Source organism: Hyperoodon ampullatus (genome assembly GCF_949752795.1).
Source record: "Hyperoodon ampullatus genome assembly, chromosome: 2".
Taxonomy (NCBI): Eukaryota; Metazoa; Chordata; class Mammalia; order Artiodactyla; family Ziphiidae; genus Hyperoodon; species Hyperoodon ampullatus.
Window position 1 is genome coordinate 77,105,351 of NC_136915.1, and position 54,559 is coordinate 77,159,909.

Consider the following 54,559-nt stretch of genomic DNA (forward strand, 5'->3'; position numbering starts at 1 on the left):
TATACGCAAATCAATCAATGTGATAAACCATATTAACAAACTGAAGGAAAAAAGCCATATGATCATCTCAATAGATGCAGAAAAAGCTTTTGACAAAACTCAATACCATTTATGATAAAAACTCTCCAGAAAGTGGGCATAGAGGGAACCTACCCCAACATAATAAAGGCCATATACAACAAACCCACAGCCAACATCATTCTCAATGGTGAAAAACTGATAGCATTTCCTCTAAGATCAGGAAGAAGACAAGGTTGTCCAGTCTCACCACTATTATTCAACGTATTTTTGGAAGTTTTAGCCACAGCAATCAGAAAAGAAAAAGAAATAAAAGGAATCCAAATTGGAAAAGAAGAAGTATACCTGTCCCTGTTTGCAGATGACATGATACTATACATAGAGAGTCCTAAAGATGCTACCAGAAAACTACTAGAGCTAATCAATGAATTTGGTAAAGTAGCAGGATACAAAATTAATGCACAGAAATTTCTGCATTCCTATACACTAATGATGAAAAATCTGAAAGAGAAATCAATAAAACCCTCCCATTTACCACTGCAACAAAACTAATAAAATACCTAGGAATAAACCTACCTAAGGAGACAAAAGACCGGTATGCAGAAAACTATAAGACACTGATGAAAGAAATTAAAGATGATACAAACAGATGGAGAGCTATACCATGTTCTTGGATTGGAAGAATCAACATTGTGAAAATGACTATGCTACCCAAAGCAAGCTAGATTCAATGCAATCCCTATCAAACGACAATGGCATTTTTCACAGAACTAGAACAAAAAATTTCACCATTTGTATGGAAACACAAAAGACCCTGAATAGCCAAAGCAATCTTGAGAAAGAAAAACAGAGCTGAGGAATCAGGCTCCTGGACTTCAGACTATACTACAAAGCTACAGTAATCAAGACAGTATGGTACTGGCACAAAAACAGAAATATAGATCAGTGGAACAGGATAGAAAGCCCAGAGATAAACCCACGCACATATGGTCATCTTATTTTTGATAAAAGGAGGCAAGAATATACAATGTAAAAAAGACAGCTTCTTCAATAAGTGGTGTTGGGAAAACTGGACAGCTAAATGTAAAAGAATGAAATTAGAACACTCCCTAACACCATACACAAAAATAAACTCAAAATGTATTAAAGACCTAAATGTACAGCTAGACACTGTAAAATTCTTAGAAGAAAACATAGGCAGAACACTCTATGACATAAATCACAGCAAGATCCTTTTTGACCCACGTCCTAGAAAAATGGAAATAAAAACAAAAATAAACAAATGGGACCTAATGTAACTTAAAAGCTTTTGCACAGCAGAGGAAACCATAAAGATGACGAAAAGACAACCCTCTGAATGGGAGAAAATATTTGCAAACAAAGGATTAATCTCCAAATTCACAAGCAGCTCATGCAGCTCAATATCAAAAAAAACAAACAACCCAATCCAAAAATGGGCAGAAGACTAAATAGACATTTCTCCAAAGAAGATATACAGATTGCCAAGAAACACATGAAAGGATGCTCAACATCTCTAATCATTAGAGAAATGCAAATCAAAACTACAATGAGGTATCACCTCACACCAGTCAGAATGGCCATCATCAAAAAATCTACAAACAACAAATGCTGGAGAGGGTGTGGAGAGAAGGGAACCCTCTTGCACTGTTGGTGGGAATGTACATTGATACAGCCACTATGGACAACAGTATGGAGGTTCCTTAAAAAACTAAAAATAGAATTACCATATGACCCAGCAATCCCACTACTGGGCATATACCCAGAGAAAACCATAATTCAAAAAGAGACATGGGGGCTTTCCTGGTGGCACAGTGGTTGAGAATCTACCTGCCAATGCAGGGGACATGGGTTCAAGCCCTGGTCTGGGAAGATCCCACATGCCGTGGAGCAACTAGGCCTGTGAGCCACAACTACTGAGCCTGCGTGTCTGGAGCTTGTGCTCCGCAACAAGAGAAGCCGCGAAAGTGAGAGGCCCGTGCACCGTGATGAAGAGTGGCCCCCGCTTGCTGCAACTAGAGAAAGCCCTTGCACAGAAACGAAGACCCAACGCAACCAAAAATAAAAATAAATAAATAAATAACAAAAAAAACCAAAAAAAAAAACATGTACCACAATGTTCACTGCAGCACTAGTCACAATAGCCAGCACATGGAAGCAACCTAAGTGTCCACTGACAGATGAATGGATAAAGAAGATGTAGCACATATATACAATGGAATATTACTCAGCTTAGGAAGAAAACGAAACAAAATTGAGTTATTTGTAGTGAGGTGGTAGGACCTAGAGTCTGTCATACAGAGTGAAGTAAGTCAGAAAGAGAAAAACAAATACCATATGCTAACACATATATATGGAATCTAAAAACAAGGTTCTGAAGAACCTAGGGGCAGGACAGGAATAAAGATGCCGACATAGAGAATGGACTTGAGGACACGGGGAGGGGAAGGGTAAGCTGGGACGAAGCGAGAGAGTGGCACGGACATATATACACTACCAAACGTAAAACACATAGCTAGTGGGAAGGAGCCGCATAGCACAGGGAGATCCGCTCGGTGCTTTGTGTCCTCCTAGAAGGGTGGGATAGGGAGGGTGGGAGGGAGACGCAAGAGGGAGGAGATGTGGGGATGTATTTATATGTATAGCTGATTCACTTTGTTATACAGAAGAAACTAACACAGCACTGCAAGTCAATTATACTCCAATAAAGATGTTAAAAAAAAAAAAGTGTCCAAGCAGTTGCAGATGTCTAGGAGGGGGACTTGATCTTCCACAAGCCATGGAATCGACATAGATACAACCAATTACATATAGGTCTCTGAGGAGTAAGGGGACTCCAGCTGACAATAACTGAGAATTATATTGATAATAACAACTATAGCTACCATTTACAGAGCACTTATGGAGAAAGCATCAAGAACCATAGCCTTATGTTATAAACTTGGAGTATATTTTTATGTCATTTAACTACAGGTAACTACAGATCTCAGATTGTTTTCAGGTCATTGTTTCTCATTTTATCTCTTCTGTTGGCAGTTAGCATCATGCTCGTCACTTCTGGGCAACGAAGTATTCCTTAATTCCTCTCTTGATAAGCTTATAAGCTGAAGGGCTTTTATTTTACCTTCATAGCAAAAATATTCAATGGAGAGGGAAAAGGAGACTCCTAGAAAGCTGAAGGGAGGCTAAAAGAAGACAACTGAAATTGTTGTCTGGGCTCTGTCCATCTCACCTGCATTCAGCAATAACCCCCTTGCTGGCCGCTGCTTCCACCTTTGGCCTCCTCACAAAACATGTGAAAGTCAGATCACGTCACTCCTCCACATCCACCACTGATTTTCCCTTTCATGGGTAAACTCCAGTTTTCCCACGAGCTCTGGTTGACCAAATAGACTGCCAGGTATTTCTCCAAAAAAGATGGGTTGATTTGGGATCGGCAGAGAATTACAAGTTGGGATCTCCAACCACGGTGAGTCACGTGCAAGTCCCCCACAGTAAGGGAAGGAGAGACTTTGTAGAGAGGAAAGGGAAGTTGGGAAAGTTAGAGTAAACCCAGAATCCATGGCTGTTCATTGGCTGAGTCCTCATAAAAAGAAGAGCAGTCTTTCCTTTTCCTGTTGGGCTCAGCTGTCATCTCAGGACATGAGAGCTCCCCCTTCTGGTCTCCAAACTTTATTTAATTGAGGTTTCTGTTTCTTAAATTTTACAGTTGCAAAGCCTATGTGATCTGTGCTCTAGGCACAGCTCCCTCCAGTTCACAGCATCTCTCACTGCTCTCTCCTGTGTTCATTTCACTCCAAGCATCCTCCAGCCTCAGGGCCTTCCCACTTGCCCATCTGTCAGCCTGCACTACTTCTCTCTCAAGTGGTCGAATGGTTCCTTCCCTCACTCCTGACAATATTACCTGTGAGGCTTTGCCCAACTACCTGATAAAAAATAACAAACCTCTCTCATTGCCTCTTCCCCTTTAACGGATTTCTTATTCTTCATAACACTTTCACTAGATATCCCATTATATTTGTTTGTTGTCTCTCTCTCTCCTCTAGTGTAAACTCCCTGCAGACAGGGACTTGGTCCATTTCATTCATTTTACATCCAGCACTTAGAACAGTGCCTGACATCTAGTAGAAACACAGTTTATGTTTTCAACAGGCTTATTGAGATACATTTGATACAATCTTATTTTTGAGTGAATAAATGAATGAATGAATAAATGAGCAAGGGAAAAAAGAGAGAAATAAAAGTTAAGGAAGCAGTTCCTTGTTTAAATAAGGTACCTTCCTGGGAGTTACTGCTTGAGGCTAGGTATCTATCAGAGGTCATTAAAACAATCTTATAATGACTCACACAATGACCAAAAAGAAAACAGATTGAATTTGAGGCAAGGGCTTTAATAATAGAGAGATGATTATGGCTTTTGAGAATCTAAAACCCACTTATAGGTGTTGTTGTTTTTGTTTTTAACTCTGTACTTTGTAGTTGTTTCTTTCCAAAGAATAAACAATGGTGTCACCGTAAAATCCATAATTAATGCAATATTTTTTTTTCTTGAGTTCTGAAGAAAACACAGGCCTTTCCCATAAGAAAATTTAAAAATATATTTAAGGACTACATAGACTGCCTTTTTCTAGTGTGAAGGCTGTAATCATGAAGTAAATCCGTGGATATTCCCCCGGAGCTCTTGATATAAAAACTGCTCCAAGCGTGGCTCAAAGGCCAGCAGCCTCAGCATCACGTGGGAGCTTGATAAGAGTGCAGAATATGGGCCTTACCTTGACCTCTAGAGTCGGAATCTGTATTTGAACAGGTGATTCTTAGGGATATTTAAGTTTGAAAAGCACTATGCTAAGTAGTTTTTGCTGTCGTCTAGAAGGAGGTCCCTGCAGGCTAATTCTGTTTGCTGAGAGTTTTGTCTGGGAATTCAGAGCCCCATGTACCTACACCCCAAAAACAGAAGGGGGAGCCCTAATCCTCCCAATTGCCAGATCTAATTGGAGTTGCTTCCTGTTCTTTGCAGGGCTGGCGGGGTTAAATGGACTAGTAGAAGCGGCATAAGGAGAGAAGGAAAACCAAAAAACCTGCTGCCCCCTGTTTGTGGGAATGGAGGAAGCCAGGCAATCTGGCAGAGCCCTGGGCCTCAGAGAGGCACTGAGGACAGAACCAGAGCAGGAAGAAAACAGAAAGGGAAACAGAGTCAAGATTTTATACTTCTACTTCTGTTTCTTGTTTTCTGAGTCTCTCTGGCTATTTTCATCTCTTTACAACATTTCCCCATACATCTCTTTACAACATTTCCATTCATTTTGGCAAATTTTGGAGGTTTCTCTGGTGCACAAAGTCATCTTTGCTATTGCCACCATGAGGGTGGGGAGAAGGCTTATTAGCAAAATCCCGGAGGTGAAAGACTGCAGAGGGAGAATTCAAGAAACTAGAAACGAAGTGTAAGCGCTCAATGCTTTGGCATGGTGGTGACTCACCAAACACAAATGACTTCCCAGACCCTATCTGCACCATCCACTTCACTCCTTTGCCTTGAAAATGAGTATAACTATAAAGAAAATGGGATAAGGGAGGTATAAAATGTGCCATCTGGGTCCTTAGCAAGCTCTATATTTTATTCAAATTCTTAGCCTACAATTTTTTTTAACCTTCTATTTTGATTTATTTCATAAACATTGCAAAACGAAAGTGGCCCATCAGCTTTGCAGCCAAGCCACACACTGGATTATACTTTCCTCTTCTAAATGGGTTTGCTGATGTGTTGAAATAAAAGCATGAAAGAAAATAATCCAGAACTTTCTTGGACTCCTCAAGATGTCAAATCTCCTGATTCTCTGACACCAACTGCATGTTTAACTCACTTTGATTTTGGGTCTCTACCTACAGACTCCATGAAAAAAAAAAAAATAGAGAGGCCTTCTGGGTTCAGGTTGAACTGCAGATTCAGACAATGAACAAAGATGTGCTTTAGATTCTTCAGTTACTGAAATTGAATAACTCGTACTTTCTTGAAAGCAGATAAAAACAGACCAGATTCCTAGAATTTATATAATATTGAAATAAATGCTTGAACATTGTATTCCCATATTTCTTCACTTTACGTATGTTTCATTTTTCAGATATCATAAAATCTATAGGCAGAAGCAGTGAGTTTTTTTGAGCGAAAGGATAAGGTGGGTTTTTTGACAAAGTCTCACACTCTATCAGAAGTGGACACTCTGCTCAGGAATGCCTTTAAGTTATTTAGTTAAGTCAGTTTTCGCCAGCTTTTTATTTTTGTCTCCTGTAGGGTCAGCCTGATCGAAGAGAAGGCAGGAAGAAGAGATACTCAGCTAGCCTGACCCCAGGCCTGGTTACTGAGAGCAGAAAGGGTTCTCAGGGTAGGTCAGAACAGAAGTGGTAGGAAAGGGCTTTCAGGAGTGAATATGACTCCCAAGACATAGTGAAAAAATGGGTCAGTGACCGGGAATCTGTAAAGACAGGTGGAGTCCAGCCAAGTGGCCAGACCCAGGGATTAGGTTCCAGAACCAAGGAACCAAAAAGTAGATAGACAGGAATGGATGTCATGCCTGGACTCTCAGCCCAGGGTGAGCAAAGCCCGACTGTGCCTGTTCAGGTTTTAACCCAAGTGAAGTTGGACAAGATTGTTCATTTATGGCTGTTCTTTATAAAGCTGCATGCACTCTCTACCTCACATTCTAAGGGAGCCATTGTAACTGTTGACAAGAACAAGTAGAGAGAGAGCTGGATGTCAGTCCTCAGTGGCCCCCTCAGCCAGTTAACTTATATAAGTGTGCACGGTGGCAAGAAGAAACATCCCTGATTGTGGTGAAAAGCTACTCTCCTGGTGTGGCTTATGAGTTTAATTTTTTAGTATATTGCTTAGCTGATGAGAATGTTTTTCTTAAAAGCACAAGAGATTAGTGTAAGAAAATAAACTGCCAAGGAAAGCTGAAAATAAAGTTCATTGTTCTGTCCAATGAGTCACAGTTCCAGGCAAAGCCTTTGGAGTTGCCACGCCTTGGAGCTTCCACTCTGTAGACACAGCATGAACTAGGGGAAAAAACCCAGGGCTGGGAATAAGTTGACCTCTGAGCTGTAGCATGAGCAACTCTGGCAGTCACATGGTGACCAGCGATATTCTATTCTCCAACACCCCCAGGGGAACAACCAAAACCCAAGCAACTTCCTTCAAGAGCAGAAGAGATACCTTCTAGAACTGATACTTTCAAAGTTGGGGAGGTCATTTTCACCCTATAATCCAGGGCTTCTTCGTAATCTGCTTTAATTGACTTCTCTGATTCTGTTCATTCAATCATTCAACAAATATTTATTGAGTGTTTACTGATCTAGGTGCTGGGAGGGTAGTGATAAAAACAGACAGGGTCCTTCTCGCATAAGCCCTTCAGCGTGAAGGAGACAACCAATTACACAACATGAATGTGACATTGTAGGCATGATCATGCTTCAAAGGAGAGGTATCTGATGCACTGAAAGCATGAAAGAGGGGATTTGAACTAGGTAGGGAGCTCAGCTCAGGCTTCCAGGACAGAACAGGAATTTGAAGGAAAACAGGTTAGAAGCAGTGGGAGAAAAGGTTCCAAACAGAAGGAAAGTAAGAGGAAAATTCCCTTCAATATCCCTCAACATTTCAGCTCTTAACACTTCATTTCTAGTTTCTTGAGAACATGAGAGACATGATACATTGAAAAACAATGGAACTTGGAATCAGTTGGTTTCATTCTAGCCCTATGACAATACTCACACAGCCTTGAACAAGTTACTTAGATTTTCTGAGCCTTAGTTTTGTCACCCATAAGATAGGAAGGATAAAACCCAGCACACAATAAAAGTTAGCACCTTCCCCCACTGGCTAATTTTCATAATCTTTCTGAGACTCAGTGTCTTCATTGAAAAATAGAAATAAAAAAATTATACCTGTATCTGGGAACTGACATTTAGGTGGGTTCATTTGTAAGCTCTAAAGCATTATATAATTATTGGGTAATATTATTAATCACTCATAAAATATTTGTGAGGCCCACCATATTCCAGATCCTGTGATAGTTACTGCAGAAATGTAAGGTTTTTTTTTTTTTAATCTTTGGCCGCATTGGGTCTTCGTTGCTGCACACGGGCTTTCTCTAGTTGTGGCGAGCGGGGGCTACTCTTCTTTTCAGTGCACAGGCTTCTCACTGCAGTGGCTTCTCTTGTTGTGGAGCACGGACTCTAGGCACGCGGGCTTCAGTAGTTGTGGCTCATGGGCTCTGGAGTGCAGGCTCAGTAGTTGTGGCACATGGACTTAGCTGCTCCGCGGCATGTGGGTCTTCCCAGACCAGACACGTGTCCCTTGCACTGGCAGGCCCTGCACCACCAGGGAAGCCCGGAAGTGGAAGATTGATGGAGGCATAGCCTTGCTCTCAGGAGAGAGGTGCTGAAAGAGAAATTCATCCTTTTCCTTGATCAAGAGAGAAAAGGCAGCAAGGACAGAAGGAGAGGCTTCTGTGTCCTCTGCACAGGCATCCAAGTTCCTGGCGCTTGGCCCTCTCTGGGGGATATCTGATACCTTCCCACCACCAGCCATCAGCTGAGAGCTCTCCCAGACTACCTGATGCAAGGCCCCAGGGACAGGGCTGCAGGATGGATTTCCAAATCTTCAAAATAAGCAGACAAAGGAATCTTATATCAAACAAAAAATGAAGAGTGCAGTAGGGAAGGAATTCCTCTGAATGATGGAGGAGGTTGTCAAGGATTTCTAGATTTCTGTGCTTCTACTGCAAGTGGATGGAAAAAACCAGATTCTCTGATTTTCAGCCCAGCCAGCCAGGCTTCCCTCTTTTAAGCTCCTTTTGTCTTATTTCCATTTGAGAAGACATAAAATGAGTAAGGGGTGGAAGATTTCTTGCCAAACCATGATTCAGGAGGAAACTCAGCCACAGAACAGGCAAGTGTGGCATCGCCCAGAGAAAAAAGACTTGTAGGGACATGTCTCTGAAAGATCCACCCCAGATTTTGCCAAGAAGGCACCTCCTTCATCACAAGCTCTAAGCCCTTCCAAGTTCAGGAAGAAACTACCTGCTCCGCCATTGACAACTTGGCACAATGTGCCCAGCAGGACCAGTGTGAGTAAAGCAGACAGTTTTCTGCAACATGACCCACGGGGACAGTGCAGGTCCTGTTTGCAGCCTGAAGTTTGTGACTCTCCTGGTGGTCTTAGGTCCAGAACTCCTATTCCTGGGAGCTGGAGTGCAGCTTCACGAAAATGGGTATAATGGATTACTTGTTGCAATCAGTCCTCAGGTATCTGAGGATCAGAACCTCATCCCAAACATTAAGGTGAGTGGCAAGTTCCATGGAGTCAAAACCATTAGCCTATTCGAGCAGACCTGTAGCCTTCTTTAAGGAGTTGCCTGGTTTGTATTTGAGCAGTAAGGAAAACGATGTTTCTCAAAAATAGCAACAAAAATTATAATTAACAGCCAAGCCAGTTCGTTCACCTAATTCTGTGTAGTCTCAGCTCACAGACTGTTGATCTAGCCCTCTTTTATTTGTTGTTGTTGGTTACTACTAATTTTAGCTTTTGTGTTTAACTACATGGCTGTTTTTGTGGTAGCAACTTAAAAAATAATCCATTGTGGAAACAAAGACCAGATGTTTGACTGATGAATAAGCATGATTATGCCTATTAAAATTATGTTGTTGGATTCCATCCTGAGGATGGGAATTCTCAGACAGAAAGAGTGAGAGTTTGAATGGAGTGCCAAAGAGCAACATTCTTTCTTTTCACCTGAATGTTCTGTAAAGCAGTTGACTATTTTCACCTTGATATGGTAAGGCAGACCCATAGCTCCATTACTTGAGTCTCCCTTTGGTATTGCTTTAGTGAAATTAGCATTGTCGTAAGGTGTGGTCTTGGAAAGGCATGACGTGAAAAGGATTTGTTCGGTAAAAGCTTAAAAGTGTTTCACAAAATTTGGAAAATTATATAGGCAAACCCTGACACACAATTATTGTCCTAAAATCTCTTCCAGATAACCATTTGAAGTTTATTTATTTTGCTCCTAGGTTTTCCCAAAAATCTAATACTGTCTCTAAAAGAAGTGGGCTCCTTCAAAATACCTTCATTATTTTTATTACTGCTTATTCAAGTATAACCAGAAAACAAAAACATTAAGAATTTACAAGTGATAAAATAAGCTTTTCTTTTATTTGGTTACAGGAAATGATAACTGAAGCTTCTTATTACTTATTCAATGCTACCAAGAGAAGAGTGTTTTTCAGAAATATAAAGATTTTAATACCTGCCACATGGAAAGCTAATAATTACAGCAAAGTAAAACAAGAATCATATGAAAAGGTAATTCAAGATTTCATTAAATGTGCTTAACTCAAGAAAAAAATATAATGTGTTCAAACTTTAAAAGTGAGAACTTAGACAAAAACAAATTAATATTAATACTCAAACAATATTATTGAATAGAGTGTTTGCGCAAAATGTATGGAAATGTAATAAATGAGTGAAAATTATGGAGTAAAAATTAAGCAAAATGCCATTGCCCAAGCGGCCCCTCAGAAGATCTCTTTACTATGTAACTTACAGAGTCCTTTCTGAAATTTTTGGTTAAGGACCAAGAACTAGTTTTATTCTACTGAGTATGAGCTGTAAAGGGAATAATTTCAATTATGACTATCCTCATTTTCCACCCTGTCAGAGACAGTAAACATACATGTACAGACAGAAACCTAAGCCGCCCATGCATGTAAAAATATGACTTTCTTGTCCTGCAAGAGTGCAAATTAGCAGAATTTCACATTAGCCCAAGTCCAGGACACTGTTTTTGAGGAGTATGTTGATAAGAAGCAAGGCAGAAAGCAGGGAAGAGAGGCATGGCTACCTTTTTTTTTCCAACCAAAAAAAGAACCTTCAAAGGACTCTCATAAGCTGTAGATTATAATTAAGCATCCATGATAATGTCTGGCACATACTGGTATGCATGCTATAAATAAATGTTAAATAAATTTGGCAAATGACTGTTTGAAATTACTGTGAGCAAGTGTCCTAGCAGCTACCAGAAAGGGCAGGAGCAGAGGCATTGGGAATATAGCTCAGGGCTTCAGCAATGGAGAGGGTTCAAGATCTGTAATTACAGCTTGAATAGAAGGGCTGGGACTGCGGTAGTTTCCCCTTTTCCTTATTAGTGTCACTTGGTATGAATTTTCCTAAGATTGTTTTAATTCTTAGATCTCCTTTGAAGTTATTGAATGATATAGCAATCTCAAAGGCACCCCAGTGTCCTGAAGAAGTTAAAGGGGTCCTTAAAACTATCTGATTTATGACCAGGTGAAAGCATTTGATGCTTGGGCATGGAGATAGAGTGATAGACGAACTGGGATAAACTGGGAACAGAGCTATTGTTTATTAAACTTCAACTAAATGCTAGGCATTCTGCATATATTGCTTAATTCTCAGACACCTAAAATTAGTTGCTATTATCGCAAATTAGGAAACTGAGGCTCAAATATGGTAAGGATTTTATCCGAAGTCAAACAGCTGGTAAATTAAAGAGCAATTTGAATTTATGCCTGTTTGATTCCAAAACCTATGCTCTTTGCTCTAAGCTATACTGTCTCTAGCCACCTTACATAGTTGTCATTAATCAATCTGGCCTTTAGTGGGACAAAAAGTCTTGGAGATAACCAACACCAAAACCAGGTGCTACTCCTCATCCTAGTGGAGAAGAGAGAAATAAATAACTAAAGCAAAAATGACTGAACAGAAAGATTAAAGGAAAGAATCACTGAAGGCTGTTCATGTATCTGCTAGATACCAACTCTTTTAACCTCATAATGTCAATCAAGCAAACACTTAGCAAATGATCATTACATATAGGAACCATGCTAGGCATGGCAGAGGACACAAGGAAAAGCAAGATAGTTCTTCTCCTTGTGACTCTACAGTCTAATGTAGGTGGGATGCAGGGGAGAGGGGGAGGGGTAGGAAAAAAGTACATAAGAGCTGTATTACTATGGTCTGTAAGGTAGTATATAACTCCAAACAGCCTGAGTATTCTATCACATGCAGTGTACTCTTTCCTTTTTGTTTCAGGACAATTTTCCAGACATAGAAATGAGGTTTTGTCCAAGTGAAGACTATTCAAGGGCATGATGTCTGTAGCCCTTTTCACAGGTGTTGCCTTGCAAAGCCCTTGGCTTATCTTTCTAAAAAATAATGCTAATTATTATAAAAATAATTCATGCTTGTTGCAAAAAGACAATGTAGAAATAAGGGCAATAAAAAGAAAATATTACCTTCCACTATTCCTCAGCGGTGTGTGCAGCCCCCCCATGCACACACCAGTACACATGTAGTACAGATAGTGATCGTTATATAAATATAACGTTATATAAATAACGTTATATAAATATAACGTTATATAAATATTTATAAGATCATATTAGATCTATTGTTCCATAATCAACTTAAAAAAAAGTTAACAACATACTTAACTTCTAAGGGCAAGTCTTGAGACAACATATTATCTTTATTCCTCAAAATAAAAGGAACAATGTTGTATATAAAACTGTGTTCTCTAGATGGTTATTTAAATAGATATTTACTTTAGCTTCTGACTTAAAATATTGTGTTTTATAAATAGTAATTGAAATGGTAAGGGTACAGTATGAAATATAACTTCAATAGAATAATTGTTTTGCTGATCTGATTGGTTATAGGAATAAAAGTACAAGGCTTAAAAGAAACATATCTTATTGTCTTGCACTGATGAAAGAACCCACAGAAAGTTGTTCACAAAAGGCTATAACATTTTACAGTACAGCTCTGAATGATGTGTAAATGCTCTTAAAATTTCTTCAGACTTTTTAATTACTTTTTATCGTGATTTATAATGTCAGAATTTTACAGTGTTGACTTTTGAGAAAATCTTAACCTGGAAAATGGGAAGGTCAAATGAAAGTAATGAAGCTCCATGGAAATTTGATAAGCTTTTAAAATATATACACTTTTGAAAGTGACAGATAGTTTTGTTGATATTTAGTTGTGAATGCATTTTAAACTCCATCTAAAGGCATTTATTTTTTTAATCTGTTTTAAAATTGGGATACAATCCATACAGAAAAATGGACACATATCTTAAATGTACACTTCAAAGTGTTTTAACAAATGTAGATATTTATGTCACCAACATTACAGTCAAGATGTAGAGTATTACAAGGCATTTCTTTTAATTTAGGCAAATGTCATAGTGACTGACTGGTATGGGGCACATGGAGATGATCCATATACCTTGCAATACAGAGGGTGTGGAAAAGAGGGAAAATACATTCATTTCACACCTGACTTTCTACTAAATGATGACTTAACAGCTGGCTATGGATCACGAGGTAAGTTTGACCAATCAAGAAATAGACAATGGACAGCACTATTTACAGTATTCTGTGCTTAATGCTAAAAGGGACTCAGAGAACCTGAAACCTGCCAAGGACTTACCATTGGGATGAGGAGATAGGCCACGTGCCCATGAAAAGATGAGGGACAAAGTGAGCCAGAAAGGGTTAAGCACCAGATTAGTGGCCTAGACAGGGCATGCTATAAGAATTCAGTGAAGGGCCTCCCTGGTGGCGCAGTGGTTGAGAGTCCGCCTGCCGATGCAGGGGATACGGGTTCGTGCCCCGGTCTGGGAGGATCCCATATGCCACGGAGCGGCTGGGCCCGTGAGCCATGGCCGCTGAGCCTGCGCATCCGGAGCCTGTGCTCCGCAACGGGAGAGACCACAACAGTGAGGGGCCCGCGTACCGCAAAAAAAAAAAAAAAAAAAAAAAAAAAAGAATTCAGTGAAGAGGGAGAGCATTTTGAGCTAAAGGTGGTCAGAAAAGTCCTCACAAAGAAGAGGATCTTAAGGTTGAATATAATTTTGATAAATGGAAAGAAGGGAGAGAAGAGTGGGAAACGTATGAATAAAACTGTGGCAGCAGAAGAATCCAGGGCATATTTGAGAGATGGACACAGTAGACCCCAATGGTGCAGAAAGACTGTGGGAAGTGAATAGTGGGAGAAAATGCTGAAATGCACATGGGGTAGGTGATGGAGAGCCTCAAATGCCCAAATTAGCAAGTCACAACTTAAGGTTTATAAACATAGGAGTGAAACCATCCAAGCAGGGTTTTCAGAAGCTGAATCTGGCTGTGAGGATAATCTGACTCCCTCAGATCAATGAGGGAGAAACTGGATATCAGGAGAATAACTAGAAGTCCAGGTATGAGGCAATGAGACTTGAGTAAGATTGAAGGCAGTGAGATGGGAAGGACAAGAAAGAGAGTAACAAGAACAAGAGAATTTTCTAGGTGCCAAGTGCTGTGCTATTTGCTTTTCAACTTAATCCTAACAACTCTAAGTAATGAGAGATATTCCAGAGGGGGAAAAGTTTGAAACAGAGGTCAGAACTGCTTCAGAGTGAAAGGCAAGGAGTGTGTGTGTGTGTGGGGGGCAGCATTAAGGAACACACCAGGTTTGGGGCAGAAACAGAAGGGACCAGTTTAAAGGGAAAATCCACAAGTCTGGATTTAGGCAAGTGATTGTGAAGAAAGTGGACTATGCTGGTGGAAAGACCCAGCCTGTGGTGGAAGAAGGGTGACTAGAGTTTGACAGTGAAGCCAGCATCATAGGTTTGGAGATTGGCATTTAGTGGATGAGATCTGAGAAACAAACTGTGGTGAGAAAAAATGAGTAGGTCAAGGGCTAACTATCCAATTCTTAATATTTTTTTTGATTTTAATGTACAGCAGTGCCTTTCAAATGATGTTTTCACTTTTACCCCCATTTAAATCTAAATAGATTTTATTATCCTCTGAATAACTAGCAGGAAGTGGAGCCACACACTCTATAAAACACACTTCATAAAACACTTTATAAAACTTCATAAAAATGGCTTTTTTTCCTGGTAACTCTGAGGTGCTGATAATCTCTGCACAAATATATCACTTCACCAGCACTTCTAAATTCCATGAGCAGGCAGAAACTTTTCCTTAGCACTTTCGGCTTAGACTGTTCCCCTCCTTCCTATGTTCCAAGGTCCAAAAATTGCATAATATGCCATAGCCTGAGTCAACTCAGCAAACATTTCCTGGGGTCCCAGATCTTAAAAGAATTCAGAAAGAAAAGTGTACTTGGGGAGGGGAATTAATCTGGAAAATTTCTATTGGGGAGAAGTCAGTTTTTAGCTGAACATTGAAGAAAATACAAGATTTAGAGAGGTAGAGATAAACTTGTAAAGAATTTGGTGCTGACAATGAGGATTTTCATGAGCTAAGAGTTGAAGATAAACATGGAGAATCAGGAATAAAATGAAAGAGAAAGGAGCACCCAAGCTGGTGAGGAGGTTCTATGATCCTTTTTGCTCCTTCTTCCCTCCCTGGCCCCAGGGTTTCAATCATTGCTGTAGACAGGAGAATTATCTACAGGAAAAAAAGTGGCAGGCATGCCTGGATAACACAAACTGAAGAATAGGAAAGCTTTATTTGCTGGTTTGGTGTCTTAGTCCATTTGGGTCATTATAACAAAATATCATAGACTGGGAGGCTTATGCACAACAGAACTTTCTCACAGTTCTGGGAACTGGAAGTCCAAGGTCAAGGCACCAACAGAATTGGTGTCTGTGAAGGCCCACTTCCTGGTTCATAGACAGCCATCTTCTCACTGTGTCCTCACATGACAGAAAGAAGGAAACTCTCTGGGGTCTTTTTATAAGGGCACTCATCCCATTTATGAAGGCTCCATCCTCATGATCTAATAATCACTCCCAAAGGCCTCATCTCCTAACACCTTCACATTGTGGGTCAGGATTTCAACATATGAATTTTGGGGGGACATACACATTCAGTCCATTGAATTGAACATTCAGTCCATATGCTTCTTTTCCTTTCCCAGAATCCTGAACTTATGGACATGTATAAAGCTAAATAGAAACCCTTAGGCAGCTTCCTTAGGGAAATGAGAGAATGTGAGACTCCTCACTAATTTCAAAAAGATATGCAACAGGTAAATCACTGGTCTGCACTTCCAGGACTAAACATATTTTCACACTGCCTCTTTTACGATGGTGGGGGTAAAGCAGAAGGAGATGGGAACGGGGTGGGGAAGAGGAAAGTGGAAGGAAGAATTGCGCGTCAACCCTTCGGAATGAGTATATATAGTCAGGTGATGTTACGTATTCACTGATTAGCAAGGTCTATTGCTGAAAGTTTAGGAACTCAAAACAAAAACTCTCTCTTCCACAGGCAGAGTGTTTGTTCATGAATGGGCTCATCTCCGTTGGGGTGTGTTTGATGAATATAATAATGAGAAACCTTTCTACATAAATGGGCAAAATCAAATTAAAGTAACAAGGTTAGTGTTTTTTTTGCATGTTTAAAATTCACTGTTTATTTTTTTTTACTCTAAAATAGAGTTTATAATGGCTGCAAAACTTAACTGACAGTTTTCAGTTTAAAATTTTTATTGGATTTTTTAAAAAATTGGTAAATATTTATGTGGTCAAATGCCAAAACAATATAAAATGTTATACTCTTATATAGCATACTCCCACCACTCTCTTCACCCTGTTCCCTTTCATCCCCTCTAAATCACCATTTTTATTAGTTTCTCATTTATTTTTTCTGTGTTTCTTCAGGAAAATCCCAATAAATATGAATATATATTTTTCCTCACTCTTTTTTCTTTTAATTGCATAGTGTTCCATTGTATGGATATACCATAATTTTTAAACCAGTCCCTTATTGTTGAACAAATGAGTTGTTCACCATATTTTGTTATTACTACAAGTCATAATGCTATAAATAAGTTATTTCCATTATATGCAGGCAGATCTGTATATCTATTGAATAGCTTCCAAGAATTACCAGGTCATAGGTTAATTTTAGCTGTAATTGTGGTAGCTATTGACTGATTCTTCTCTCAAAATTTAGATGGTTTTTTATCCCATTGACAGCATTTGAGGCTGCTTATATAGGAAGGAATCCTTTTAAATATCATCATTAGATGTTCATTCTCTTTTTCCTCTGATGTCCAATGGCAATGAACTCAAAGGAGCCCTAGTTCAGGATACCACCACTCATGACCTTCCTCGGGCCTCCAAAAGTTCATGTTGATTTCTCGGTGACTTTTGCTTTGACCCTGTTCAGCTGGTAAAGCCCTTGGCAATACAGAGCCTCTCATCAAAATCAAATGCTTTAAAATCAAGTGGAGTGCATTTGTAAATTAATGACCTTTCTTAATAGTTTTTCAAATGTCTTCTGTGTATCTAGCAATCTACGATCCTAGAAACAAATTATTTTATGAGCCAATAAGAAAGAAACATAAGCATTTCTAAAACAGACCCAATGTCTCTTCCTATTTTAGGTGTTCATCTGACATCACAGGCATTTTCTTGTGTGAAAGAGGCCCTTGCCCCCAAGGAAACTGTATTATTAGCAAGATTTTCAAAGAAGGATGCATGTTTATATACAATAGCACCCAAAATGCAACTGCATCGATAATGTTCATGCAAAGTTTACCTTCTGTAAGTATGGCCTTAGAATAACAAACTCTTACAAGATTCCATCTTTTCCCAAGATAGACTGGTATGTTTTAAGTATTTAAACAAAAAGACAATTAAGATTCACTACATTTGGGACTTCCCTGGTGGTCCAGTGGTAAAGAATCCATCTTCCAATGCAGGAGAGGAGGGTTCAATCCCTGGTCGGGGAACTAAGATCCCACATGCCGAGGGGCAACTAAGCCCGTGCACCACAACTACTGAAGCCCACGCTCCTAGAGCCCGTGCTCTGCAACAAGAGAGGCCACTGCAATGAGAAGCCTGCATGCCACAATTACTGAGCCCGCGTGCCTCAACTAGAGAGCCCGTGTGCTGCAAACTACAGAGCCCATGTGCTCTGGAGCCCACGGACCATAACTAGAGAGAGAAAACCTGCATGCCACAACTAGAGAAAGAGAAGCCTGTGCGCCGCAATGAAAGATCCCGCATGCCACAACTAAGATCCGATGTGGTAAAAAAAAAAAAAGAAAAGAAAAAAGATTCACTACGTTTTGGAGCCTGGGGAACCTTACAGTTCATCTAGTTTTTACTTTACAGATTAAAAAAAACTCAGCGCCCCCCCCTCGACAGTCCAAGCTGATCAGTAAAAATTATTTCCTTTAGAAAAGTGATTATTTGCTCTCCAGGGAAGGTGATTTAACAAGGGGAAACCTGGAGTCTTCAAAATAAATTGCTCGTATGGTGGTGCTCCTATATCCTTTCACAGGAAAGTGTACCGGGTTAATGACAGGGATGTAACGTATGATTATATTTCCTCATTTAAGGTAGCAAACCACTCTTATTTTAATGGAATTCCCTAATTCTCTTTCCCTTGTTTTGCATATTCTAGAACTTAAAAAGAAAAGACAGGTGTTACCAAGGGAAGTCAACTAACCCTTAGCTTTGCAGGCTCAGAAACTCAATCTTGTCAGTATTCCACGTTAACTGACAAGAGACTTGTGTAGGAATCCAGAACACATTTTTAAAATTATTTAAAAAGAGTACTCTGTCATGGAGATCTGACACTCGCATTCTCTAGCCAGTTCATTTTCTCTCTGACAGAAGCAGCACGGAACAGCCAAATTCTACCCAGAGGCTTATTTTGAGAATGTGGAGTCAGAAAGGAGGGAGTTAGGAGACGCAGAGATTTAGTCACATCAGCCTTCATAACCTGATACATTTTTCCAGCTTCATCACATCTGTGGGTCACGTCCTCTCCATTGAGCTGGGAACACTGTGGGCAGTGTCTCTGTGAAGTTTTCTGTTTCTATGACTAACCCAATGTTCCTTGGATTGACACATTCTTTTTTTAGATAGTTTTTTTTCTTCAGTCTGGTTTTAGTCAAGGCTAAGAGTCATTCTGTAACTTTAAGGTGCTTTTTCATATTTCTTGTCCAATTCATTATGGTTTTAATTTAATTTACAGCTTTAATATCTGAAGCCAAGCTAATTCCATGTTATTTCATCCACATTGTTTGTGGCTAGGTACTATCTTTGTGGTCATTTGAAACACCTACTCATTAATATCCAGTCAGAAAACTTTTACCATCTCCTAACCATAGTCATGAAATATAAAGAAAAGAGTTAAAAACAAACATACAAACAACAACAACAAAACAGGTTCTATCATATCTCCCCATCCTACTAAGAAACTCATGTTCTTATGCAATTATTAACTTTTTGAAGCTTCAGCTTCCTTTTCTAAGAAATTAGAGCTGGGGCTAGAGAATCTGTAAGATTTCTTTTACCTCTAAGCTTCCATAGCTCTGTTAGCAGGAAGCATCTACTGTTCATAGGAATATAGCCACTGGGAAGTAGATAACACATTACTTGGCAATGCGAATCATGCCTTTAAAAGAGGTGCTGCCTAGGTTTTATTGTATGAATTATGGCTATATCTCCAAATGGGGAGAAAGATCAGGAAATAGATTTAAGTTGGTTTTCTCCTTATCCTAGTCTTACAGGGGTCAATATTTGAACTAGCTCAATATAGGTTTATTGATCAATAGATAAAGGTGCAGTGGTTATTAAATATGATTCTATTAGGCTGATCAAGATAACATCTCCTGGGGTGTTTTCTTTAACACATTATCATGCTAAGGAAGATGAGAGTTTGTTTTATTTTTTTAAAGCCTAAGATATTTATACACAGTCTACTCTCTGTTAGCTAAGTGCAAAAAAACTTTAATAGAGGTTGACCTCAGTACCACATGGGTGCCAGAGTTTCAAGCAAAGGGTGCCAAGGTTTATCTGTAAATTCAATGGCATTCTTGAAGTAAAGAAGGACATAGCTGTAGCACTTCTGATTTCTCATGTTTCAGCTCACCTTTCCTCTTACCTTTAGTTGTTTGAGAATGAGAAGTATGTCTAATATGAGAGGAGTACTTTTATTTTCTGATTATTTTCTGAGTACTTTTATTTTATTCTTTTTCGAGGTGGTTGAATTCTGTAATGCAAGTACCCACACCCAAGAAGCTCCAAACCTGCAGAACCAAATGTGCAGCCTCAGAAGTACGTGGGATGTAATCACAGACTCTGACGACTTTAATAACAGTTTTCCCATGAAAGGGACTGAGCTTCCACCTCCTCCCACATTCTCTCTCCTACAGGCTGGCAACAAAGTGGTCTGTTTAGTGCTGGATGTGTCCAGCAAGATGGCAAAGGTAACATTTGAACCAAAATAGTTGTAAACCATCACTTTTTTCTATCAGTTTTTAATTCTTTTTCTTTTCAGAGGGTAAGGGAAGGGAAGGGTGAGGCCAAATGTTTGGAATAGTCATGGGCATTATCTCTTCTTGGGTATGAGAGAAACACATTCAGAATATGGCCCAGATATTGAGATAACGCAGATAAATGAAATCCACAGGTAATTCCCAGCCTTCACTATTGCTACTAATTGCAACCTTTTCCAACCAAAACCCTTTCCAAATCTCTGACATGTAGAGGAAGGCTCCTTTCTGACCACATTCCACTCAGTGGTAAACAACCATGGCCGAGGCAATAGACTGAGTTTGCAGTGAGTGTGCATATCCATTATGTGTGTATTTTCTATGTCATTGTGTACAGAGAAACATATCTCACTCATCTGGCAATCTGGCAGCCTTCTAGAAACCCATTCTCCAAAGCTCCAGAATTCTTAGACAGTAATTAGAGATTTAGTCTCTGGAATCAAGCAGATGTGCTTTAAGTCCTGCCTCCTTCATTTACTGTCTGTGTAATCAAGAGCAAATAACCTCTCTGAGTTTTTTCATCTGTAAAACAGAGATAACTATACCTATTTCATTGTTGTGACAGAGCCAGTTCATACTGGCTCACAGGAGTCAATTGTTAAATTTTCAGGAAATCTGCAGGCCAGTTGTAAATATAGCCATTATTAAAAAATAAACTATGTAGAGTTATAATTAAATAAAATATATTGAAATAAGCATAATAAATGCTCAAAACTCATTACTTCCTAATTATTTTTCTACTATTCTTACTATTATCTATGCCCAGAGTCAGTAACTACCTGCTTTTGTATAGCCTGAAAATTAAGAATGGGTTTAGAAAAAAATCAAGAGAATAATAAAATTTCAGGACACATGAAAATTATATGAAATTAAAATTTTAGCATTCATAAGTAAAATTTTATTGGGAGAGAGCAATGCTCATTTATTTACATATTATCTATGGCTGCTTCAGTACTAAAATAGCAGAGTTGAGTAGCTGTAAAAGACAATATATGTCCCACCAAGCCTAAAATATTTACTATCAGATCCTTTATAGAAAATGTCTGCTGATCCCCGATCTGGGCTCCTGAGGTTATTTCTGGTCTATCATCTCTATGACTCTGCTCCTACATATCTCTTCCCAACTTTGCACTCAGCGATGTCAGGTTGACAGCTTAAATCAGCCACAGTGAGAATATTTACCCCATAGAAATTGCAACAAATCCAGGGTTCTCCCTCTCTCTTTTTACCAGAAAGCCAGTTTTTAAACTTTTACCAGCACACCACTAACTACTTCATAGTGTTGTTGAAAGGGAAAATGAGATACTGAATATGAAGTTTTTGGTTTATAAGTGGCAACTGTTATTTTATTATAGTACTTGTCCTAGGGGAGAGTTTATCCTCTTGTATTCTCTGGATCAGTAGTCCTGGAAAATTTGCCTTTTTTGGCTTGTCTCTAAAATATGAGGAATACCACTAACACATTCAGCATCTAGATAATTTTGTAATCTTGCCTCCCTGCAGTTGACTAGGGTATGATCTTCAAATATGATCTCAGAGTAATTTATATTGACTATCTGCCTCTGTTGCACAAGAACAGATGGAGTGAAAGGGAAAGACAGTTGTACTTGAAAGAAGACCTGAGAGAAGTAGAAGAGAAATATGCCTAAAGTAGCAAGCTCATGGCAAAGAAAACTTCTCTCCCTTTTCCTGCCAATAGTGTCACTGAACCATCATGACCATCCATTCATTTATCAGGTGCCTATACTGTGCTGGCTTGGGGGATACAGAGATGACAGAATAGAGTCTGCTTTGAAATGCTCACAATCTCATGAGGGAGACAACACAAACATGTGAATAAACACAATACAATGTGACAAGGCTCCACAGAGGTGTGAATTGCATCTGGGTTATAGGAGAGTGGTTGAGGAAGACTTCACTGAGAGGATGAACTTGGAGTTGAGTCTTGAAGCATAAGAAGATATTTGCCAGTTGGGTGAGGTGAGGCAAGGCATTCCAGTGAAGAGAGTGTATGCAGGTGGCTGAGAGGCAAAATTAGTAGATTTTTTTCAGGGGAAGTACATCAATTGGTATGGATATAACTAACACTGGCTTGGGCTAGAAAAATGACAGATAAGATGAAAATGAGTGATGAAAGGAATGATGGTATGAATTTGAGAGAAATTTAAGATGTATTGATATGACCTGTTCAAGGATATGGAGGCTGGTAACACAGGAGTAATAAAAGAGAGTTCCAGGTTTCTGGCTTCACTAGTTAGGAGTAGAGGTCATGACCATGATGTTAGCAATACTTAGTATTTACTAAGTACTTACTATGTACCCATTTTGCAGATGAGAAAACTGAAGCTAAAAGAGATAAGTAATTTCTCTATGGTCACATTACTAGTAAAAGTTGAAGGCAGGATTCAAAGTCCTTGTTTTATCCACTCTACCAATTTACCTCTCAATATTGTAAGAGAAACAATATTTGGGAAGGGGGGCAATGAATTCAAAGTGTATAGAGTTTGAGATACCTGTGAGAGGTTAAATTGGTGGTATTTCCTAAGCAGTGTGAAATGCAGGTCCAGATGTTAAGGGAGATGTCTAGGTTGGAGATCGAGACCACAATCATCACTGAACAGGTGGTCATTGAAGCTCAGCTTGCTGCTCCCACAGCCTTCAAAACAAGTGACCCTAATGAATTCATCACTAGTATCACCTGCCCAAACGTGGTCACTAACATTACTTTATACTTATGCAAGGTGTAACTATTGTCATATACATATCTCAGTTGATCCTCACGGTAATTCTATTTTAGCAAGTAAGAAAGATTATTATTACCCTCACTTTACAGATGGAATGCCCAGCCTAAGATAAACATGATAACAGAGAGTAGTGCCAGGATAGATGCCTGACTGCTGTTCCTCTCTACCATAAGATCTTTGCAATGTTTCTCTTACCCAGGATGAATTTTAAAAGAAGCAATTACAAACCAAGTCTCTATTGTTTCTACAGATCTTTGAATCAGGTAGGAGAGAAATGGTGGATGTATGTGTTCTTATGGAATGGTAAATCACGAACAGCTTCTTAGGGGCAGAGTTCCAAACCAATACCCCCCACCCCGAAAAGCATTCATTTTTGAGCCTGCATTTAATCAAACAATATTCTAGCATAGTGTCAATCTTTACAACTCAAAAAATCACAGTCTGACATCTCTAAAGAATTAACAGAGATATTTGCTAATTGAGTTACTTAGTTATACTTTTGTCTACCAACCAAATGTTGTTACCTTTCTTTTTTACTTTCTGCAACATAGGCTGACAGACTCCTTCAACTGCAACAAGCAGCAGAATTTTACTTGATGCAGATTGTTGAAATTCATACCTTTGTGGGCATTGCTAGTTTTAATAGCAAAGGGACAATCAGAGCCCAGCTGCACCAAATTAACAATGATGATGACCGAAAGCTGCTGGTTTCCTATCTGCCTGCCACTGTGTCAGCTGAAGCAGAAACCAGCATCTGCTCAGGGCTGAGGAAGGGATTTGAGGTACAGTAGAGCACCCCAAGCCTCACCATCACTTTCCTTTCCCATCACTTTCCTCTCCCTCACTTTGTATCTGAGGTTGCTTCTGAATTGGGGCAATCTGTGACAATATGGTCATGAGTCTCAAGTATAGGAAAGTAATGATGGATTATCTTTAAGGTCAGGGACCACGACTTTCTCACCACTGAATCCCCTGTGCCTAGTAAAGGGCATGTAATAGTTGCTTAAGAAAAATTTCTTGAAGGAATGAGTAAATAAGTGAATACAATGATCAAGGCTGGGGGACTTCAGCATCATCAGAAAGATTTCTAACACTGTCCCTATCCATCTGGGACTGTTCCGTCTGTGGCTGTTGTTACCCTTGGGTTTTCCAATCAAAATCAGCATGTCTGGCCTCCTGCCTATAGTCATACTAGACCTCAAACATATGAGTATCAGTTAAGGTCAGAGGTATTTCAAGAATAACAGAGTTCACCTAAATCAGCATAAGTTTGGATTCGACATTGAGGATACAGCCATGTGTTAAACATCTGGTAGCAGGCAGAACACAATTGCAATTGTTACTGCCTACAGCCAAGTGTTTCTCAACATTGGCTGCCCATTGAAATCAGCTGGGGATTCAAAAATTCCAGTGCCTGCATCTCACCCCCAGAGATTCTGATTTAATTGATCTTGGGTGTGAGCTGGCCATTAAAAATTTTTTAAGTTCTCATCCAATTCCAATGTATAGCCAAGGTTGAGAACCACTGCTCTAGGTCCTTTTATTGGCCACTTATTAGATCTCAGAAGCAAGGATCTCACATAATAATGTTCTCCCACATCCTCTATGATAGACACTATTCTAAACTAGGGGTATCTCATAGTGACTTGAACAGGAAGAAGCCCTATCCATGAGTAAGCAGGCAATGGCATGTAGGGTGACAAGTGCTGTGATGGGGTGAGGTGAGGACTGAGTGGAGATGGGCATGGAGAGTGTGGGAAGTTACAAAGGACCTGGAAGAGGAATATGACCCCTGGTGGGGAATTTGGAATGAGAGTGAATTCTCCTGCTCAATAAGGCAATCTGAATCACATTTCCTTCCAAATGAATGATACCCTGTGTTCAGATGGTTGAAAAACTGAATGGAAAAGCCTTCGGCTCTGTGATGATACTAGTGACCAGTGGAGATGATGAGCACGTCACCAACTGCTTCCTCACTGTGCTCAACGGTGGTTCAACTATTCATACCATTGCCCTGGGTTCATCTGCGGTCAAAAACCTGGAGGAATTATCACATCTTACAGGTAGATAAATTTCTAGCAACATATTTTAGAGCATTTCCTTTCGACTTGAATATTCAAAGAACCACCATGAAACTCAGATTATGTCAACAGAATACATGGCTTAATTGAAAAAACTATAAACAGTTTTCTTAAGAAAAAACACAAAAAAAAATATCATTGCTAAATTCTGTCAAAAATTTGCTGACTTTTTTATACTTTCCTTAGAAAGTGCCAATTATATACATCTAATGAAAATATTATTATTACTTCTTTGTTAAACCAGCCTGAGCATGTATAATCATGGAGATAAAAGTATGTTTAAATGCACTAACTTCTATGATAAGGAGACATACAAGATTACACACATATATTTTTTTGTTCTAAATGAGGCACAGAATAATTTTATCTTATATTCCTCACATTGAATAAAAAATGCATATGCTAACTTGAAAACTGAAAGCTAGGTTTTATTGAATTATGTTTGAAAATAATGTTTTCAGAATGTAAATGTAAATATATAGCAATATAAATGGGTAGCAATTAACCTAGATTGTCTAGGAATTACCTTAATTAAATATTTATTGAGTTTTTATCGCATACTGGGTAGAGCTCTAGACCCTACAATTACAGCCATGAATAGAACAAAGAAAACCACCTGCCTTGGGGTGCCTGCTCACCATGTGGTCTTATAGGATGCCATGCCAAGCAAGTCAAGCACAGCTCCTGCTTTCCCCAAACTCACCCTCTTAAGCAAAGGAAGTCTGTTAGAAAAGGCCTATCATTTTATCTTTTGTTTTACTTTATACATTTTATAGCTAGCATCCCAATTGTGTATTTCAGGAGGTTTAAAGTTCTTTGTTCCAGATAAATCCAACTCCAATAGCATGCTTGATGCTTTCAGTAGAATTTCCTCTGGAACCGGAGACATTTTTCAACAACATATTCAGGTCAGAATTTCCTCAATATTATATTTACAGATAGGGGAGAGGGGAGGGGGAGCAAGGAAAATAGATGAATTGTGCTGTCTCATTAACCTTCTTTGAATATGTAACAGTCCTTGTTACATTAAAAGAAGGCTTTTTACTGAGCTTCTTGACATCACCAGAACCAGGCTTCATCTTTACCTGATGTCTACTTCTCAGCCCTAGGAGTCATTTTCTGTAATAGCTACTTCAGCTTTTCAAGGTCTATAGAAGAGTTTGCTCCTTCCTTGTGGCTCAAAATGGGGTTGGGGGTGGGACATGGGGTAGAGGTAAGGCCCAGAATTAAAGTAAGAATCAGTGGCTTTAGTTTTAGTTCAAACTAGCCATCAATCAGAATCCACTTTACTTTGCTTCTTTAAAAACTTCCTTGAAGGGCTTCCCTGGTGGCGCAGTGGTAGAGAGTCCGCCTGCCGATGTAGGGGACACGGGTTCGTGCCCCGGTCCGGGAGGATCCCGCATGCCGCGGAGCGGCTGGGCCCGTGAGCCATGGCCGCTGAGCCTGCGCGTCCGGAGCCTGTGCTCTGCAACGGGAGAGGCCACAACAGTGAGAGGCCCACGTACCGCAAAAAAAAAAAAAAAAAAAAAAAAAAAAAACTTCCTTGAAGCTCCTCCCTCATATAAAAAGTACCAACCATTTCATTCAATTCTAGAAATTCCTAAAGATCTCTCCAACTACCACAATTTATTTGATTTTGCTCACAAAATCTTCCTTTAATCAAGCCATTTTTTCCAAAGGGCCAACTTTTTTTCTTTCAAAGTACTTTAAATATATTTTGAATATAACTGAATAATGTTTTGAATAAAATTTCACCTGCTGTTTCCTCACAGATGGTAAGTGAACCTGCCAAGTTAATGACTTGATGGGAGCAATGAAATCAGTAAATTATTCTTAGAAAATATTTAACATGAAGATTATATGTACAGAGTAAAGGCAATAACCACTATTCTGCCATTAGAAGTGGAAAAAGGTGAATTTTAAATGATAATGTATATTTTAGATTAGACTACAATTGGCTCTTCTGAATAATCTTTCTACCTTTGATTTTCTCTTTAATAATATGAAATAAAAAGAAATGTTTAAAAAAGTAAAACAAATTTAGCAAAACATTATTCATATGACTCAAACTGGTTCCCAGACTTGGCCACCTCTCCCCAGTTATTTGCATGTCATTAGCCCCTCTAGACTGTGGGCAGAAACTACATCTAATCCCCTTCAACAGCTCAGAGCCCGGCATGGAACGTGGCACAGTAATCAGCAGTCCACGGACACTTGTTCAACTGAGTTGAACAAATAATCCACAATGTCTTTGCTGTCATCCACCAACAGAATTTTACATTCTTTACAAGTCTGAGCAATTTTACAGTGTTGCTAATATTTTATTTAATAAATATGATTTTTCAAAGTTATTTATAGACTGGTATTCTTTGTGAATACACAGCGATTGAACGCAGGGGTTCTGGTGTCAGCCAGCCTGGGCTCTATGACTGTTTCACCTCCTTGCTATGTGACCTTGGACAGCTTACTTCCCTAAGCCTGTCATTTCATCTGGGAAATGTGGGTAACAATAGCACTTATCTCAGAGGCTTTTCATAAGGATTGGGTTAGATAATACATGTAAAGCATTTAGCACAGTGCCCGGCATCTGTTTGCACTTTGTGCATGTTACACACACACACACACACACACAAGTGCACACACAGCTTATTTAAGTGCACACAGCTTAAATCATGACTAAATGATTTTTCTTAATGTACTAAACCCAATGTCTGATTTCTTATTAAAATACATAAAGGTATCTGGACAGATTATACACAAATTAATTAGAGCACATTCACAAAAAATGTCAAAAAAAGAGCTTGTTTTAATTGCTGCTCTGAGGCTAATGTTGATTTGGATAAGAGAGAAGTATGAGAACAGCTAAAATCTCTTGATAAAGATTAATGAAGTGACATGTACTAGCTATAACAAAACATTTTATATTTACTGTACTTATAACACTTTGCTTAAGCAAAGTACTTTTACATGAAAAATAATTTGTGTAAATATAGGACATGTCCAAGTTAAATAGTTTTTTATTTTTGCCGATTCATTTTTATTTGTCATAAAAATAAAGGAAAAATGGAATGATTATGCATATGCTAGAAACTTTGACATGTCTATTCTCTCGAACAGCTTGAAAGTATAGGTGAATATGTTAAACCTCACCATCAACTGAAAAACATTGTGACTGTGGATCACAGTGTGGGCAATGACACTACCTTTCTAGTCACATGGCAGACCAGTGGTCCCCCTGAGATTGTATTATTTGATCCTAATGGAAGAAAATACTACACAGATGATTTTACCACCAATCTAGCTTTTCGGACTGCTCGCCTCTGGATTCCAGGAACTGCTAAGGTAGGTATTGTAAGCTTGTTCGTAATGACAACGTTTAGTCAACTACATGACTTTCAAATGGATCACAGAATTAAATGCATTGTGTAAAGGAAATCCTATTCTGATATATCAAAATTTTACTTTAAATTTATGAGGGATTTTTTGAATGTTCAAAATTTAAGAGGAACTACTAAGTTATGTTCAAAACTTTAAATAATGGACACCAAAGCCTTCTCACTTCAACAGTGGAAATTAGTATTTATGTAGTACAAATAATTTCTTTTTGCTTACTTCCTTCTTTACAAAATCTATATCGAATACTTAGAAAAAACCCTCTACTTAGAATTTATAATATAAATACATGCAATATATATGTTTTTGAGCACCTACTATGTGCAGGGTCTTGTTCTAGGTGCTTTACAATAAAGTGCCATAATAAGAATAAGAACAGGGTACTCAGAGCACACAGGAGGCATGTGCAGGCTTGGGGGAAGGAGAATGCTTCCTGGAAGTGAAGACATCAAAATGTAAATGTGGAGGCCTAAGGGGCCAGAGGTGTGAATAACATTCTGGACAGAAGAAACTATGCAGGAAGGCTGTGCTTTGCCTGAATGCAATCCCTCTTCAGGTCTGTTGGCCCTCCCTCCCCCCACCATCACTGTTGATATCCTCTGCTTGGCCTTTCTTCCCCTGGCCTAGCAGCCTTCTCTTCAAACACCTTTATCAGAGTGATCCTTCTGAAGCACAAATCTGATCAAACCTCTCTCCTACTCAAAACTCTTTGATGGTCTCAGGATAAAATCCATGGGGTTATTAGTATATACTAAGCCCTTCACGTTCTGGCTTCTGCCCAAACTTAGCTCTTTTTAAAAATTATTTTTTAATTTAGAAAAGCTTTATTTTTATATAATTTTTAAAGGTTACTTTCCATTTATAGTTTTTACAAAAGATTGGCTACATTCCCCATGTTGTACAATACATCCTTAAGCCTATCTTACACCCTAGTTTGTACCTCTCACTCCCCAACCCCAAACTTATCTCCTAACCCTTCTCCCAAACACCCTGTGCTCTGCCCCTACTTAACTTTTCTCCAAACACATCATGTTCTTTTCACACCTGTGCACAAGGACCAGGAACACTTTACCTACTTCTTGCTGCTTTTGCCTGACCTCTTTGTCTGGATTAGGTACCCTGTATCAAAATACTTCTTACACCCACAGAGGAATTTTCACGTGGAGGTTTCTACCACGTGTCTGTTACTAATGTTATGATTACAAAAAACAAAACAAAACCAAACAGAAAAAAGCCAGATAGGTAGATAATCTTGATGCTTGAATTGTGACTTCACTGGAAAATGGTAAAGCACATGAATCCCAAGAAGAAGACTGGATAGGGTGTGGCATCTTAACTTTCCAGAGTCAAACCTTAACCCACTGATTTCTCTCTTCTTCATCCTGCTTGATTGTGTTCCTCCTGCTACTTCCAGGATTTAAGAAGGAGCAGCAACAGGAGTTCGGAAAAAAGGAATACTTATGTACACTTTTATCAAAAGAACAAATTTCTGCTACATTGTAGTTTAAGCTTTGTTCTTTCAGACATTCGTTTGCAGGTTTCCCCCAGGCAGCCCAGACAGATAAGGAAAATGGCATTCAGCAATACTTCTATAAATTGGTCAACATAGACATTGTGCAATCCTGATCTATTTAAAATAGTGTTCCTTTTCTTGGTCCCTAATAGTGTATGTGGGTTTTTTGCTTGAGATTTCTGGGCATGGGAGTATTGAAAGAAGTGGAGGGAAGGAAGGATACTGTTGCCTTTTATTCCAGGTTATCCACATAAATCATAATTGTCCACTTAATTTGCTGTAATTTTCTCCATTATGTAAAAGGAATAAAAACGTTGAACCTCCTGTAGGGTGAAGGGGCTCAGATTAATATTTGCCAAGTACTTTGAAGCTGGACACATTGTTATCCTCTAAAAATGTGAATCAAGATGTGTCCTTCCCCCAAAATAAATTCAGGGTCTAATTCCCTAAAGAGTTACCTAACAGTGAAAGTGGGTTGTACAGTGAAAGCCATGTAAATACGGAATTTAGTTATCTCTTAACCAACATTACTCTTCCTGACATTCTTTTGTAGTATTTTAGAAAATGCAATATCAACAAAACAAGAACAAAAAACCCTACGAAGTTAAGTTTACACTTTAAAATGAGGGTTGATCTTTTTCTTCACACTTGACAAACGAAGTCTTTGTTTTGCAGCCCGGGCTATGGACTTACACACTGAACAATACCCATCATTCTCCTCAAGCCTTGAAAGTGACAGTGACCTCTGGTGCCTCCCGCTCAGCCGTGCCCCCTGCCACTGTGGAAACCTTTGTGGAAAGAGACAGCACCCATTTTCCCCATCCTGTGACAATTTATGCAATTGTGAGAAAGGGGTTTTATCCCATTCTCAATGCCACTGTAACTGCTACAATTGAGTCAGAGACTGCAGATCCTGTTACGCTGAAACTTTTTGATGATGGAGCAGGTAACAAGGAATATCATGTAATGTTTCATGTTCTCAAGAGCTGTTCTGATGCTGCAGTATCAATATTAAGTTTATCTTTAAAATTCTTCCAATTCAATTATTTTTCTCACCCAATCTTATGAGATTCTCAAATTCTCATGGACTCACTGACATACTAAGTAGCTACAGGTCTTCACCTGCTCAGGGAAAGCAAATGTGAACTTGGGAAAAGAGAGTCTCCTTGTGGAGAGTGGCTGTGCATGAGCAGAATGGAGGGAGGAAGTCGCCCAACACTTAGGTCTTGGCTTCCACTTTTCCAGTGACACTGACCACACTCAGTAAGGCCACTTGGGAACAGGCATGTCCACATTCCTTTAGGATTCACCAGCTTTCCTATTCACTGAAATAATCATATTGGACAATTAAAATAGCAAATGAAAACCCAAAAAGGGAGATGCAATGACAGTTAATCCATTTCTTCTTCTTTTGCCCGGCTGTTAAAGAGAAAATTGGAAATTGAGTTGACCATAGACTGTTCTTTAGCCAAGTAGCTGGGTTGATGAGAGAGCAGAGCCATGGCCTTTTACATGTGTTATTTGGTCACGAGAAGACCAAGCCGCAAGCTTAGTGGAATCAGGATAGAGATTTCCCCACCACTGGGAAAACAAAGTAAAATAAAACAAAACCCTACTTCAAAGCACTCATTCTGCACAGAGAGAGCTCAGAACTTCATCATCATACCTCACAGATACCACAGCATCAATCTGGGCAAAGAGCAGCACTTGGACTCTTTCTGACTAACTTGTTTTAACTTTTAAAAACAAGCTCCTTTATTGTTTTATCTTTTCTGTTCTGTTCTTTTCCTAAACTAAATTCTCAGAATGACAATAGACTTCAAAGTTTATGTTGGCAGCCCCAATGTTTGATCTACCAGTAAAATCATATTCCTTCCCTTTGTTGTTTCAAAGATAAAAATTTTTTAAGAGTCTTACGTTTGTTTAAAACAAGACAATTTATGTGAAAAATCTCTGTAGGTTATTTTGCTGTGATTCTCCTGAGCCCATAACTTCAGGCAGAATTTTGTTCTGCGGTGCTTTAACGTGGTCTGCCCTACGTGTAGGCTATGAGGCAATGCATTATTTGTAGAGAATAATAAATAGATTAAAGAAATAAATGTATATACCAATTAAGTATAAGCAATTATAATAATAAACAAATTAAAAGTTTTTAAAAAAAGAGTCTTATGTTTGGCAACCCATTAGTATCTTGCCATGGCAATCTTGTATGACATTTATGAAACAAAAGTTCATTTAAAGGATTTTAGTTCAAGTCCACCTCAGAGGATACTAGAGAAGTCCTTTTATTTTGCCTACTGGAATGGGTCCAAACAAACTTCTCAGACTCTGATTGCTTATCCCTGGCCACACCTTTCACTTTTTGTATATAGTCCAAAAATACACTTTGCAGAATGTTCCTCCCTAGCCCCAGCCTGTGGGCTGGCCTGGGAACAGATCCTGCTGTCTTAGGAAAGAGCACCTCAATAGGCTTTTATATTTATTCCCTGGAACCATTCAGTTTGTTTGATGTCAAAATTTATACCCTGATGAAAGAAACAATGAAAAGGTTGTTTAAACACCAAAGTGTAAATTTAGATTTTTTCCCCCGTACTTAACACACATGCACATAGTTGTCTAATACTTATTATGTTTATAATGGAAATAGTACTTATCTGCTAATAAAATTAATGAACAATAATAAAATTTACACTTGTAAAATGTTTTATAATTTTAAATATACTTTCTCATGCACACTCTCAAATAATCATCACAACCACCCTGTGAGATGTTATCCCCATTTTATAGATGAGAAAACTGAGGCACAGAGGGATTGTTTCACAGCTACTAAGTGGCAGATCCAGACCTTAAAACAAATCCCCTGACACTCAAGCCAGTGTTCTTTCCCATTTCTTTCTGACTCAATGATTAAAAGAGGTGGCAATGGTAACTGTGGCAGGAAGAGATTTTCCTTTATCATTTCTCAACAAAGATAGACCTTATTAATCATTAAACCACTAAATATCAAGATCTGATTTCTTTCCAGTAGATAAAAAAGGTTTCTAAAACTACTGTGATCATAAGGTGCTTAGTGTTTTTTATTTTAATAAAATATACTCCTATTTTTCTCATGTTAAGGAGCAGACCTGCCTCTCTAGTGAGGATTCTAGAGCACTTTAGCAATGATGCAATGCTAGAGAACAGGGCTGGGTGTGAGGTGTGAGAAGTGAATCGACCCTAGAATAGGACAAGCTGCTTGTCCCATGTGGCCACCTGCACTTGAAGAGTGAATGTGATCTGCACTTGGGCTAAGCTGCACCTCCCATGGGTGCCCTGGAATCTAGGCCTTGCTGCCATTCAGTCATGGGCTTGGTTTGGAACTGAATGACTCTCTGAGGACCAATGCAAAAGGAAAGAAGTCTAGCACTGGGCAAGCTTTTAGAATGCCTCCTGAAGCAAGGCACATCCTCCTGAAGTGGACAGAACCAAAGCCTGTCAAACTCCAAGTCAGTGAGCACCTTCGAATCTAGAACAATCCACGTATCCTCTAATGAGGAAATTAATTTCACACTATTATATCAACTACCAAAGTTTTTTTTTTTCATCAGGGCTTCAGGGTGTTCATAAACCCCTTGAAATTGCATGAAAGTATGTATATGTACATATATATTTATTCACTGGGAGCAGAGTAGCTTTTATTTCAAAAGGATGTGTGACTATAAATAGGCTTAAGAATGTGCTTGGTTTCTATGAAAACCTAGTATTATTTTCAGTGATAGGAAGGAGAGCGCTAAAGGTGATTATTAAATGCTTTATTAGCACTGAAGCAGGTACAATTCATTCAGCTTTAGAAAATAATTTTTCAGAGGTTAAGGAATCACAAGGAGAAATTATGGAGCCATTGGAATTTTAATCACCTGATAATATCAAAAGTAGCTATGAGCATGACAGCATATGCTAAAATTAGAAGAACAAGGGGAATAAATCTTATTTTTAATGATTTAATTAAATATTAGTAATCAACTGTGATAAGTATTGACATTGAGTTTTTTTTTATATTAACAGGTGCTGATGTTATAAAAAATGATGGAATTTACTCGAGGTATTTTTTCTCCTTTGCTGTAAATGGTAGATATAGCTTGAAAGTGCATGTCAATCATTCTCCCAGCATAAGTGCCCTAGCCCACACTATTCCAGGAAGTCATGCTATGTACATACCAGGTTACATAACAAATGGTAAGAATCATTAAAACTGTTATTTGAATAACATCATTTAATGTCTATATTTCTGATGAGTGTGTGTGTGTATGTATCAGAGGGAGAGGTGAATTTCAAAACTCTTTTATATAAATCAATGCATAATTTGTTGATTATCTCTTTAATCCTCAGCGATTCATGATAGTAGATAAAAGGAAGGCAGTAGGTAATTCCCACAGATTTCTCCTACCTTCGTTTTAGTCATTATTTTGACCTCTTTCTTGTGACTGTTTCATCAGAATTACTACCAGGCAAAGAGATTTATTGAGTTTTCTTAGTTCCAGCGCCTGTACGTCCTCTACAGAAGAAAGAGGAAGAGGCAAAAAGTTGTTAGCAGTTTAAAGAAGGAAGCAAATAGCCCAAATAATCCACACAGGAAATGAGTTCCTGAAAAAATATGAGTGTGGATATTACAGGAAACTGAGGGCTTCCTCAAGATGTTCTGTCTTCCTTCAAGATAAAAGTGCCAAATACATAGAAGATACACATATTTTTTAAACACCATTATTATAATAGTTCCTGATGGGAAGCAGTGGTTAAAGTATAACAAACAGAAATATGCTGTAGTGTTTAAATATAATTTCAAAAAATGTTGCGAATCATTCTTATTTGCAAAACTGCAGAATCTTTATGAATACTTTTCATGTATTTTAGCAGCTATAACTAATCATTTGGACCATACCATAACATGATTCTATGTTTTTGTACTATATGTACTTTTCAGTAGAAAACAATTAAGATGCTATAGTGGATTTGCATCCCCTGATATTTTTAGTGTTGCCTAGAACACAATTTACTCTCACCTATATTTAAAATAATTTGGATTATTTCAAAACCAATGTAAATCAATTTGCAAGGTAACACAGTTTTACTACAAAGATATGATTTTGTATCTAGATGTAATACTTCATTTCTAAGTAGATATTCCCTCTTTCATTTATACATCAAACATTTTTGAAGGCCTCCTAGGTGATAGGTTTAGTCCTAAGAACTTGGGATACCAGGTAGAATAAGACTTGATTCCTCTCAAGGAGCTTACAGGCTACTCACTGGTCTAGTATCTTTTTTAAAGTCATGAATTTAAAAGATGCAAATATCAACATCAAGTGTACACTGAGAATAGAAAAGTCATATCCAACTCTGCTTTTATCTGTGTACTTCATATAGGCCCTTGATAGCACAGATAGAAAATTTTAGATTTCCCTAGGCATGACTACCTCACATAACATTCACTTATCAGCTCATTTTCAGGTGATGACCTTGAGAGTACACTGCATTGAAAAATGTGAGCTGCTCTGTTTTCACACCACCAAATCTCCGGGCACAGCAGCATCTACTTCCTTCCTCTCCTCCCTAGTGCCTCTGTTGGATCTGCTCTGGATGCTACCCAGCCTGCTTATCAAGGGTCCTTGAGAGCTCTCCCTTGCATGTCCTCTGAAGAGCATTCAAGCATGATTTATTACTTCCCATATTAAAAGAAATTTTGGTGGCTCCCCCTTAAGCTACTGTCCACCTGTCTACTCCCTGTCATCCAGTTCCTTGAAATTAAATCTAAATCTGCCGACTATACCTTCTCACCTCCAGTTTACTACTCTGTTCACTGCAGTCAGACCTCCACCTACATCACTCCACTGGAATTGCTCTGGCCTTAGTCACCAATGACTACCTGCTCTTATATCCAAAGGACACATTTCAGTCCTCATTTTACCTGACCTCAGCAGTACCTGACACAGCTGATTGATTTCTCCTTTGCCATTTCCTGGTTTCTATGATAACACACTCTCCTGCTTACTTCTTTTTTTTTTTTTTTTTTTTTTTTTTTTTTTGTGGTACGTGGGCCTCTCACTGTTGTGGCCTCTCCCGTTGTGGAGCACAGGCTCGGGACGCGCAGGCTCAGCGGCCATGGCTCACGGACCCAGCCGCTCCGCGGCATGTGGGATCTTCCCGGACCGGGGCACGAACCCGCGTTCTCTGCATCGGCAGGCGGACTCTCAACCACTGCACCACCAGGGAAGCCCCTCCTGCTTACTTCTTATTCTCTGGAATTTTTATTCTCAGGCTCTTTTTCCAGCTTCTCTTTTCTACCAAGCCTCTAAGTGTCGGCAATTATCAAAGTTTAGTCTTAACCTTCTCTTCTCACTCTTCTATCTGGAGCCACGTTACCTGGGTTTGAAACCTAGTTCCTCCATTTACTAGCTGTGTGACTTTGAGCAAGTTACTTAGCCTCTGTGTGCTTCAGTTTCATCATCTGTAAAAATGGGGACAATAATTGTACTCTCCTCATAGCATTGCTGAAAAATTAAATAGTTGATAATATAAGGTACTTTAAAAAGTGCCTGACACATAGCAAGCACTTAGTAAATACTTTTTATTTTTATAGCTGAAATTCTTATTAGGTAATCTCATTAACCTATATGGCTTTAATAACATCTATATGCCTATAACTTCCTAATTCATAGGTTCAAAATTATTAAATCTAGCTAAAACCTCTTCTTTGAGCTTAAAATCCATATCTAACTGGCTCCTTGACATCGTCAATTAGATGTTTTACAGGAATCACAAACCTTGTAACTTAAATAGTTAGTCTCCTCCCCATAGCCTGTTTCTCTTCCCATTTGCTCATTTTAGGAACCTGGGAGCTATTCTTTTTGTTCACCATCTTTCCCTTCTTCATCATTCCATATTCAAATCCATCACCAGCTTTTGCTGATTTTCTCTCCAAAATGCATCTCGAAATGCCTACTAGCCTCCTCTCCACTGCTATCACCCAACCCAAGCTACCATCTTCTCCTATCTGGACTGTTGCAGTGGCCTCATTGCTTCCTGTGCTAGAATCCATTCCCCACTGAGAGCAGCCAGAGTGACCTGTCAGAGAGCAAATGTGATCATGTCACTGCCCTGCTTCCCCACAGCACGTTTAAGATTAAACTCTAAAACCACTACAATGGCCCACGAGGTCCTACTTGAACTTCTCTCTCCTGTGTCATCTCAAACTATTCTCCTCCTTGCTTTAATTAAATTTTTCTAATTTGCAAAGCTCTTCTCCACACTTCAGAAGTTTTTACACAACCTCTTCCCTCTGCCGGGGATATTCTTAACCTCCACTCTTTATCTGGCTGACTTCTATTCATCCTTTAGGAAATTGTTAAATGTTACTTCCTTAATACCACTCTAAATTATATTACTGTGTTATTTACGTTCATAGTACCCTTCCTTTTCTCCTTCTTACATTTATTACAATTTATAAATATATGTTTATAAATATGACTGTAAATTCCATGAGCAATACTGTTTTGTCTGTGATTGCTGGCATAGCATATGCCCTAAAAATATTTATGGAATGAATGAATTGTTGAATAAACAAACTGTTATTCTAAAGATGTAGCAAAGGAAAAAAAAGTCTTAAAATGTCTCTCAATAATCTGCAAAAACAAGCTATTCAGGAGATGGTAATTTGTTGTTTTGGTTATTCTTTTCTTTGGTATCACAGGTAATATTCAGATGAATGCCCCAAGAAAATCGGTGGGCAGGAGAGAGGAAGAGCAAAAGTGGGGCTTTAGCCGAATAAGCTCAGGGGGTTCTTTTTGTGTGCTGGGCATTCCAGCTGACCCACATCCTGATGTGTTTCCGCCATGCAAAATTATTGACCTGGAAGCTGTAAAAGCAGAAGAAGAGGTGACTTTATCTTGGACAGCACCTGGAGAAGACTTTGATCAGGGCCAGGGTAGGTTTCTTGCTTTCATTACCTATTTTTCTACAAGGTGGCATTTCCAATAACTATGTCAGGGGTTAGTTGGGTAAAAAGTAGCTTTGAGGGCTTACAGATGACAAAGCTGTAGAGGATTGTATGGAAAGCTTTGAGTTGCTGATAAGGCCATGTATCCTGGAGTCTAGGAAGAGAATGTATCAGCTCCCCCAGGATTGACGAGGCCCTGGTAAACTGACTGACACTAATACAGAAACCTTTGTTGGAAACATAAGTACCACATGTAACAGTGGTCTAGTCAGAAGCAATGGGTTCTGCTTTACAGAGCATGGACTTTCAAATACTGAAGGTGATTAGTTTTCTGAAGATTAGATGGTGTTTATTCAAGGGCTTACAAGTCACGTTTAAGGGAATAATTCCCATAAGCCATGAAATACTTGGTGCATTGTCCTCTCCTACTTCTGGTCATCATTTTTGTTATGGAGGCTGGGACCAGTTCCCTGATTTGAAGCTTTCTATCCCTTGCTTGGGCATTGATGAGTTCCTTCGCTACTTTCCTTTTTCTAATGCTTTTATGCCAGCCTTCAGGCTTCCACCCACCTCATCTCTTGATCCCCACAGCAACTCAACAGAAAAAGTTTTCTAAAAGAATAACCTGTCCAACATCTTTGCCATTACCAGAACATGATTATCATTGATTACACATTAAATGATTTATTTCCTGATGCGTCTGATTAAGATTTCTGTAGGAACCAACCTTCTCTATTGAGAGCTAATTCATCAATATTGGTCAATAACAGTGACCACCGTGGGCCTTTCCCAGTCTTGCTTTCAACTTGGATCATCTTTTTTTGGCTTATAGTTCTGTCTACTACTCTCTCCAGAAGACATCTTAATTACAAATAATTATGCACTGCTGAGAAACAGTCAATATTGTAGTTTTGTCTTAAAATTCTGTTATCACAATCTATCTCTTCTTGCCAGATAGGAAGGAAGTGAAACATTTTACATTCTAAATTAAGGATTTTCCTAATTTAAAGTTTGGAGATGTGAAATGATTGAAACTGTGGGATGGGCATATCACTTGTGTAATGGAAACAGCTGTAACTTAACTTTAGAAAAAAAGTAGTTCCCACTCTGGCTATAAGTCCAGCTGTTTAATCTTTGGCAGGTTGCTTAAACTCTATTACCCTCAGTTGCATAGGTGGAAAATAGGACTAAAACTATCTATTTCATAAAGTATTGTAAAGATGAACTGAGATGACATATAAAATAAAAAATGGAAGAGAAAGTGGGCCCAGTAAGTTTTCTGGGCTCCTGGTTTGCATTGTTAGAGAGTTCTCTAGCTTCTTATTTGAAGTAAGGAGCCACCAATACTCATTCCCATCTTTATGTAAAAGTAAGCATGGTGCCAGCCACCCAGTATTTTTCCTCTTTCCTCACTGCCTCAGAAGCACAGTTGTGTGTTAAAAGAGACAAACACAAGCTCAGACTCCCATTACTACTGGGAACTGTTTTTTTCAAGAGCTCTGGTGGTTTCAACTACAACACTGAATGAAGAGTAGAAACAAAGTGAATGTGAAGTATCAGTGGTTATGAATGGCTTGAAAAGAAGAAATACAACCAAATGGGACTTTAGTTTAGAATTGGTATTACAAAGGGTTTTAGAAAGGAAGAGAGGATTTCATACATTCACATAAATGGCCCTTATGAGCAGGATGACTGAAGCAGATCAAGCTTGCTATAATGTGAAACCTCAAGTGACAAAAGATTGGGAGGTGGGGGATGGCTGGGTGTGTATTAAGTTGCTGACATCACTCAGTCATAATTGACTTGATGACCCAGCAATGGCAAAACTGACCAATTAGCTATGAGTATACCAACTAGCAAGTAGGTGTCTGTTTAACTCATAAACATGTGCTTTCATCTCCTCTTTTTTTTACAAATTGTTGTCTAGGAAGGTGTTATACTATCCTCTATGGCCAGAGTTAGAAACAATAAGGGTATGTCTCTGGCTTTACAATTATGAAAAATTTGACTATTCTTAAAAACCTTATTAGCAATAAACGAACATCTCATATATGCACAAGCATATCAATGTATATCCAGTACCAACTCTTCACCATATACAATATACTGTAAAAGATGACAAAGTATATGGAATAAGCAAAATATTACCAGATCATTATTATGTTTGGGAATGTATTTAGACAAGGCATTATGGAAATGGGTTATTTCCTTAGGTTTTCATTAAGAGTATGGGTAAAATAACTGTTAAAACTTAGTACCAGGCATGATCTGTATTTCTCCTATAAAGTTAATTTCCTTTGTGTTTTCTCCAGAAATTAAAGTGAAGATATATTATTTACTAAGGAACTATTATGTGCCCAGCACAGTGCTAAACATTATATAAAAGTAATTTAAGATGGTATCACACTCCAAGAACTTATAATCCTAGGCTGAGAGAGAAAAGGCATAAAATGGCCAAAAAACTATTTTATGTATTACACAGTGCCATTTGTATAATTCAGACTTTGGGAGCTACAGGTATTAAAAGGTTGTAGAGTGGGTGGAAGCAGAGCAAAGGCCAGTTTCTAATGCCAGGGGCCTGGGCAGAGCCTTTGGAGTAGTGACAGACCACAAAAAGCACCAATCTTGGGCCTCCTTCCTTGCACTCAGTAGCTTCCCTACGTGTCTAACAGCCTGACTTTCACACTGTTTCCTCTGATATCTTTTCATCATGTTATACAACTGTCACTGAACATATTATCTTTACAAATTGTTGAAAATTTGCTTCTGAAAAAGCTGTTCAATGACAGCAATTTTTTCCCATTTCCCCCACCCCCAACCCTCAGTTATGCTTCTTGGATGGAAGAAGGCTCAATGTAGGAGAAATCTATAATAATCCTTAGGGGATGGTTTGGATGTCAAATGAAGAGAGGAAGTGGGAACTGTTCCCACTGGTAAAGATGGGGTCAAGTCTTTGATTCCCTCTGCATGTCCTCAATCCAAGCCCAGGGCTTTCCATACTAGAAATTTATTGGTAAAGATGCTAAGGAAAGTGTAAACCTTGGTAACTGGAAAAGTAGCAATTATTGGGAAATAGGAAATAGGAGACAGGGTAGCCTAGTAGAAGGCTGTAGAGCATAGTGTTAGGGTATTAAGCTCTGGAATCAGACAGACCACGTTTTATCTGTGTAACTTAGGCAAGTTACTTAATTTCTCTAAACTTCTGGTTTCTAATCTGCAAAAGCAGATAGTAAGAGTACCCATCTCAGAGGGTTGTTGAGAGAATTGAATGAGAAAAGGCACAGAGAGGGATTAAAACAGTGTCTGGTCCATACTAAGTGCTCAGTAAATATCAGCATTTATAACATTTTGGAGCCTGAAGGGGTCTTAAAGATACACTAGTCTGACTCCCTTGTTTTAAATGTAAGGGAATGGCCCTGAGAGGTTAAGTGTCTTGCCCAGGGCCTTAGAGCTATGTTCATGGCTGAAATATACTGGGAGTATAGAGGTAGAGGTCAAAACTAGAGATATAGCTAAGAGGTCAAAGATGCAGAACCAGCCCATTTTCTTTTTCACAGGGAGAAGGGGAAGACTACAACTGTTGTAAATGGAAGGAAACCTTTCATGAATGTATGAGCTGAATTAGTTTGGAGTCTTTGTAGTTACACAGTTGTCCTGCATCATTTTTAATAGTTGTTCACAGTAGGAAGTATATGACATTTGGAGTTAGAAGAAATGAGTTCATTTCCCGCACTACAGCCTCCTAACTTGACCACGGACATCACATTTAACCTCCTGAGTCCCAGGCTCTTTTATTTTAACATGGGATGGTCAACTTCACAGAGGGAGAGCTATGTATGTAGAAAATCTTTGTAAATGCTAAGGCTTATGGAATATTGTTTCATTATCCAGGAGACGACTCTGGGAGAGCCCCGTGGGGAGGGCTTCCTCCATAGAGAACAAGGGACATAGGAACAATGAACATGTTCCATTGTGAGTGTAGAGCAGGTGGTCAGCCTAGCTTCTCATCCATATCTGTCCCATCGTATTTGAACCACAGTAGAAAGCAACTCAAGTGGGTTCACTCAGAGGAAATTGGCTGATTGATAAATTTGAATATGAAGGTTATTTTGTTTTGACAACCTTCTTTAAGGGTGCTTTACTCTAATTACTACTCAGGAATAGAAATAGTCTCATTATTAAAACTTATTATAGATTTGGAAAATGCTCAAAACCTAGTCACTAGAATACTTTCATTTTTTAATTAAAACTCAGAATGTCTCATGGTTTTTATTCCTGAGAACAAAATCCTCCTTTGGAGCTGCTCCGTTCATTGTTGAATCTATTTTTAGCCATTTTAGATACGAATTATGATATTATTAGAGTGGGTTAGTACTACAGGTGGCTTTCTTTTTGCATCTAGCAATTATTTGTTACCAATAATTTTGTTTTTGAGTTGATAATACATTAATACAGTTTGAAAGCTCACAGCAGCACAACAATATGAATGTACTTAACACTGCTGAACTATACACTTTAAAAAATGGTAAATTTTATGTTATACGTATTTTGCCATAATTTTAAAGGTTCAAAACAGTATAAGGAAAATCAAAACAAAATTCTGCCCTCATCTACTCCAAATTTTGCGGTTCTGTAACATGCATTTTTCTTAAGTTATCACAATCTGCCTTGAATGAATGTTATACCACTTCACATATAATGTGAGAATCTTTCAAAAGTATAATTCCATTTACCCTTATGCCATCCTTTGTGGTCTTGCTGTCATATATTTTACCTCTACGTTTGTTATAGGCCCCACATTGAATTGTTATGGCTTTTGTTTTAAACAATCAATTGTCTTTTAAAGAAATTTTAAAGAGGAAAAAAATTATCCTTTTTAGTTACCTGTATAGTATAGTCACCATATCTAGTCCTCTTCTTTTCTTCCTGGAGGTCAGAATTTTTATCTAGCATCATTTCCTTTGTAGTTGAGGTCTTTGAGTAACAAATTCTCTCAATATTAATTTTTCTGAAACATGTCCCTTAATTTTTAAAACACAGTTTCACTAGGTGTAGAATTCTAGGGCAACAAGTGTTTCTTTCAGCACTTTAAATATATCATTTCACTGTGCTCTGGCCCCAATTTTTTTCTGATGTTAGCTATCATTCTTACTGTTGTTTTTCTGAGTATAAAGTGTCTTTTTCCCCTTCTGGCTGCTTTAAGTTATTTTTCTTTATCTTTGGTGTTTAGCAGATTGACCATGATGTGACTCAGTGTGCTTTTCTGATGCTTATTCTGTTGGGGATCACTGAACTCTTTGAGTCTGTGGAGTGTTCTTTTAATCAAATTTAGAATATTTTCAGCTGATAAATCTTCAAAAAATGTCTGCTCTAGTTTTATTCTTCTTTTCTTCCTGGGTAATATTTATATTATATAATATTATAGTACAGTATAGTATAGTATATCATATCATATCATCATACACACACACTAAGTGGATATATCAGTGGATCTTAAGGGTCATTGAGATTCTGTTTAATTTTTCTACCTTTTTTTTAGCCCTTCAGTTTGGATGATTTTTTTTAATTTTCAAAATATTTATTTATTTATTTTTGGCTGCATTGGGTCTTTATTGTTGTGCACAGGCTCTCTCTAGTTGCAGCGAGCAGGGGCTACTCTTCATTGTGGTGAGTGGGCTTCTCATTGTGGTGGCCTCTCTTGTTGTAGAGCACAGGCTCCAGGTACACGGGCTTCAGTAGTTGTGGCATGTGGGCTTCAGTAGTTATGGCTCACGGGCTCTAGAGCGCAGGCTCAGTAGTTGTGGCGCATGGGCGCATTTGTTCTGCGGCATGTGGGAAATTCCCAGACAAGGGCCTGAACCTGTGTCCCCAGAATTGGCAGGTAGATTCTTAACCACTGAGCCACCAAGGAAGTTCCTGTTTGGATGATTTTAATGGACCTGTCTTCAAGGTTACAAATTCTTTCTTCCATTGTGTCCAATCTGCTATTAATCCTCTCAAATGAATTTTTTTCATTGCATTTCTTTTTCAGTTCTAGGATTTCCATTTGCTTCCTTTTTAAAGTTTCCATATCTCTCCTCAAACTTTCCATCTCTTCATTCACTATATCCAGCTTGTCTTGTGTGTAGACCATTAACATACTCATCATGGTTATTTTAAGGTCCTTGTCTATTAATTTCAAACCTCAGTCATTTGTGACTGTTTTAATTTGCTGATATTTTTCTTAACTATATATCACATTTTCTGTTTCTTCACATGTCTAGTAACTTTTTATTGTATATTGGACATGTGGTAGTAAATTATAGACTCTGGACTTTGTTATATTCCCCTGAAGAGTTTTGAAATTTTCTAGTAGTTACCTTGGATCACGTGGAATTTGAGGAGACTTTGTTTTACTTTTGTCTAGAGTTTGTCTATTTCAGTTTTGCTCTTAATCCTAGGGCATATCCCTTAATTCTGGGCACAATCTTTTTTCCTAAGGCACAGCTTTTCTAGTGTTTTAATGGACATCTCAAGATATTTACCAAGCTCCTCTGATGTGGCAATACTCACACTCCAAACTCTATATCTCCCTTGTGGTGGGCACTGGCATAAAACTCTGCTCCACTTTTCAGCTGTCTAGCTGTTGTTTTTCCCTTGAGCCCTTGGTTTTTCACCCACACATGTACAATTCAGAGGTCTTCCAATGATTTGAGAGAAGTTAATACACAGAATTGGGGCTCATCCCTCTCTGGCTCCCTCAATTTTTAACCACTCGGAAATCCCACACTCAGTCCTCTGATTTTTAAAACCAAGAAGATAGTGGCTTTCTGTATCAGTTCCAGCTATCTGTACTGAAGTGGAAAGTGCCCTCGGAGGAAAAACTGTGTAAACATGAATCAGTCCCAACCTGGTTCTCTTCTTTTATGAGTTGTAACTCCTCTGGTTCCTGTTTGTTTTTATTGCCCTTTCTTTCTTCAGAGTTTATACTTGTTACCTGCTGGTGAGTTAGTCCAATAGAAGCCACTCAACCGTTACCAGAACTAAACTTTATCTTTGACTTAAGTTACAAATATTTTTGTCACTTAACATATATGTTTATATTTTGCTTAGGAGATTTTCCCCATGTAGAAAATTTTCATTTTATGTATATAAATTTATGGATTTTTATGTTTATCCTTGTGAATTTTGAGTCTTAATTAGAGGGTCCTTTTCCACTTCAAGTTTATAAAGAAATTCATTCATTGGTTCCTACTACTTAATAGTTTTTTTTACATCAAACTTTTTATTTACTTTGGAGTTTATCCTGAAGAATAAAGGTTTGCAGTATGGATCCTATTTTTTCCAGCTTTTTACCCAATTTTCATAACACCATTATCAACAAACTTGTACTTTCTCCTATTAATTTGGGTTCTACCTCTATCATACACTAAATTCCTAAGTGTATTTTGGTCTACTTTTATACATGAATCTATTCATTCACCAGTACTGCAGTTTTTCAGTTACTGAAGCATTACAGTGTTTTTACATCTGATAAAGTCAGTCCTTCCACTAAAAATTTGTTATTTTTTAACATTATATGGCTAATCTTGCTTATGTATTTTCTGTTGAAACTTTACAATAAGCTTGTTAAAATAGAAACTAGAGGCACTTTTAATAAAATCATGTAAAATTTACAAAATAACTTAGGGAAAAATAACATCTTTATTGTGTTGAATCTTGCTATTCAAAGACATAATAAAACTTTTCTCTTATTCAGGTTTTAGTATGAGTTCTTATGTAGTGTCTTAAAGTATTTTTCACTTTCATATTTCTTGCTTTGTTTATTCATAGGTATTTTGACTTTTTTGTTGCTCTTGTCATTAAGCCATTTCTAATAAACTAGAAAGCTTACTCAAAATCACTTAACTTCCCATTTGTATTTTTTTAATTTCAGCCAACAGCTATGAAATAAGAGTGAGTAAAAGTCTACAGAATATTCAAGATGACTTTAACAATGCCATTTTAGTGAATACATCAAAGTTAAATCCTCAACAAGCTGGTACCAAGGAGATATTTACATTCTCATCAGAGCTTTTCACAAATGGACCTGAACATCAACCTGATGGAGAGACACAAAAAAGTCACAGAATTTATGTGGCAATACGAGCAGTAGATAGGAACTCCTTAAAGTCTGCTGTATCTAATGTTGCTCAGGCATCTCTGTTCATTCCCCCAAATTATACTCCTGTATTTGCCAGAGATTATCTTATATTGAAAGGAGTTTTGACAGCAATGGGTTTTATAGGAATCATTTGCCTCATCATAGCTGTAACACACTGTGTTTTAAACAGGAAAAAGAGAGCAGACAAGAAAGAGAATGAAACAAAATTATTATGAACAAATGTGCAGAGTACTTTCCTTCTTAAATATAAGACCCATGGCTTTTGCACTTTACAAGAACAAGCCAATAAAGTCAAATTAACATCAGATTATTAAAAATGCTTTGAGTTTTGTGTAGTATAGATCAGATTTTTACATGGTAAATAGACAAAAAAATCTTTTATAACACTAATGGAAGCCGAAGGGAATTAGAAAACTTTTAAGCTTTGGCTATGGACAAAAAAATAAAAGTTATTCTCTAAGGTAATGTGTTTAAAGGCAAAGGCAATGGCAAAATTGAATCAGAGTCAATAAAAGCTTGTCTTATTGAAGACAAAAAATAGCCCAAGTAGAGAAAAGGATGTTAGGCCTGAATTATATAGTATAACTCTCTATGTGAAGCAATTGTTTAGTTGCTATGATTAATTTTTAATTTCCCTTTATCTGTTCAGAACAGGTTGCTTGTTAATGACTAAAGATCAAGCTGTATTTTACATATGAAGTGCCTATTGTAAAGTTCTTTACCTCTTTCCATTTGGTTAACTATATTACAGATAGATCCCACTGATAATGCTCAAAGAGATGTTGGTTCACTATAAGACTTAACCTTAAAATATAGGTATTATCTTTGTCCCCTGATACTGGTTTTATAACAGAGGCCTATTGAATTTATTGTTTATAACTTTCTACTCTCATCAAAGCAGCTTTCCAAGTTATTTGCCTTGGGTGGTATTCAAGGAAAATGGTTATAGTTCTCATAAGACTTTAGGTAAAGAATGAAAGACGTAGTTCTGAGCTTATTTTAACACATATCAATACATAGGCTATATAATTCTATTCAATTTCAAACAAGGAAGAGGTCACAGGGAGAGGCTGACCTTTGGAAATTTTTAAGTGATTCTGTTTTTTTTTTGTTTAAATAAGACTCCAGGAATCCTTTTCCCACAAAGGGTGATTTACCTACAGGTGTTAACTTACAGGGGTGGAGGGTGACTAGAGAGAGGCAAGCACATGTCACAAGGAAATAAAAATTATCTTTTATTTAATTTTGCTCTTATTTTTTTAAAGATTACTGAGCAATAAAATCACATGCTTTGCATATTAGGGAACTTAAAACTTTATTGGGTAAATACAAACAACAATGTGGAATAGAACTGCTTTATAACTAGGACCAACTAAGAATGACAATTAGATTAAGTTTTGGTGGGGTGGGGAGGGAATTGTGGGGAGTTGGAATAAGAATGAAAAGAGGGCATGAAACCTTGAGGAAGAGACTCAGAGCAGTGCTGGGGAGTAAAATGACCAGCAAATACATCTACCTAGGCTGCCTCCTTGTTGTTCATACTACATCCCAGGTCTGGCCTGTAACATGCTGAGTCTGGTAGTGCCTAAATTTTCACAGATTGGAACTTCAAGTCCCCACTTGGCAGTCAGTACCTCCTCCCTCTACTGCCACTGAGCCTGGTAGCATGGGATCTGCCTCTCTGTAGCTTCAATGGGCTGGTAAAATACTGAGATGGGGTGTGGTGGGCTTTAAGTCTTCAGATGTTTTCCTCATTTTATAGACAGGAAAATGGAGGATTAACAGAGTAATCTAAAGTGTTGTGCTGGCTAAAGGCAGAGTATATAGGAGTAGAGTCAGGTTGTCATAATGCTCCTTCACTCTTGTCTATTTAAGAAGGTGTGGAAAGATGCCAGGGATTATGCCTAGAAATATTTAAATCTTCAAGGTTAATAAGCAGGAGAACAGTTCTAGGCTGAAGGAACAGGACTTTTTTTTTTTCTTTTCCTCCAATTTTGTCAGTATGGAAATGAACAAATGGCTTTAAGTCCAGAAATCAGTAAATTGGAAGAGGTAAGACTGAGATTAAGGATGTTAAAGTGATAAACTAAAATATATTATAGCAGAGTTGAAAGGGTGATCTCATCAAGTGAATAGGGTAAACAAGCTTCAGTGATTGTGAGGGATTGAAGCATTAGACAACAAGAAATATGTGGTAAATGTGGGAAGATAACTGATTTTGAGACCCCAGAAATTGTCAATAGAACAGAGCCACTGGAAAGGAGGTGACATTGATCCTGAACAAATGATAAGGAACAGAAATAGACAAGAGTTGGGTCAAAGAGAACGAGGAACTGTGAAGCATTGGTCACTAGTGGAATACCACATGAATAGTGACATCACTGAAGATTTGATCCAAGATTGCAAGAGGAGGAAAAAATATGAGACAGATGCTCAGTTATCTGGTAGAGGAAAGAGGAGTCTAGGGATTGAAGGTGACACAGGCAAGTATTATTATTACCTTCACATGCCAGGATAGTTGTTGTTATCAGTATATAGAAATTTGTTCTGAAAATTGAGGACAATATCCTTTCCATTTTTACCCTATTCTTTTTATGGATAGTAAAAGAAAGTTAAATCTCAGCGGGAGAGAGAAGATTTTTAGGAGACGAATTCAATGAGCAGATTGCTGTTTATGTTTGCAATGCTGACTGCTCCAAAAGTATGTTTGCACCTGCATGTTAGTACTAGAAAGTCTACCAAAAATTATTTTATTTGCTTTAGGCTTTGTCTTCTGCTATAATGTAATTATTTTGGAAGAGTTGGTTCCTAACTATATCATTTATTTAAAACAATGTGATCAATCCAATTGCACTAATAGCAGAGTTGCTCATATCAAACTAATCTTCTTGCTGATAATGGTAATAACTCTGGAAAAAATATAAAACACAGCTCTTTGAAGGCACTGGACACCAAGAAAAGCAGTTAGAACCTGGAGGAGTTATGACCCTTGAAAAAAGGAAAGCAATCTAGGTGAGATCCACATTTAACCAGCTTTTCCCCCATAAGGCATTCCCAGTTTGCTCAGAGCATCTGGAAAGAGCTCAAGCAGAAAGCAGCTGTCTTACTGGGTTGAAAAGCCAGAAGTAAGAGTTCTGGGTTGCCAAAGCAGTGGAATATTGAGGGAGGAAATCCGAGGAAGGAAGTAACTACAAGAGGGAAGTTCCCAAATCTGCATCCCCTCAATCCTTGGATTAGTCCTAAACTGCAAAGGAATTTAATGGAAAATAAGAGCTTAGCACCTAAAAGAGCTGAACAGAGAGTTCAGCAACTGCCCAGTCCTGAGGAGAGAAAATTTAAGCTTCAACCTCATCCAAGTTTTTTTTTTTTTGGTTTTAAATTTTTTTATTGAAGTACAACATATATACAGACATGCACAAACTGTAAGTGTACAGATCAATAAATTATCACAAGTGAACATTCTCTGGTAATTACACCAAAATCAAGAAAGAATATTTCCAGAATCTCAGAAACTTATATCTTAACCTCTTCCTGCAACTATCTCCTCCCCAATGTTTACCACAGAATGACTGTCTAGCACCATGGCTTAGTTTTTGCCTGTTTTGAACTTCAGATAAATTCAATCATTTGGTATGTATTCTTTTTTTCTTTTTTTTTTTTTTGCGGTACGCGGGCCTTTCACTGTTGTGGCCTCTCCCGTTGCGGAGCACAGGCTCTGGACGCGCAGGCTCAGCGGCCATGGCTCATGGGCCCAGCCGCTCTGTGGCATGTGGGATCTTCCCGGACCGGGGCACGAACCCGTGTCCCCTGCATCGGCAGGCAGACTCTCAACCACTGTGCCACCAGGGAAGCCTGGTATGTATTCTTTTGTGTCTGGCTCCTTTCATTCAACATTACATTAATGATATTCATCCACATTTTGTATACCAGTAGATCTTATTTTTTATTGCTGTATAATATTCCATTGCTTGGCTATACCAATATATTCATCCTTTCTAGTATTGATAGGCTTTTGAGTAATAGCCAATTTGGGATATAATGAATAATTCTCCTGTGAACATTTTGTTACATATCTATTGGTATTGTGATTTCATTTTCTAAATCAAAGATTAAAATTGGTTGCACCAAAATACAACCTCATCCAAGTTAGAGGGGGTGTTTGTGTTTCTATTGAAACTCCAGATTAGGGATAAGTATCATACCCACAGACTAAGTGTTATGCCCTAGAACCAAGGGCAAAACTGAAATAGATCTGCTCTGAAAAAGTCTAAAACCAAGTCTCTAGAGAATCAAGATTATATTCACCAATAATTAAACTATTGCTAGAACATAACTCAGAGAAAGATAACATAATACAAAGCCTCTACAACATATCATCCACTATATAATAAAACATTAATAGACATGCTGACAAGCAGGAAATGTGTCCCATAATTAATAAGAATAAAAATCTGTCAATAAAAGATGATCCATATTTGGAATTAGCAGATAATTAGTTTATAATAACATTATAAATAAGATAAAGAAATTACAGGAAAAGATAAATATAAGTGATGAATAGAGGAAGAAGTTCAGGAAAGATGTGAAAGTCTTTAAAATGAAGCAAGTGAGAATCCTAAAAATTGAAAAATACAATGTATGTAAAAAAATTTGTAATGGATAACAACAACAGACTGGTACTACAGAAGAAAGGATCATATGACTTGAAGATATGAAAATAGAAAGCATCTAAACTGAAGCATTTCATTAAAAGAAAAGAAAAAGCCCAAATGACCTGTGTGACATTACATGTAAATGATTCCCAGAAGTAGAGGGAGGGATGATAAGGCATAAAAATATTCAAAGAAATATTGGATGAAATTTTTCCAAATTTGATTTAAACTACCAATGCACAGGTCTAAAATGCTCAGTGAACCTAAAATAGGATCTATACAAAGAAAATAACACCTAGGTATACCATAGGAAAGATGACTAACTACTCATCAGAAACAATTGAGGCCAGAAAACAATAAAATGAGAGAGTGCTAAAAGAAACCAACACAGAACTCTATATTGAGCAAAGATATCTTTAAAAATGTAGGCAGATAAATAAAAGCTGAAATAATTTTCACCAGCAAGAAGTACCAAAGAAATGTCTTTAAGCTGAAGGAAAATGATGTCTGGTGTAAATACAGATCTACAGCATGAAAGGAAGATCACTGGAAATGATAAATATTTAGGTAAATATAATACATTATTGGTTTTCTTTACTTAATGCCTTTAAAAACAATAAATTATTTAAAGCAAAAATAAAAACAATGTATTATGGCATAAATAACATAAAGAAGTAAGATATATGACAATAAGAGCAGAATGGAAAGAAAGGTGACAAATGGAATTATCCTGTTTAAAGGTACTTACATCATACATATGATAGTAATTCAAGGTAGACATAAATTAAGGATGCGTATTATAACCCCTTTTGGCACCTATTAGTAATAGGGAAGGGTATATCTAAAAGGCTAATAAATGTGATAAAATGGAACATTAAGATTACCTAATTAATACAAAAGAAGATAAGAGCAAGGAACAAAGAACAGAGGGGAATACAAAAAGCATATAACAAGATGGTAGACTTAAAGCAGCTAAATTAGTAATTATATTAAATATAAATGGACTAAACTCTTCAACTAAAAAGAGATTTTCAGACTTGATAATAAAGCAAAACCCAACTATATGGAATTTACAACAGATGAATTTTAAATATAAATACAGGGCCTCCCTGGTGGCGCAGTGGTTGAGAGTCCGCCTGCTGATGCAGGGGATACGGGTTCGTGCCCCGGTCTGGGAGGATCCCATATGCCGCAGAGCGGCTGGGCCCGTGAGCCATGGCCGCTGAGCCTGCGCATCCGGAGCCTGTGCTCCGCAACGGGAGAGGCCACAGCAGTGAGAGGCCCGCGTACCGCAAAAAAAAAAAAAAAAAAAAAAAAAATATAAATACATAGAAATTGAAAGTGGGAAAAGGGAAAGTGGTATATCATGCAAACACCAAGCATAAAAAAGCTGGTGTTAGTATATTATTATAGGACAGAATAGACCTTGAAAAAGGAGAGAAAAAGAGGAATCATTTCAACATAATAAAAAATTTCATCAAGAAGATATAGCAATCTTAAATGTGCATGTAGCTATTAATAGAGCTTCAAAATACCAGAAACAAAAACTGCCAGAATTAAGGGAGAAATAGACAAATCAACAAGCAAACTTGGAGATTTAAATCTCCCACTGTCAGTCGTAGAGTAACTAGACAGAAAAATTCAGTAAGAATGGAGAATATGTGAAAAACATTATAAACCAATTTGACCTTGACATTTAAAAATACTACAAGCAACTAGTGCAGAATACATATCATTTTTAAGTGCTCATGTTTATGCTAGGCATAAAACACATTCCAGTATACAGAGTCCAGAAATAGACTGACACACATATGGTCAATAGATTTTCCATAAAGGCATGTGCAAATCAATGGGTAGAGTCAAGTCAATGGGTAAAGAAGAGTTTTTTTTTTAATAAATGATGTTGGAATGACTAGACATATGTTTGGGAAAGCAATTTTACTCCTACCTTGTAAAAATATAAATTCATGATGGATCATAGATATAAATATGAGTTAAGATATAAACTTCTAGAAAAAATAAAAGAAAATATATTTACAACTATAGTGTAGAAAGATTTCTTAGAACAGAGAAAACACTAAGCATAAGAGAAAGTAATAAGTTGGATTGCATCAAAACTAAATATCTGTGCTAATCAAAGGGCACCATTAATAATAAAAAGTTTAGCTACATGGAAGAAAATATTCACAACAAATATATCTAACAAAGAAGTTATATTCAGAACATATAAAAATGTTATAAATCAGTAATAAAAAGACAAAGAACCCAAAAAAATGGGCAAAGGACTTAGACACTTGACAAAAGAGAATATATAAATAGCCGATAAACACATACAAAGGCAATCAACACCTGAAACTAATATTGTAAATCAACTATACTTCAATTTATAAAAAAGCAATCAACACCATCAGTAATCAACAAATTGAAAATGATACCTATAAATGAAATACATCTTCATTCCCACTAGAACAACTAAATTATATATTGGCACTAAGAAATGTTGACAAGGATGTGAAGCAGCTATAATTTTTTTATATTGGTGAGTGTGCAACAACTTTGGAATACTGCCTGGCAGTTTCTTAAAAGTTATGCATACATCTAAACCTTGACCCAGTAATTCCACTTCAAGAGAGATGAAAAGATATGTCCACCAAAAGGCTTGCTCAAGAATTTTTATAGCCACTTTATTCACAATAGCCCCAAGCTGTAAAAAAAAAATGTTTCTATTAAAAGAATGGATAAAACAAAATTTTGCTATTTGTGTGAATCCACAATGGCACACCAGCCAGCAACAAAAAGAAATGAACAACTAATACATGCAACAGCATACCTGAAATCTCAAAAGCATTATGTTGAGCTAAAGAAGTCAGACTCAAAAGAGCACAGACTGTATGATTCCATTTATTAAAAGTTCAAGAACAATACTAATCTCTGGATATAGAAATCATAATAGTGGTTGTCTCAGAGCAAACGTGTGAGCATTCACTGGAAAGCTTTCTGGAGCAATGAAAATGCTATAGGGATTGATTGCAATAGTGATTGACTGGGTATGTATACCTTTGTCAAAATTCATTTACCTATTTGCACTTTATCTGTTCATTTTATTGCATTTACATGTTACATCCAAAGAAACACTATGAATGAATTTATTGTATCTTTCCCTTTTAGCAAGCAATGGTTCTAGACCAGGAGTAATTTTACTCTCTCAGGGGACATTTGGCAATGTCAGCTGACTACTTTGATTATCATAGTTTGGGGTATGATCTAGTGGGTAGAGGCCAGGGATGCTGCTAAACATCCTACCTGGCACCAGACAGCCCCCACAACAAAGAATTAGCCAAAAATGTCAATAGTGCCAAGATTGAGAAACCTTGCCTTATAGGGAGGAAGAGAAAGGCATCATTCATAGGACATTTGACACCTGAATACAAGAAAAAGTGGCCTTAGTGAAGGGGAAAGGGGGAACAAAACTGAACCAGATTTAAATGAAGTAGAGAAGACAAAAAGAATAGAAAAAAATAGTTTAAATAAAGTGAAGATGGTCTATCTTAGAGGACTGAATTCATAAGGCTGGTAGAAAATCTAACTGATAAAAAATAAAGAAGAGGAATGGATATAAAGGTGGGAGGATGCTGCGTTATGTGTTAAGATCTGTGTTACGATCTGTGAATGTAAAATACAGGGAAACAGGGAATAGAAGCAGAGGGC

The 54,559-nt window shown here is 37.9% G+C and overlaps 1 protein-coding gene across 1 annotated transcript; it reads left to right on the top strand.

Annotated features, from left to right (window-relative positions):
- Positions 1-9,171: 9,171 nt before the first annotated feature.
- On the top strand, positions 9,172-47,442 carry CLCA2 (chloride channel accessory 2). The gene is made up of 14 exons (XM_079697442.1): positions 9,172-9,372; positions 10,256-10,393; positions 13,287-13,437; positions 16,330-16,438; positions 17,450-17,609; positions 20,060-20,287; positions 23,649-23,879; positions 24,983-25,160; positions 25,980-26,086; positions 28,296-28,520; positions 30,760-31,030; positions 34,129-34,299; positions 37,811-38,044; positions 45,972-47,442. The coding sequence occupies exons 1-14, from the start codon at positions 9,187-9,189 to the stop codon at positions 46,412-46,414; spliced, it is 2,832 nt and encodes a 943-aa protein (XP_079553568.1). The 5' UTR covers positions 9,172-9,186; the 3' UTR covers positions 46,415-47,442.
- Positions 47,443-54,559: the final 7,117 nt, after the last annotated feature.

Excerpts from the sequence above, each read along its gene's own strand:
- CLCA2 (XM_079697442.1), top strand. The coding sequence starts at position 9,187 with ATGACCCACGGGGACAGTGCAGGTCCTGTTTGCAGCCTGAAGTTTGTG. Across the intron at positions 26,087-28,295 it reads TTTTTCAACAACATATTCAG|CTTGAAAGTATAGGTGAATA; the intron begins GTCAGAATTTCC and ends TCTCTCGAACAG. Across the intron at positions 38,045-45,971 it reads AGACTTTGATCAGGGCCAGG|CCAACAGCTATGAAATAAGA; the intron begins GTAGGTTTCTTG and ends TTTTAATTTCAG.